Source organism: Telopea speciosissima, chromosome 10 (assembly GCF_018873765.1).
Source record: "Telopea speciosissima isolate NSW1024214 ecotype Mountain lineage chromosome 10, Tspe_v1, whole genome shotgun sequence".
Taxonomy (NCBI): domain Eukaryota; kingdom Viridiplantae; phylum Streptophyta; class Magnoliopsida; order Proteales; family Proteaceae; genus Telopea; species Telopea speciosissima.
Window position 1 is genome coordinate 54909899 of NC_057925.1, and position 70886 is coordinate 54980784.

A 70886-nucleotide genomic window follows, 5' to 3' on the forward strand; every position below is an offset into this window, starting at 1 on the left:
TATTCGATCGTTGAATTTATAAAAAAATAAAAATAAAAAAGGGAAAAAGTGTTCTATGTTTAGGAGCGCGGCCCCCGTACCAACATCAGAGCCAATGGGAGTGTGCAAAAGCATTTATCTGGATGGCATTTTCACCTTTCATGGGGGTGGGGTAGTCATCCCGCCCGCCTTTGTGTCTAGGCATAGGGAGCACACTCTCGGACAAAATTCTTTTTTCCTATAAAATTATAGGCCAAATGTTTTCTGTGCCGAGGACGCAATCTGCGCCCAAACACATGGGGGTAGGCGAAATGACCACCCTGCCCCCTAAAAGCTAGGCCCATGTGTCTGGGCACAGGCTACGCTGCGGCATAGAAAACTTCAATCCAAAATTATATTTAATTGTAAAATAATATCAATATAGCTTAAACCATAAATGGCTAAGTATAACTGTATAAGTAATACTAGTACTACCACTATATATAGCTTTCAAGTAGTGCATAAGTGAACCCAAGCTATTGCTATGCGACTGAAACGTTGTTTTCAAAATTATAGATATCGACTTTGTTTCTAGTCTCTAAGTCTTAAATAGGACATACAAACAGATGACGATCATATTATAATTTATGTCCACAATCAATAATAATAGTAAGAATAGTTGAATCTTACTATTGAATACAAGAAAGAGATTAGGTAAAAACATCCATCAACTGGTCAAGTTCAAGTGGCTCTCCTTTCATCAATACCTCTACCATTCCTATTAGAAAAATAAACTTGCTAATTTTACTAGCTATCTAATCTCAGCGAGCACGGCAAGGTTAGACAGGACTCTTAAGTCATCTCAGTCCTAGTTATAATATTGGGTGTGGGTGCTCATATCAGTCTCGGTCGATATCGATATCGATATGATACTAATATGAATCGGATAAGATTGAGCTTGATTTGGTTGACCGATCTACTCAATTAATATTGGTATCTTATCGATATCAGCTTCCGGCGCTATTGATACATATCGGACCCAATTCCATCAGATTCATATTAGTATCGTATCGAAATCAAGCTCCGTCACTATTGATACATATTGACTGATAGAACTATGACCCTAGTAGAAGGCCTGTATTGTACTTAAAATCAGACAATACTATGGACAGTTGTTAGCGCAGTTGGCTTAAGACTAATGCAATTGATCCTAGCCCCCAAGAAATTTTGAATTCGAGATCTCATGTTCCTCGTTTAGCTTAATTAGGAATCCCACAACCACTCCCCCCACCAAAAAAATTAGACAATATCAATAACCCTAGAAAGGATGGTAGGTACAGCTCATTTTGTCCATCTACAATAGCCAATTTAAGGGTAACAATTGGTTGGTTTGGCTTCGAATAATTTACTTGGTCAACCCGAAACCAAATAGTTTTGGTCCAATTTCATATCTTTTTTATTTTTTGTTATCAGTTTGTAATCAGACTACTATCAGGTCCGATCCATTTTCAGTTTTACATGTACACAACTATACATAAGAAAATCAATGGGAAAATTCTCCTTTTTTGTTATAAATTTGTTTTCGGTTTCTTATCGGGTTATTATTGATCTGGGTCTCGGTTTTTATCGGGTTTTGTCCATGTTTTTTATTTCATTCAGTGCATTTCTGCCGGTCTGATTTGATTTTGGTTTCTACCAGTTTCATAGAACCTGATCCAAAACCAAATTGATAAAAATTCAATTTGGTTTGGTTACTTCCCAGTGAAGTTCAGATGCTTCAAATAAACTCAATAAATTTGAACCAGAATCTCTGAATAATAAACAACAATCCATTAGATCTATTGTCCACCATTTCTTTTTTCTTTTAAATCAGAGATCAATTGTCCACTATACTATATTTGATAACCGACCAAAGTAGGTCACCTGTAACCTATACCATTTCATGCTCATCGATCTACCTCTCATAAAAGCATCACAAGACTCCATTACTATAGAGCCATCACACCCATTAATTCCAAACCCACCAGAAAGAGACCATTGGGGGGAGGGGAAATCACATGGGCCCTCTAGAAGATCAGATCTAAATCTCATATCCATAAAATTCCAAAGTTTAGAGTCTTGATATAATTATTTTGTTGGTTTTAAATAGTAAGCAATTGTGAAGGAAATTCTCCTGTCCCCACTGACCTACTATTTGAAGCAATTCTGAAAAGTCCAATTAGACTTTTACAGAAGAAAGCATGTGCAATCTCTTACTCTACCACCTCATCATCTCTTTTTGTTGTAATGAGTTACAGAAAAATATCCAAAATGGGTTGTGGGTATGATGCTCTCAATCTCTTTCACTGTCAGATTGGAATCAATGTAGTAGCATCAGGGTTTTGGGCCCTTTAAATTTCATGAATTTGCTTTGATGGCAGATTCCCATCCAAGGGTTGACTACTCTATTGGCCAAAACTGAAACACATTCGTAAAAGGTAGTAGTTTTAAACTTATAGTCTTCTTGGTCGGTTATCCATGTCAGGTTTACTTTCACAAGCCTGTGCTTACTTTGTTTTACATCCCAAGCCATAAAGCAAGATCTCAAATCTCATTTCAGTCTTTTGAAAAGAAGAGATGGAGTCTGCAAATTTCATAATAATAATAAGGGGCGATGTTCTCTGCACCGCAACACATGGGGGTTCAGGCTGCGCCCAGACACATGAGGCGGGGCGGGGTGGTCATTTTTCTCACCCCATATGTCTGCGAACCCCGGTGCAAAGAACATTTTCCCTAATAATAAGGGGGAAAAAACGTTTGCTTGGTTGCCTGAAGCTTGCGCTTGGATACAACCTCCCTAAAATGACCGCCCTGCCCTACCTCCTATAAAATGAAAATCCCCCCAATCGATGCTCTTGCACGTCCCTCTTCATTGGCCTTTGCACTAGTGTAGGGGCCACGTGACCATGCAATGATCTTCTTCCCAAATAATAATAAGGAAGTAGATTCCCTCTGATGCACGTGTGCAGTTTCATGCGAACGAGGGGAAGTAGAAAAGGGAAACTTGTCCAATAAGGGGTATGTAGGACATTTCATAGAGGGGGTTACAGTATTTCGGATGAGGCGTGCAGTTTTGGTTTCTTGTGGTTGCTAATCAACAATGACTTATCAGGTGTTGAGGTGAGACATACCTATTAGTAATCATTGCGATGATTAGTAAAAATGTCAAATGACCGGGGGGTTTGGGCCATATGAGTATATGACCATTGGAAATGGTGGGTTCCGAGTTCTAACAAGTCATTTCACAATCTTAAAAGAGCTGGACATGAGCCATCCCTGGTCCAACCAAAACTTGAACCAACACTGGGCTCTCATGCTTAAAGCCTTTTAATGAAAAAGGCAAAAGCAAGGAACCATCGACAAGGATGGTTGGTTTGTTAACCTAAACCAAGCCCAACCTACTCTGTTTTATTTTTAAGATCTGGTTAGCCCAATTCACAAGATCAGGCCCATGCTTGGTTCTGTTGGAATGAGGCTCAACCCTAACCCAACCCATCCCGATAGGTTTGGTGTTTCCCAACCTTAAACCAAGCCGATGGGCTGAAAATCCCAAATCCAGCTGTCAAAAGTTTGAATTGAGCCAAAGATGGCCCAGATTAGATCGACCCAAGTTGTAGCCCTGGCTTCAAGTTTCAAAATAATATAGAATCATGCATTTGTCAAGTGAACCAAAAAGAAAAAAAAAAAAAGGATTCCATCAGAGTAAATCAAGAGTTTTCTTTCCCATCACTATGCGTAGTGAACTATAACCCTTCATTTACCAGACAAGCATCTCAATGGCCAAATTTTAGTCCAAAGTAAGGAAGGAGAGTAGCTCAAACTCTGATTCAAAGTTTTAGTAACATTATCGAAATATCATCAAATGGAGATGAATATAAAATAAAAAATGACATCTTTTTATCTACTTCCTCTACTCATTTAAGCTGAAATTGTACCAATGAGAAAGCTTGCCTAGTCCTCTATCACAAGGATTAACCCGTCAAATCATAAATAGTGAAGCATCATACCTCACAAGGCATAGTGACACCTAGAAGGACCCTTTTTTTTTTTGCTAAAAAAATGAAACATAAATATTAATAAATAAAATAATACAACCAGTCATACCGCAGTACCAAAGACCACATCCAAAACACCCAGAAAGTATGTGCTCTTGATCTTTCCAATCTTACATGAAAGGCATTAAACATTTACACCCTCAACCCAAAGTATTACATCAACAATCTCTCATCTCTCTCCCTCTCCCTCTCCCTCTCCAAGCCTGTTTACTTGGCTTTCTTTAAGAAGTCTTGCACTTAGATCTGCAACTTCAGCTATCTTGATATGCCGGTGAAGATCACAAAAGATAAGTGTGTCGTACTTTATGGCATACTAACACATTGACCTCAAAAATACAGCAACAGAGCAAACCAAGTGATTGGAGATGTAATCCCTGACTTTGATACAACCTAGATAATCAGAGTCCCATGCGAACCTCTCTGACTTGCTAATAACTGTTACTTATATAATAATCGATATTTTTACACAGGCAGCTGGATATTACAACACATACCGGAAAGGTATGAAGTTATTATACACATATCATAAGCAAACTACTAGTACTACTAAAACAAAATACCCCTACACCATAATTAAGATGTCTCATTTCATTCAAACCTCAATGGAAACTCACTGGTTTCATGGTGAGGGGTGAGAGATGGGAATGAAGGGATGGATTGAAGTATCAGCTTCCGCCCACTCCGCCGACCAGGAGACATCCCAAACTCATTATGAGGAGGTGATACCCTCTTACGATTGGGAGAGGCAGTCTTTATGCCACCGATGGGTGAACAATCGCCTCTTAGGATCTCAGGGGTTTCATCTTTTAGAATGGTCTCAAAATCTCTCTCAAACTTGGATCGCGGCTGTATAAAATCTGATTTTCCTAGTTTCTGGCAGGAATGTAGCTGAGATGTGCCAAGTATAGATCGTGGTGGTTTCCCGCTAGAAGAACGAGGCGGTGGAAAGGATGATCTGGAATACACGATAGCATTCAACGTTTAGCATGACACCCAAAACAAAATAAAAACTATCCAACCAACAATAATTAAAATACCAAACCTGCAAATCTGAACAGATGGTGTAATAGGCAGAACACAATCAGAATATTGCTCTTCATCCTTCTGGACTTCATTATTCTGTACACTTCCATATGCTCCGTTCTTTTCATAGGTTTCTGTTTCTTCCTCTTCTTGTTCAGCTTCTTCTGTTTCTACTAGAGCAGATCCTGCATTTCAAAAGAAGGGAAATACAAAACAAAACGAATGAGGAAATAACCACATGCAATACAAAATAGGAAAAAGATGGAAGAGAACATTTGGAAATGTGAAAAACCTTGAGCATGTACAGGATTTGGGTAAGCAATCCTGGATTAAACCCAAAAGTTGTTGGAAAAGGAAAATATTTGACTTGTTCCCCCCCCCCCCCCAAACCAAAAAAGAGAGGGGGGGGGGGGGGAACAAATGATTATCAATTTAGATGAGTACAAGTGAAAACATTGCAACGGTCTACTCTGAGAGCTTAATGTGGCAGGGGTGGGGGGTGGATTCTGGAATTCCCTATTTTCATGTTTGAAGATAAGTGTGATACATCAAACAAACACTCACCATCCTTTCTGCCAAATGTATTCTTGCATCCTTCGCATCTGCAGTTGATTGAACATCCAACGCCCCCCTAAAAGAGAAATCAACAAATCTGAATCAGATTTTTTTGTCGGGGGGGGGGGGGTGTGTGGCTGGAGAAAGCAAACAGATTGAGTTGATGGGAAGAACCTGATAGCATTCACAGTATTTCTTTAGGCAACTTGATTTCTTGCAGTTGCATCCTCTTTTATGCCTGGCAGAAGCTGGAGTTTTGTTAGAATCATCCTGCAAGGGCGAAAACAACTCCTCAATTGTCATAGGTCAACTTGAATTTTCCGATTTAGAAACTTTTTTAGAATAAAAATGAAAAGGTTGAGATTTATTTTCCAACCCCAACTTCCACAACAGGCTCGGAGCTTCTAATCACTTTGGGTGCAAATGCAAGTGGGTTACGGGATTCAATCTGTTTGCGAGTTGCCAGAACAGTATCTTCATGGATAGGCTTGTTAAAGCATTCTTGACATGAACAAGGCTCCACACAATAAACACCGGCAGCAAAGCATTCACAGTAACTGCACAGATGATTTTGCCAAATTAAACCATGAGCACATCCTAAGAAAGGGGGTGGGGGAACTAAATTCTATAAAACAACAGTGGCAAGCCAGAATGTAACAACAACTTTTGACTTAAAAGGAAATGTCTACATGATCTCATAAATAGCAGAATTACTCATTCATACTCTACACTGATATTAGACTACCATGACTCAGTAAGCAATCCTATGGAACGCTTAAAACTTACAGCTTCAAGCATTTTGACTTCTTACAGTTGCAACGCTTGCAAGCTTCACTTTCTCCAACATTTTCCAACTTGCGCCTGCATATTATGAGACTTCAAATTTAAAAAATAAATAAATAAAATTGAATGCAGTAGTAAAAAGGCATTATAAACAATACTTTTACCAATACAATTTAATGGGTGACCAATACCTCTTCTTTTTTGGGCTACTCGGGTTGAACTCTTCACTAGCTCCAAATGTAGATGCCTGGGAAGCATCTTGTATAACCAAACTTCCATTGTCAGCTGGACCTATTTCTTTTTCCATAGAATTCAGAGCCAAGGACTTAGTCAGGGTTATCTGACCAGAAGTGAAAGAGTGGAAAGAAGTAATGGAACTTCTCATGCTTATTAGTTGCCTTCCAGAAGCCAAAGTTTCATGCTTGACAACTCTACAATCCTTTGAGGTAGATGCAAGGGCATTCAAGTGCAAACCGATACCTGGTAGCATGCACGGTGAAGAACTATTTCCAGGTTTAAAATGAACCAATTGTTTATCATCAGAATCTTTTACATCAGAAAGGGATGAGACTGAAGAACTGCTTTTAGAATCATCACCCAAGTTTTTTTTTTGTGCTCCAGCCATCTCAAAAACCAGACAGCGCCTTCTCATACCACGTTGATGCTGTAGGTCAGCCTACACAGAAAAAGGTTAAACCAATTAATATATCATTGCTATTAACTCTGATTTTCAAGATGACTTTGTTATTTTTTGGGAGGAGGGGGGGTTGTGCTACAGAGTTACAGACTACACTTGTTACAGACTTATTATTTTAGTCCTTTTAATAGAGAATTTGAGATTGCCATAAAAAGTACCCCTTGATTCCGTGTGCAGCGTTTTTTAGCCCATTACTAGAGGTTAACTTATTGGAGGTCAACTGGGAAAGGAACTGCACGGTTCATAGACTTCCACAAGTATCAATGAGTGGGGGAAAAAACAGATAAAGCAGTTTGTTATCCTTAAAGTGAACGCCAACGGTTTAGAGGCACCAATCCATTACCCAAGGACCATGATGTCAAAGGTTCTACAACTGGATTTAAACGAAAATTGGAAAGGAATTAGTTTGTCAGTGAATTCAGAGGCTTGTTTAAAAAAAAAAACTCAACATTTACCTTGCCACCAACTGAAATGCAGTTTTCAACTTTCTCATCCATTCCCTCACTTGGACCACTAATCACTTGCTCACTTGAAAAAGTACTTGATGAAGCCTGCAGTATGTTATCCATTTCCTTCTGCTTTCTAACTTCTTCTGGATGAGACACAGGATCCTCTATTTCATGTTTTTCACAAGAGTCGACTAGACCCACAGGCTGTGTTTTCTGCAAGTCATCAGAATTACATTCTGGGAGATTTGACACAAGAGAAGCAAAAGAACCAGTCTCATGATGCACTAATTCCAGGTTCCGCTTCTTTGGAGCCCCTGCGTCAATGGAAGCATCGAGAATTAACAGATCAGCAGCATCAGAAATCAAATGCTCCCAATCACATTCGGTCCCTTCATCTCTGTTATGGTCAACCTGACAAATCTCCTGTACTTCTAGTTTACTTTCAAATGAATGCCGCCTTTCATCTGAGACCTCTTGAACAAAACGAACAAGTGATGCTGGTGTTGCAGTGATTTCTGGCAGAGGGTCCATCTTAATTCCATCGGAAGGCATTGGGATACAGTCAGGGCTACCACAATCATACTTCATATTCCTTGGCAATTCAATAGCAAGATTTGAGGACTCAGTAACCTCTTTAATAGAACTCCCCGGGTCAAAACTTTCCTGTGGAGCAGAGCAATCGGGAAGTTGAACAGAATCCAAAACCCCAACACTAGTATTGCCTTCATTTCCATTCCCAGAAAAATCGGGCTTTGACAGATCTGATAAATGATGCCTGAGAGCAAAAGCTAAAAGTTACATAACACTCAATACACATAACTGGGCCACATAATATTTTCAGAGTACATAAATATGAAAAGAAGCAGCAGTTACCTTCTTAAAAATCTAGACTCCTTGTGTGAAATGGCATGTGGCGAAGTAAACACGGATGGCAGGGGTGCAAAAGTGAGTGAGTTGAATGTTTGAGCAATGTGCATAGACTTAACCGGTTGAATAGGAGAAAGGCTGTTGATATAATTAAAGACAGGAGAGTCCTGCAAGTGAACATAAACAATCTTATAGCACAATAAAAAGACCTTAATAGAAAGAGGACCATCATTGAACAGAAAACAGAAAAATGCGGCAAAATTAACCGAAAAAAAAAAGAAAATAAGAATATAATGGTGAGCAAGAAATTAAAAGGATGCCGATTGAAAGATAATCTAAAAGCAGGAGTTGTAGTATGAAGAAGAACTAAGGATATACAAAGAAAATAACCTCGTTGAACGCAAAAATGGCTTATAACTGCACTGAACTTGTATGTGAAAAAGCTTACAAGATCCGTCCCCCTCATAGCACGGATATCATGCAGATATGCAATCCCATGAAAGTTTTTGTGTGTATGTGTGTGTTTGGTGTCTGTGTTGAATCAAAATTTATGCAGAAGAACTAAAATAAATTTTTGGTAAATTAATTTAGAACAAAAAAATAGGAAAATAAGTACAAGTACCACCAGATCCGTATAACCCAAAATTTAAGTGAAACATGGGGAAGGAGAATCAAGAGAAAACATGCAACAAAAAATCCAGGAAAATTTCTCAATTATAGAGAATTAAAAAACAAAACACTGAAAAATGTAACAAGGAGCATCACAGAAATGGAAGATAAATGGAAAGGAAAAGCATTTCAGCTTTTCAGGCTACGAACACGAAACCCTAATACCACTTAAAATCGCCAGATGGGAAATAATGATGGACTTAAAAACAAGCATAAGCCCCTAAATAATGAAGTCAACTATTCAAGATGCAGCACACAGACAGATCAAAATGGATAGATAGACATTTTGGGAAACCATATCTAAACACTAAAATTGACCCAAAACCCATCTCAAGAAAGAATTTTGACGATGAAATAAAATCTCAGGAAAAAATTTACTGCAAAACAAAAAAAAAAAAAACACCATTACAGATCGAGCGTAAGCAAGAAAAAAAAAAGGAAGTCTAACAGAATCGTGAAGAAGAGAAGGGAGAGAGAATTGGATACAAGAAGGGAAGAAGAAATCACCTCGAATTTAGAAATTGGAGTGCCGATCTGGTTTCTTTCCGGCGTATCCATATCCATGGAGAGAGAAGAAGAGAGAGATGGTGGAAGAGCCGAAAACTCTTCTACATCTCTATTTTCAGACTCTACAAGTTTCCTACACTTTCCCTCCCTTTTCTCTCACTCTCACATTACTTTGCACTGTTGAGATTCAAGAAGAGCGCCAAGGCGGGAAGATAAGATTTTTCTCGTGACAATGAAACTCACTGACCCTACCACCATCACCCACCTCCACGACTGTGCATTACTATCGGAGAAAAAGAAACAAAGAAAGAAAGCAACAAAAAAAATAATAATTATTATAAATTTCTTTTTACGCGAGCCATTGCCACGTTACAGTCCAAGCAGAGAGAGAGAGTCCATATTTGAGGAGTGAAGAGAGAGGACCATCTGTTTGTCTTTTTCTGCCATTTTTTCTTTTTCTGGTTTTTTAACTTTTATTTCCCCTCGTCTTCCTTAAACTTAAACACAGATCTGCCCATATCTTCATTCCTGTCCCCTCCACTTCTCCTTCTCATGAGTAAATCTCGTACAAATTAATTCTAACATTTATCCATTTCAGTTACATTGTGAACAGAAGAAGGTGAAAATCCGAAAATATGCCGTTACAGTTTTTTAAGAAAAACCAGGTTTCCTGATTCTATTCAAATCCAGTCAGAGCAAGTCACATTTTTTTCTTTTTTGAATCGAACAATTTATGATCATTATTTTTTTTTATTTAATTCGACTGGAGCCATTCGTCCCGTCAAAACCCGATTTTTCAACTATATTTTATAGTACATGAAGAGTGTTGCTGCTCTCATACCACTTGATCCTTGAACTCGTAATTAGTCAAATCTGAATAGTTGAGACCAAAGAAAACCAAAAAACAAAATAGATTGATAATATTCCCATGAGTAAATTGGTAGATTTTGGAATCTAACTTAATTGTATGTTCTTTTTTTTTATATTAACATCTCAATAATTTCTTTAAAAAAAAAAAACATCTCAATAACTCAAATATTTGTGTGTGTCACTTTATCTACCATCTTCTTTTAATTTTTTTCATGAAAGGAAAAAAAAAAAAACCACTACACAAGTACCTAAGGGTGCCAAAATAAAACCGGATTCAGAATCGACTGTTTACGATCGAACCAAATTGAACCACAGAAGAATTATTCGATTCTAATTTCATTTGTTTTTTTTTCATTTTAGTTTTGTTTTGCATTAGAAGACCGACAATTCTAGACCGAATAGGAACCAGTAAAATCGAACCAAATAAAAACTAGTAAAATTAACCGAATAAATTCAATTTTTCTGTACTGCCTTATGTTCAAGCAAAGACTAGTTCTATGTTTCTAAGGCATTATATTTTTGAGGTGGGCTTTTTATGATGTTAGAATGTATAATAAAGGGATCGGCAATATATATTGAGATGGTAAGTTTAATTATTCTAAATTTTTTTTGGGGGGCTAAGGTAGTTATTCTAAATTTATTTGTTCATGCTATTGAAGTAGGTGTAAAAGAAATCGAATTAAAGAGTGCAAAGTCAAAACCAAATGTGAACCAGCACTACAAACCACATGTATACCTAAATGTGAACCGGAATTAAACACATCAAAAATTGGAATTGTAAATCATTTTCCCAAACTGACACTATAAACCGCATGTAAACTAAACATGAATAAGAAACTAGTAAAATTAGACCGAATGCAAAAAATGATTCTAATTTTGGTTGATTCCTTTCTGGGTCAATTTTGATTTGCACCTTATCAAATTGTTAACCGAATCAAACCAAACCGCTTGACGCCCTTACAAGTACCTACTTCGTGAAGAGGTTGTTCCACCCATGACCATTAAGTTGCAATGAAACAACCTCCCTCAACGTTGTGCCAAGGTCCAACCTCACCTTACTAGACTATTGAAGGTGTAGTTGTGGTTCAAGAATTGTAGGGACCCTAGACATAAATTATTGAGTTTTTTTTTTTTTTTTCTTCTTTTTTTTGGCCAAGAGATCGGTGCTTGGTCCCATGGTCTTTACACCAACGTCTGGGCCAATGAGGGAGTGCGTCTGAGTATCCACCCAGGGGACAGGGGCATCATTTCAAGATGCCATTTGAGCGGGCGTAGGGGGCACCACCAAGCAGTGATCTTTTTCCCTTTTTAATAAAGAGTAAAGAAGATTAAATTGAATCTTATTCCAGCAATTCAAAAAACACAACACGGATAAAAGACAATTTTCCTTCACCCATGGTCAAGGGAGAATATCTTGACCGAGGGATTCAAAAGGTGTGCAGTGAGTATCCAAGAAAAGTACAAGAGTACTATCTCGATTTGGTACTATGGTGGGTAGAATATAAATGGTCATTGATGGGTGTACTTTTCCTTCAACCACGGTATAATCGTAAAAATTGAAATCACCAGCTTAAAATACTACGCTCAGAAAATATCACTCAAGCTAGCTTATTATAGCCGATTTCCTTTTCTTGGTTATCTGATCTTTGTATCTCGGATATCTTGCGCTGATCATGCGTTAATATATAGACTTCCTTTTACCAAAAAATAAAATTTCACTCGAGCTAGCTTATGATTTTAAAAATTGACTGGGAATAGACCTCTTAATAGAAGACTTGTCAAATTAATAACATACCTCAACAATAGACCATAATATTCATATATGGGCTGCTATTATAGTTTCATCCGTTCTTGTTGAGTTCATAATGAATTCACTTTCTAAAATTTTCAAACTTGTATAAAAGCACATTGGATTATTGTTAAAAATATGCAATATTGTCCCTTCAATTTATACTCCAATCAAATTACCTCAAGGCTTTTATTAAGGGGTATGATTATGGTGGGGCACAACACAACTACCCTTCAAGAAACAAATAAGGATTTAGACTTTAGATGGTTGTTGCTTTGGGATCCCCAAACCCATCATGAAATCCATCCCATCATCCCTAACAACATTGCTTGGAATTGTCACCTTTTACATGGAAAGGGATCCGGAAGGTACCATGACTCCATATGAGTCAATTCCCAATTTGTAACACAACGTCTAGGGTGTCAAGCGGTTGGTTCGATCTGGTTTCAGTTCGATTGAACTGATTTTTAGATTGGTATTGGGTCAAATGAAACCGAAACCAAACCGTTAAACCAAAGTTTAGTTTTTTTTGGCTTATTTTGTTACTTGATCAAGTTGGCTTAACTGGCTCTTATCGGGTTGTACTAGTTCGTTTTGATTTATATATATACCTATAAAAATAATTTTTAATTTAGTTTTTTCTATTTTTTTTTATCAAGTTCATTCGATTTTAGACAGTCCGATCAGTTTCAATTTCTACCAGTTTCATAAAAGCCCATATCAAAACTGGTCCAATAAGAGTTCGGTTCGATCCAATAAGAGTTCGGTCCTCCCCAGACCCTCTCTTCGGCTTCTTTGTCATTTACCATTGATAAAGTATCGGATGCTACCGATCCGGATCCGACTCCAGATACCTAAAACCATGCCCCTGTGGACCCAGAAAAGAAACCCGTGACTCACAATAGGCATGTGATTTGCCATTAATGAGTCACAACGCATTTGATTTTTCATTGATTGCTTAGAATTTCGGTGTAATTAGCCTATACTTAATTTGACCATTCTTTGATGTCACGGAGATAAGGCAACCAACGGTAGTGGATCAGTTTTGCATTTGGACCCACCTCCTTATTGTCTACGCTAGCAGTCCCACCTTGTTTATTACTAGTAGATGACGACATAACTCTACAACTAACATCTTCATCGAATTTCACCCAAAAAAAAAAAAAAAACATGAATTTTATCAGTACCATTTTGGTTGTTTTTTGTTGGGATAAAGATTGCTACACTCATGGTCCCTCACCATGGGCTTTAGTACTTTGAGATCGAAAGGAAGGGTAGTTTCGATTTTGTCAATAGAAGTGAAAATGTAATGATGATCCAAGAGTTTAATCATAAAGTTATTTCACATGTGAAAATTTCAAAGGTGAAAGAATATCAATGGTAGTACCCCAAGGGATCAGTTCAGTTGGCAAAAGACCAAAGACCAAACTCTTCAAATAAGAGATCATGAGTTCAAACCACCTTGGGGCCTATCCTCATCACCTATACCCCGGAGCACTCTCTATTAAAAGCTCTCCAATTCCAAAAAAATTATCAATGGTAGTCTTGTAATTAAGCAAAATTATAAGAAAAAATGCCCTTGTTGAGTTCCATCTAAACAAGCTTCTCTTGGTGGTCCATGTTGTATTTTCATGTGACTTTTGTTTTTTTCTTTCTCAAAGCTTGATATGTGAGTAAGGGATGCTGTTAACAAACACCCGGTTTGAGAGAATAAGACTGTGATGATGTTAATAGTCACGAACTCATTGTTGTTGATAGCCACGAACCAATTGTGGTTGAGTCGCATCAATGAAGATACTCTCCTTAAGGTCTGAAACGCTCCCATACCAATGCAACCGGAGTTCCTTGCGTTTTACTTCCAAGATAAAACTATCACCAAACTTTGGTCTTTTGCACGAAGACTTTGGTTACGAGGGAGAACAAGGCTAGGCTCACTAGAAGGTTTAGAAAAATGATTTTAAATGCTACCGGAAAACTAGATCTCCACTCAAAATCTTAGAGCAATAGGCAACATCCCTCTCTATATATAGCAAAGAAAGAGACACCACTACAAGATATCTCCAAGAGACATGCCCTAACATCATGTCTTTTCACAAAATACTTGTTTGTTGACTATTCAAATTGTTAAGAAAACAATGCCCAGAGTGACAATTTGCTGAAGAAATACAAAAAACAAAGAAGAACAAGCACACAGGATTTTGGTTCACCCCCAAAATGGAAGCTACATCCACGGCCGAGCAACACAACGAATTTCACTATTCTCTGAAAAAATTACAAAACCTCTCTTATAGTCCTCTCAGAGATAAGAACATTATATAGAGAAGCCCTAACCTGAAGAAGTACAAGAATACCCCTGGACCCAGAAATTGCCAAACCGGACAGGGTCGGACCAAAACATAACGTATATCCCATAATATACTGTTTCGAAGATCTTGACAAGCCCAACACAACCCTTAGCCTTTGGCAAGGATGTACGCCATTTTTCGATAATCCGAGATCGTTTTGAGGCCGACATGGTCCTCCGAAGATTTCAACCGTACATTCTGGACCAAATATCAGGCTTCACCAATAACACAAACAAGTAGTCCGATAGTCACACCTATTGGTCATTTAGGTGCCTAATGGTGCCTATTAGGAACCTGACATAATCCTCTGAATATTTTGAATCTTTAATTTTAAAAACAAATTAAAATTCCAACAAGGGACCTTGTATTCTACATATCTATAAAAGTTGGACCGTATACAACATTCCACATTGTAAATATTATGGGTCAACCAAGTTAGGTAAGGTGGGCTAACCAAGAAACTTTCACTCGAAAACATTGGATAGACTCTTGAGTTACTTTCATTGCTTATTTTGAGACTGAAACTTGACCAGTGAGATGAATATGACCACCTCTATCACGTTGATTCACTCACATCTATCCATGTCTACCATATGGCTAATTTTAAAACTTGAAAGAGCTTTAAGATTTTCCATACATATGTATTTTTGTATGTGCGTACAATATGTGTAGTATCTTGTACTTGTATTTTAGTAAGAGGTTTCTATTTATAATTAATGAGCTAAAATAGTTATTATACCCCCACCCCCTACACCATTTTTTGAAGCTGAAATTCACTAGATGAGAACATAAATAAAACAAAGTTTCAAATTCAAATTTGATAAAAAAAAAACATTTGCCTTGTGAATTGCAAATTTAATTCTTTACTTTGTTGGATGAAATTTTTGAAAAATAATGAAATATTGTAAAATTTGAAGAAATCTTAGGAACTACCATAAAAGAAGTAAAATATTTCAGTCAAAGTTCTAAATGTGTTAAAATACCCATTATCACATTCTAATAAAGAATTCATATATTATAACTGTACAATAGGTATTCATTCATTAAAGGTCAAAAGAGAACACGGTGGTCTTTAAATTAAGGTCAGTAAAGTTTGGTTTTCAGGGCTGTCATGTATACCAATTGAGGGACTTCAAAAACACTAAGTCTTCTATTCCAAGGACTAAGGAGTAAGGGGGCCTCTCTATTGGATCGATCTTAAAACAAACTGGTTAATTAAGCTTTTGAAACTATGTCCTTTATTATGATTAAAAGAAAATTTCACTGTTTTTTGATATGTAATATTGATCAAACTCAAGTAGACATGTGAATATAAGGACAATTATATAGTTTATTGTGATTTTGTTGCACGCTTTTAAACCTTTAAAGACAATATTACTATTTCTTTGTAGGATGAGGGATCACTAGTCTGCACTCCACTAACTTTATGAGAAGTTGGATGAGACACGATCATGAGTTTGAATGCATTTCAAGCACTTCATAAATAAAGGATAATTATGTCATTTACATGGTATATTATATACAGATCATGGACTCCCTTAGTTGGTCCGTAAAACAACGAGCTTTTGTTTGTCTTTATGATATTAATACATACTTGAATTTCTCCCTTAAAAATAAAGGTTTAGTTTGGACTCTAATAGACTCCTCTTTAGAAATACACAACCAAATGGAGCATTTTGTGTCCTACATGATTGTCTTCACTCTTCATACATAAAAATGCTTGTGAAGTATGGAGTGTGCAGCTTAGGTTTGAAGCTTAATTATCTTTAACTTTTCCATTAACCTTTTCTTTTTGTAAGCAAATATGATAGTAATTAACTGAGAAAAGGTTAATTATTCACTTTTCCTTTACTATCGTATCTCTTCTCTCACTTTCTTTTCTTTATATATGTATTGTTCGGTGGTCCTTTGGGCCAAAAAGGTCAATCACGCGAGACCCCACAAGCAGGAAGACAGGAACCAAATTAGCCAACGACTACCCTCCATAATAACAATCGAAGGATGCCTGCTTTTGTTCTTTACAATACAATACAACCACTCCTAGCTTGTTCTTTGGAGTACTCTTTGGATCAATAGGTTGTTCACAAGACTAACAGGATCAGAGAATATCATAGTGTCCGCCCATGCGCAATTTAGCATGTGTTTCCACAAGACAAAAAGAAATATGGGCAAGAGTTTTTTGTGGAGGAGCGTGGCCTTTGTGCATGCACAGGACCAACAGAAGCGTGTGTGACGACATCAACAGGGCTGTTATTATCATATTTCATGGGGTTGGGGTGAGGGTGGGGGTGGTCATTTCACCCCGTGTGTTTGGGGCCACAGAGAACATTTCTTCAAGAAATATATACATAAATAGGGAAGAAAGTTCTGTGGGGGAGTGTACTGCCCACGCCCAGACACAGAAGGGGCCAAAATGACCGCCCCACCCCTTATGAAAGGCGAAATTCCACCCCCATGATGTCAACACACGCTCTCATTGGCCCCCAAGTGTGTGCAGGGACCACACTCCCCCAGAGAGAGAGAGAGAGAGAGAGAGAGATATGAAACCATATATGATTATTGCACCACTAGTACAATCTACTGATAAGAAAATTGGCCTAGTTTATGCCTTATTTTATCGAAAGATAAAAAGAAAAAAAAAGTTTCCATTAATAGTTTTATGGGAGAGCTTTCTCTATAGGGGAGCATAGGGGCCGTGTGTTTGCGTCAGTCAATAAGAGATCACATTGGCATCTTAGGGGATGGAATTTCCACTTTTCATGGGGGTGGGTCTGTCATTTCGCCCCCTCCACTGTGTCTGGATGTGGCTTCCCCTCAACACCCCCCTCTCCCCAAAAGAACATTTCCCCTAGTTTTATATAGGCAAATTGGATGACTGGTTTGGAGTTTGGATTCCACTCCATATATATGTGATATATAACAACAAAAGAGATGTTTGATTTTGGATTATGGAGGGACAAGTTGGTATATATTATTCAACTCTATTTGATATATTTTTTAGTTATGAGCTTGAATTAGAGTTGATTATTTCTTCTTATCTTTCACAAAAATGGACATTTTGGTGTCTTCATATAGTTTTTTTTTTTTCTTCGGTCAAATGGAAAGTTATGCATCAGAAATATACCCACAATCAAGTTCAATTACATCCCAAAGAAAGTAGGGGGCATACCCACCCATTTACAAAAAGATGAATCATAAAAAAAGGTTCCAAAAGCAGCTAAGAGATGCGCTGAAGAGTTTGCAGATCGCACAACGTGCATAATAATAACAGAATGAAAGTGTGAAAGAAAGCTCCAAATGTCTTGCATAAGAGGTAAGATTTTCCACGGTGGATTAGAAAGATATCTGACATATTTAATTAAATCAGCATAATCTGATTCCACCACCAAATCATGGATCTGCAACTGCTGCACATTCAGAATATAAGGCAGATCTTGGAATATCTTTGAGAGCAACACCTGCCAAGAAAAAATCTTTATCATCTCTGATGAGAGCACCATAACCAGAAGTTGTTCCTTTAATGAAGGCACCATCAGAATTTAGCTTGGCATAACCTTGTATAGGAGGTGTCCAATGAGTAATTCCCTGTGAGGGATTGATCATAAATGGAGGTTTGTTAATGAAGGTGGCTGCTAGGTCCTGCATCATTCTGTTGGCCAAGAATGAAGTTTCTTGTGGGTTAGTAGCACTATTATTGAAAGCTTTTCTATTTCGTGTCCGCCATATTTCCTAAGAGAGAATAGCATAAAATTGGGCTAGTTTTCTACAATCTCTCTTACAAAAACCGAGAACCTCAAACCAAGACTTAACCCACTCTACAAAAGAAAAGTAGGACATTGAAGGTCGAAGGAAATAAAGAGATCCAAACCAAGCTAACTTAGCATGGTTGCATGACAAAAGGGCATGGGCAACAGTTTCTGTTGGTTCATTACAACATGGGTAAGAAGGGTCGGAGATTAGATTCCTCTCAACCAAGTTGGATTTAACAGCCAAAGCATCATGACACGCTCTCCAAACAAAAGATTTAATTTTCGGGGGGAGATCAAGATTCCAAATTGATTTCCATATAGAGGAAGGGAGAGGGTTAGGTCTAGTTGAGCGAGAAGAAGAGGGAGAAGATGATTTGGAAACATAATAGGCCGACTTGATTGAAAAGACGCTCTTCTTATCAAAAGACCAAATCCAACAGTCATCAAAGATTGTGGAACTCAACGGAATTTTTGCCACTTCAAGAGCGAGGTCAGATGGGAAGATAGAAGATAAGAGATCACTTTTCCATTTTCTAGTGTTAGGATCAATAAGGTCAGCCACATACTCAAGATTGCAATCAATAGGCTTAGGATACGGAACTCTTGAGTCTTGTGTAAAGGGAACCCAAGGGTCTAACCAAATATTAGTCAAAGTGCCACTCCCAATAATTTTCCTAATGCCCTTAAAGAGAACATCCCTCCCTGCCAAGACACTCCTCCACCCTAAGGATGCATTATTTGGAAGTTGAGCATGCAAAAAGGTGGAGTTGGGAAAGTAACGAGCTTTCATGCATTTGGCCCACAATGAAGAGGGATTAACCAATAATCTCCAGGCTTGTTTGGATAGAAAGGCTAGGTTAAAATAGCGAAGATCTCTAAAACCTAATCCACCCTCACTTTTACTCTTAGTCATGAAGTCCCAACTGACCCAACAAATTTTTTTCTCATCTTTGACTTGACCCCACCAATACTGTCTTTGGATGCGGTTAATCTCGTTTGTGATGCCTTTAGGCAAGACGAAACAAGACATCAAGTGGCTAGGAATAGCAGAAACCATTGATTTGAGAAGGATCTCTCTTCCCGCATAAGAAAGGAGTCTTTGTTTCCAACCTTACATTTTATCTCTAATCCTGTCAATAATGTAAGAGAAAGTTTTGGTTTTAGATCGACAGATATCAGAAGGGAGACCAAGATAAGTGCCAGGTGAGGAAACATATTTCATCTTGACAATGCCTGAAATAGTAACTTTAATATGCTGAGGGGTTTTTTTGCTGAAATATATTTTAGATTTTTGGTGATTGACCATTTGACCAGAAACACCACCATAGAGAGAAATGATTTCACTAATCTCCTGGGCATCTCTAGGGGTGGCTTTCATGAAGAAATAACTATCATCAGCAAAAAACATATGAGAAATTCGTGAGCCATTTCTACCAATCCTAATTGTGGAAAGTCCCCTTTGATGAATCCTATTTTGGATGATACATGAGAGGGCTTCAGTGCAAATCAAGAAGAGGTAGGTACTAATGGGGTCTCCTTGGCGCAGACCTCGAGTAGGAGTAATGATGCTAGAAGGAGAACCATTGATGAGGATCCTATATGTAACCGTAGAGATGCACTGACTTATCCAATTGATCCAATGTTCTCCGAAACCCAGACATCTCATGGTATGAAGAAGGAAACTCCATTCGACTCGCCGGTCAAAAGCCTTATGCATATCTGCTTTGATGGCCATGTAATGAGTCTTACCCCTTGAATTTTGCATGAAATGGAGGATTTCGTGAACCACAAGAATGTTCTCTGAGATTTGACTATCAGGAATGAAAGCTCCCTGTAAAGGAAAAATGATTTCATGCATCACCTCTTTAAGCTGATTAGCTAGGACCTTAGAAATTATCTTGTACAGGGTATTGTATAGACTAATTAGTCTACTGTGTAAGAGATTTTGGGTCCTTTACTTTAGGAATGAGGGATACAAATGTATTGTTAAGCTCTTTGAGGATGAAACCATTATTGAAGAATCTTAGGACATCATCAGTGACTTCATCACCCACTACGTCCCAATATTTTTGGAAAAAAATTGGGGGGATACCATCAGGACCAGGGGTTTTGGAGCCCTCCATTTGAAAGACAGCACGATGCACTTCATCTCTATTAAAAGGTCTATCAAGGAGGGACTTAGAATGTCTTCATATAGTTGATGAGCTCTCTCCACCTAATGCCTTTAGGTTTTGGATTAGGCCAACTATTATTCCTGAGATTCTAAACAGATTTTGAGTTATCTGATTGTTTAGAAACATTATTGGACCGGTCCAGGATTGGGCTTTCCTAAAATCTAATACAACCTTTGAGCAATCCGGTCCATTCATCCAATTTTCCAAATGGGCCACAATCACATTAATTACATAAATTCCTGGTTTGCTTCATAAATTTCAGATTAATTTGAAATCCTTTTTTGTAGGTCCTTATTCACCCATACAAACCCTTATCTCACAAAGCTTGAATCTGGTTTTGTGCTTCAATGGGTTAGGGAGTTGACTTACACTGGGCTGCATTATTATATTTTGAAAAAAAAAAAAAAAAAAAAGGCGTATCTTGTGCATGAGGCTCCTGCCACTACAGGGTTTGGGAAGGATCATAATGTACGCAACCTTACCCCGTTTCATGGAGAGACTGTTTCCAGAGACTCAAACCCTATGGTCACTGTGCTGCATTACTGTAGTATGAAAATAATTTACAAACAAACATGTTAAATGACATTTACCAAAAAAAAAAAGTGACCCTATAGGCCTATAGGAAATCAAAGTTTTCAATTAGATTCAAGATTATGCATATATACATGTTAATATTGTCTTCCTACCTTTCATTTTACATGTTATCACTAGGGGGTGCAAGTTTGGCCCAATGAATCCAACCCTATCCAACCAGTCTTGAGCCCGATAGGGCATGGGTTGGGTTTTTACAGTCTTCATATTGGGGTAAGGGCTGAGATTTCTAGACCTGGGTTGTCGGGCAGGGTTAGGTCGATCAGGTTGGGCTCATACCAATATATAATACATAGAAATAAATTAATTTTTTTTTTGGGTAGAATACATGGAAATAATAATTATACATAATTACATCATACATAAGGGCTGCTATGATCAATCAAGTCCAATCTGGCCTAGCTCGGCCTTGATTGATAGGATCGACTAGGGGTGGGCTGGGCCTGAGACTGGGCTGAGTTACAGGAATCTAGGGTTAGGCTAAGGTTTTAAAAACCCAGCTCAGCGGGTTAAAAAACTATTTAATGTGAAAATGTTCCACGTAAAATCTATGTAAAAATGAGGTTTTACTTAGGAATTTACCTTTTTACATGATTTTTACCTGTATAGTGTAAACAGAGGATGACTTGCTATGTTATGAGTAATTAATTACTAGTGAACTATTTCATCATTGGATATGTAATCTAAATATTGTAGCCTTAAGTAGCAAAAATCACATATATATTATGCATCGAGTTTCGCTCCACCCACGATCCTATTCACCGAGAGGCGTGAGAGGGCGGGAATGGGTATCGAGAAGGTACTTTAGAACAAACTAAAACCTAGGAGGGGTTTGTGAACCCTTGGATGATGGGTGTTACCTGCACACGCAGAGAAGATGAGAGAAAATAAAAATTATAATAATAGTATTTATCCATAACTATTCAATTCTCCCCTAACTTTGCTGTAACTACTGTAACATTGGTGAACCGTCCTCTACAGGATCCATTGACAAGGAAAACTTGGGACGGAGTGAAATGCAAAGTCATCAATGTTATTATAAGATTGACTGGAGTTGAGTTTATTTGATGGGACTCTTTTTGTTTTTTTTTTCTGTTTTTGGAATTGGGAGCTTTATAAATATATTTTGCATAGAGGGCGGTGGGAGATCGAACCGGGGAGGGGATAAGGTACCAATTAGGAGATTTGAACTCGAGACCTCCTAGTGAGCATGGGCATGAAGCGCACCACGACTCGCTAGGATGAGTCTGACCTCACATTTACCGTGAGATTAGCATTTTTTGTTATATTTAAACCTAATAATCACTTGGGGAGTCGGAGTAGATGATCTGGAAAACAAAAAAATTGATCGGGTTTTCTGGCCGGCTGGGCCAACACAAGGGCTAATGGGAGTGTGCACACGGACATCCAAGGGGAGGAATGAGGCAGTCATTTCATTGCCCCACGTAAGGGTATCAACTAGTACGGTTTCGGTATGGTATAGAAAACATGTACCAGATATCGATACCGTACAACATAAAATTTCCATTCTAATACCGATACTGTATCGATTCAAAACGGTTTCGATACGATATATATGGTATAGAAAGCGACATCTATTATGAGAAAACGATCTCATCAAGAAAGAGAGAGTTTAAGAACTCTATTGAGAGAAGCTTTTTGTAATGATCTTCAAGTCTGGACTACAAGCCAGAGGATAAGGAGGGTAGATCACTGGCGATATCTTATTGTTAATTGATCCTCTTTCTCTAGATGTTAGTCATGTTACTTTCCTTTCCTTTCTGTTTTGATCAATAAAGTTCCATTTTTGTTATCTTATACCATGACTAGTGAAAATAAAATACCTCCAAGCTTACCCCCATTTCGGGAGAAGAAACCAAATCAGATTTAGTTAGGGTCGGTGATAGATTTGTGGGTGAAACCTTATAACGAAGTCATGAGGGTGAATTGTGAAGTGATTGCAACGAAGGAGCAATTCCAAATTTCCAATCCAGTAGAGCTCCTCTCTGCCGTCAGCCGCTGCGCCACAGTTCGTAGAGAGTCGCAACAAAAAAGATGAAGTGATTGCCGAAAGGGTGAGGTCGTGAGGGTGAATGCCTGAATGGGTGAAACTCAAAAAAGTCGAAAGGGTGACTCACTCTAGGGTGAGCCGTGAGGGTGAATGTCTGAATGGGTGATTCACTTTAGGGTTCACTTGTGTAGTTGCTTGTTTAAAATTACTATTTTACCCTATTTGGTATGCAATGAGGTAATAAGATACGGTATTGATAAATACTGAATGGTTTCAACTCTAATATTGATACCGTATCATACTACAAACAATACCATTTTTCCATATCATACTATAGCAAATTTGTAATGGTACGATTTTATGCGATCGGTTTCGATTCCAAATTGGCACTCTTAACCCCATGTGAGAGGGCATAAGGAGCATTGCCGGCCGTGGCAAAGTTTTTTCCCCACTTCTTTTTATAAAAAAGAGAGAGTGATCCTAAAGCTGGTGGGCTGGGGGGAAACCACTATGGAAGGTGGGAGACGATTTGTTAATTGGGAGCAAAAACCAAGGTCATAAAATATGGTATTGGGTACTGTATCAAAATGTATCGGTCCAATTCAAGATCAAAAGACATTTTTCAATGAAAAATAATTCATGTTTGGTCAATACAATCAATTTGTCGGTATTCATATTGATATTAGACAAACACAAAAAATTGTTTCTAACTCATAAACACTACTTTGGAACAATAATATTGTCATATAGAGCCTTGAATACCGATATATATAAATAGGACAAGAGATCGTTGTCTGGGCCTCTAGAGCCTGCATCATGCTAGTCAATGGGAGCACACTCGAAGCATGGGTTTGAGTAGAATTTCCATCTTTCCATAGTGACAATGTAGTGTTTTTTCCCATATAAATATATCAATTCATAGAAATCATCCATGATCGATTAAAAGAAAAAAAAAACCATGGTCGATTTTGATTTCTACAAATCCGACATGGTCCATTCACACCCAAAAATCAAGATTTCCTGTGTTTTAGATTTGATGATCTATACTAAGGTTCTTGAACTGAATTAAAATTGCAAATGATCAAGTTTTAAAACCCTATCAAAATCACAGAAAAATTATCTCCTCAAGTTCTTTGTTCGACCCAATTTTTCTAGTGCCTCGAATAGGGGGTGAATCACACCCGAGTAAAGTATTCAGACAGGGGTGGGATGGTCATTATGTCCCCTATTACAAGTACTTGGAACTGGACCGATCAAGAAACTGGAAAAGGCAAAGATCCCAAAATCACACCAGAGAGGAGAGAGAATATCGGGAAGAAAGTGATAAAAAAGAGAGAAGGTTGCGTAGCTTAAGAAGTTACGCCACTAAACTCTTTTTTCCTTACTGTGCACGGCGTCGTGGCGCTAGCAATTCTTGTCTGCCGCAGCAAAAAAGTCAAAAGTCAATGAATGCAATGAAATCAACAGGGAAGTTTGAACAAGTTGAGTAATGGCAGGCCAATTGGAACAATTCCACGTGGCAAAGCCCAAGACCAAAACGGTATTGGTCAAAAAAGACAGAGAAACGTGGATCAGTTGAGTTGACTCTAATATTGTGGTAGGACCCATTCTATTTCATACCTGTGCTAACGTGATGTGGTCTTTAACCGTTGGATTGTTACGTATTCTTTTTCCTGGATGCTATTCGCACGGTTAATATCAAAGCTCGCAAATTTAAAACCACATGTTTTTATTCCGAAGAATTATTTTTCACGCAGGTTCGGTTTTTCTGGTGCGTACGGAATCTACGGTAGAGGGGTCATCTGACAGTGTCCGATAATTCTCTTTTTCTATTTTTGGGACTATCTCCTAAAATCAACGGTCTCTCATCGAGGATCGTTCATTCCCATTCCAGATATTTGTCCCTTCTTTCTTGGCCTCTTAAACGGTTTCTTCTCTTTCCTATCAGATTTACCAAAAACTCCTTATCAATCTAAAAAACCCCTTCACTCCCTCAAGAGTCAAGCGTCAACATCAAGGATTTAACTCATGGTAACGGCCATTGGCAAAGCCGGTATGGATTGAGGATTTTTGTTTCCTCCGGTTTTCTGCTTAGCTCAGTTCCCCCAATGCCTTTAATAAGGGGGGGGTGTAATGATCACTCTACCCCTACACGAACACTCTACCTAGGTGGGGTTCACCTCCTTTGTTACAAGCACTAGGGAAACTGGACCGAATAAGGAACTGGAGGTGATAATTTTGCTATGGATTGATTGTAGCAATTTGATATTGAATCAAAAATCTATTTTTTTGATAAAAAAAACCCATAACTATATCGTGTTTGTTAGGTATCAGTACCAGTCACCATTTATGTGTCATCAAATTTCCTTCCTTTTTTTCCAATGAATATTTTCCTTCCTTTGGATAAAAGGTAGCTGCTTTTGTTAGGTCTTCAGAATTGAAGGCAAGATATTACCGGAAAAAAAAAAAAAGAATTGAAGACAAGAAATCCACTTCTGTCTAATCATGTTTCAAACATGGGAAAAAGAGTGTTGCCTAGTTGCGTTCCTTCAGTCCATATACAAGAGGGCACAAAATAATGACTTCGTCTCTCCTATTAGATATTTCTGTACGTCCCCTCATAAGCCATGTGCTGATGCAAAGGCCACACGATTAACAACAAACCCTTCCTCATCAAATACATAAAGAATGGAAACCACTGTTAATACGGTGTCAATTATTTTGTAATCTTATTTTTTTTATTGTCTTAATTTGTAATAAAAAAGTGCATAAGAAAATGACAATAAATACATTTTGTTTTCCAAAATAAGATAGTAAATATATTTTTTATATTAATTTGAAAATTCTTTATTATCCTTGGCTTGAAGAACTTTTAGAAATGAAACAAGAGAGGGGAAAATCAAAAGATTTTTTTTTTTGCAAGAACCCCCAAACCCTAGAATGGAGAATGAGGAATTTATTCAAGATTATGTGCAACACTTACGGATAGAGCATGACACATCTCCGTAATCCATGGATCCATGGATCCAAATTGGACCAAACTATCGTGCATCAAATTGATAGGCCCTCAACAATGCTGTTAATCTTCCTTAGAATAAACTGAAAATTACAAATAACAAAATATGAAGAAATAGGTAGGACACACTCCATAAAATTACATGTATTAAAAACACAATTGTCATTTAGGTTAAACCATTATTAATAGTTATAAGTAACACATAACTAACCTTATTAAACCATTATTAATAGTTATAAGTAACACATAACTAACCTTATTAATAGGCATAAATTTGACCGTTGGATGAGCATAATCTTGTATAATACATAGTCCCTCATCCCTATCCAATGGTTGTGGGCACAGTTGTGTACCATGCACGGCTGTGTACGAAACTTTTTGCCCTAACATATAATCCCAAGATGGATATGAAAGTAGTTCCTTTGTCTTCTTGTTTCCCAAAAGAAGGGCAATTTAGGTATATATGAAAGCTATACCAATTTTCAGTTCTTTCTGATCTGTGAATCGTTGGTGGGGATTTGAAGCAGTCAAGATCTTATTTTAGGTCTACCCGCGCTTTTTTTCTCTCTCTTTATGGACGGTCTCTGTTCCACCTTCTTCTCCTCACCCTCCTGCTCTTCCTCCTCCTCCGCCTCCTTTTGCTTTTTCGGCCCTTTTCTATTTTCCTTTCTTTTAGCATCTTCCACAAAGGGCAACAACAATTGATTGAGCTACTGATGTAACCATGATGTCATGGCTTCCTGGACTTCGTCTTTAATGTCGCTACTATCACGCTCGAGCTCGAGGTTTAGTTATCCATCTCTCTCTCTCTCTCTCTCGCTACATATACACTTCAGCTGGATTATTTTCCTTTCTTCTCTTGAACAATTTCTCTTCTTTTGATTTTTTTGGTGGTTGGGTATCTGAAGTATTTGGTTTTTGGAGATTTTTTTTGGACTGGATTTAATTGGCGCAGGATTTGGGAATTAAAAAAAATTTAAATTAGTTTTCAGTTTATTCCCTTTTTCGCCCTTGGATTATTACTGTTTTGTGGTGGGATTGGGTATTTTTTTCTACAGTTTTGATCCCTTCACTCATGATGGAGGAAAACTTTCTCATTTGAATTTTTTTTTCAAGGTAGAAAATATAAGGATCTGGTGGTGAGTAGTAAGTTTGTGGGTTTGAGGCTGCCAAAGGTCAAGTTTTTGGTTTTTTTGGGGGGTTGGTGGTCGTTGTTTTGTTATTTATCAGTGTTTAAAATGATTCATTTTGGGCCATAGGTCGACACTGTGAGAGGTCATCAGAATCGACATGTCTTGAGATTCATCGGGTTCTGCTTTGATCTTCTTGTATTTACTAATTTGCGGTTGCTTTGTCAATATTTGAGGGAATCGAAACTGGAACTGGGATTTGGATACTAAGTTTCATTTTGTTTTGGTTTAAATCGCTCGGTGCTTGTCTCTGTGAAAGGTTTTGTAGCAAGGTTCTTACTTAGAATTTAAGGGAAAGGGTTGAAATTTAAAAATAAAAATAAAAATTATTCTTCTATTTAATTCACTGATTGGGGTATTAACTTTGCTGGGTGTTTGTTCGGATTTGATTTGGATAACAGAGAAAAAATTTCGAGTTTTGTGTCAATTTGGTAGTTCTAGGATGAAGGACTATTTTGTAATTGGACTGGATTTCGTCACTTTGGTTGCAATTGATAAAGGTTCCTTCTTTTTTCTCCTTTGAAAGTTGTTCTCTGGTAATTGTGATTTTTCCTTGTGCTTCGTTTTTTGGTTTCTTATATTTCAGTTAGAATTCGTAACGATGGATTTGAAGACCATGGATGAAGATGGAAGGGTTGAGACAGCTGAGAAGGTCCAGGTTCAGGAGGGGGGCCTAGGTTCGAAAGTAATGGGTGTTGGAAATATTAGTAGCAAAGATGTATTTTTCAGAGCTGATAAGATAGATTTGAAGAGCTTGGATATCCAGCTGGAGAAGCACCTTAGCAGGGTGTGGTCGAGGAACACGTTGGCACCGAAGCCAGCGGAAGAGTGGGAGATTGATTTATCTAAATTGGACATAAGATATGTAATAGCTCGTGGGACTTATGGTACTGTCTACCGAGGCATCTATGATGACCAGGATGTTGCTGGTAATTACTCTTTTCTTACGTTAATCTAAATTCCGTGTATTTCAATTGGACTATTTGAGAAGATGAAGAATTTGATTTCTGGTACTAGAATTTATATGCTCTATCTTTTTTCTTGTTGGATTTATTACCATGCTAATCTGTATTGGAAGTGTGTTTCTGCTGCTACTCATAAATTTGGCATCGTGGTTGGCAATTACTTTCTTGGATCAGGGAATTCCATATTCATTTGTAGCCTGTTAACTGCTTCCTTGGTACATTGGTATATAAAATTCTGAGGCTGAAATCTGCCTTGAGATGTCTCTGTGATGGAATTTAGTAATGTCTGAGATCTTATGCATTCTATGTGAGAATGTTCAATTGTAGTGGTCAAGTACTGGCTTATATGTGACTTTTCTTCGAGTTTTATGTATGGGCTTAAGACTTAAGTAAGCATGCCATGCTTTTTCTTTTACCCAGACCATGGTATTCTACCATGGAGTGTCATGATTAACCGTCTATTAGACAATTTCCATCCTAGAAAGTGGCTCTGTTGAAACACTATCAGCCGTTTTTGGGTTATGATTTAGTACTTATAGACATCAAATGGATATTTCTTGCATAGTATGTTTAAACTTTAAATTTTAAATTGCATACAAGGTTGGCATGTAAAGGTTGTTGAAAAAATGGAGTCATATGAAATGGAAATTTTGTCTAGCACAAAGGGCATGAAATTGAAATGGTTCATACTGTGTGGCATTAGTTTCTGACTCTGGTTCAGAGTCTTGAGACTTCCAGGTAATTCTTTTTCTTTTCTTTTTTCTCTTGGAAAAGAAAAACTTCATTAACACCCTGTTTGGACTGTGGGGTTAGAATTTCTGCAAGTTTAGATTGACTATTAATTTAAGGAAAAAAATTTCATGAACTTTCAGATTGGATTCCCACTAGAATAGCTATTTCCCATGTTTATTAAAGTTAAAGATCCACGATGTTTTATCAGGTTCTATATTACTATTAGTCAAGAAATTAGAGTGGCAGATGATGAGTGTAATTCTGATTGTGCTTAATTATCCCCATCTGAATCAGGATATTCCACACTGGTTTAACTTCTCTAGGACCCATATATAGAGTAAAATAAAAACAAGGGAAAATAATGGTAAAAAGGAAAAAGTAAAGAGGGCTGAAGATATTTATAGAAGTAATATCATCCTGCTGTATAAGAGTTCCGTTTGTTGACTCAATTTTTTTACATCATTGAGGATAATTTATTTGAAGATGAATTTCTTACTTCCTTGATTATATCTATATGGGCCTTGGTTCCATGATCCCAGCAATTAGCATTCCTTGAATTTTCTTCTATCATCACTTCAACAAGATTTAAACCTTTTGTAACCCTAAGCCTTTGGAAGTACTCTGGGTTCAGCCTCACTAGGTGACAACCTCCTTAGGCCTGAAAAAGCAAAAATTGTATAACCACTCAAGGAAATGATTACAGATCCTAAAAGAGTTGAGAATTCCATGAAAAAGTAATCATTGAAGGTTAAGTTCATCTTATTTTCATTTGGATATACCATTTAAGATGAACCATTTGATGATGGAAGCATTAATTGATGCTTTCCTTTTCCTAAGATGTCAATTCACCCATCTTGATTACTATTTCTCCATAACACCTCTCTTCCCCTTCCCCCAAAAAATGAATAAATAAATAAAGAAAATAAAATAGTAGGGAGAAAGACAATATGTTTAGAATGTCAATTTTATGTTGTAGTAACCAAATTAAGTTATTTGCTAAGGCACAATTGTATGAAATTTATTAATACTATTTTTTGTGTCTTCTAGCCTGTCTTAAATGAACCATTACGTTTATATATTTAAAATGCGTTTAAGATTTCAGAATTTTATTATTCTTTTTGAATTTTAGAATCAATTAGATTGTACTAGAAAGGATCCTTGCTTGGACCAATGGTAAAAGGTTTGTCTGTTGGGGTAAATGCCCAGGTTCGAGTCTTGAATGATGCATTTACGATTGTCCAGTTGAGGGCGAATCGGGCCTGGGAAGACATTATTTTAGCCCATGGTTTGGTTCATGGACCTGGGACTTCTTCTTCTTCTTATTTTTTTTGTGCAAAAGGTTTTGTGCATGGTGCACAGTCACGCACAAAGCATTTGGATGGGGGACAAAAGCCCCCATCCAAATACCAAACCCCCCTATTTACGAATCGTTGATGGGGCTTTTTGTCCCGTGCATGAATACCTCTTCCTTTCCCCCCCTCTTTTGGTTTATTGATATAACGGGCCTCTATATAAGCCCATATTTGGGCATCTTAATTCTATACACGGGATTACGTACATATAAGATTTTGTGGCTCCCATATGCTATTAAGTTAGTTTAGTATAGAAAGAGTCATTTTTAATTAAATATTTTGTCTTATTGTTAGTCAATAGTGTCTATTGTTTGAGAGTCTTTTATATCAAGGATTTGATCAATTTAAGTTAGTTTTGTTTAGGTAACTTGAAGGGATAGTTGTTTATTTGGTTTGTAAGTCCTAAAGTCACTCTATTTGGTCTTAAACACAACACGAATTTATGAAATTTTGGACTGGAAAATTAGTTTGATTTAGTTTATATTGAGGTTGTTTCCTCTCTCTCTTCCCCTCATCCTTGTGATTCCCTGTCTTCCTTATCATTGCGGCTATGAAATTTTGGAATGGAAAATTAGTTTGATTTAGTTTATATTGAGGTTGTTTCCTCTCTCTCTTCCCCTCATCCTTGTGATTCCCTGTCTTCCTTATCATTGCGGCTCCATTTCTAGCAATTTCTTTCCTTCTATCTTAAAAGAAACCCACCACCAACAGTTCCTCTGATTGATCTGCATTATTGAGGGTGGCCACTTTGCGTAAAAAAATGCCAAAGGTTAAGACCGTATCCAAACTCACCCCTCCCAGAAACCCTGCATAATCCGGACCAACATTGGGTAATGGCCTTTTTAGAAAGGTAGCTGTTATCATTGTGTTTTTTAAATTTGTAAAGATTATTTTTTTTAGCTTGTATTTAGCATGGGTTCACTACTTCTCTGTGAACTTTTCTAAAAACTGACTTTTCTTTTGATTTATGTAGTTTAGGAGAGCAGTTTGGTCGTTACTATTTTACTATAGAACTAGGATGTTTTATATCATGCTTCCACTTGTAGTAAGAAGTATAAAATAACTTCAGTGTCTTCTGATTTTTATCCTAGGATCTAATGTATTTTTGGCATCTTAAGTTTCTAAAGGTTATTTTAGATATACAATATTCATTCTTTCTCAAATGTCAAACCAATTTTCCAATGGAAAATATCAGTTATTGGTGAAACCTGCACAACATTAGCCATCCTTATCAATGATTCCAAGTTGGAATGTATTTGAGATCCCCTCCTCCTTTGTGTGTGTGTGTGTGTGGGGGGTGGGTGGTGGTAGGGGAAGGAGGGGCATGCATTTGCTTGATAGTTATAATGAATATGGAATTTGTAATTACATTAGGTGCTGCAGAATGTAGTCATGCCTTTCTGAGGAGTTGTATATCACGTGAAAGAATTTTGTTTCTTGGACCTTCTTGTTTTTTTCCTAGTAACTTTCCTGTTAACTTAGCTGCAGCTGCAATAGATAAAACAGTATGACACTTTGTATGTTGAACACTTGTTTTCAGCCCTATGTTGCATACCACATTATTTCATGTTGCAGTTGTGGCACTGCTAGTATGATATTGAGTATTTATGGTGTTTTTCTTTTTTAAAATTGTCTTTTTTTTTAAGTTTTCCTCAACCAGTGGAGTAGGATTCACCCACGGGGCCACCCATCTAGGGTCATTATTACTCTACCCCCTACTGTATGAAGTTGACAATGCCATCCCCACTGTTCTAAATACCCATCCCAAGATGCACAAACCCATGGGCAACTGGGCAAGGGATTCTCCTATCACCATGTGTTACGGGAAACTTCCTCCTTTTTTTTTTCCCCCCAGTTTGCCCCCTGAAATGTTTAATTTCATTGTCAAGGCATGTATAATCTGATTCTGCTTTCATAATTTGACCTCCTTAGGTAATATTCTGTTGATTTCTCAATCAGAATTTCCTTTCAGTTACTACATTACATTCTGAATTGCTCATTATGCTTTGAACAACTCTTCATCATTTAATTTTCTTGTAAAATATGTTCATCAAGGAATAATTTCTTTTGCATTTCTAACTCCCAAATTCCTGTTACCTATGTAACTTATCTAAATGAGTGCATAAGAATTCAAGAACCTAGGGGCTTTATCAAAATAAAATCTCATTTTTAAAAGGAAAATTAGAAGAAAAAAAATTCTCACATAGAGAGCACACAATTTTTTTTCTTATGGTGTGGAAAATTGATTTATTAATAAAAAGAACATACTTTATGTCAGGCATATGATTTACCTTCAAATTCATCTTTCCCTTTTGTCATAAATTTTATTTTCCACTTATGTATAGTTGTGCCCTCTTCATGATGAAGTAGATTGTATCAATCGAAACCTATTGTTGGATGCTGAAATTAAAGGAAAACAAACTTGAGGGGAAGAAGTAAACCAAGAAGCAAACGCACAGGCTGTGAGATCAGCCAAAAGTACACCCTTTTAAATTGCGAACCAACAAAAAGAAAATGTTCTAAAACAGTTTTAGTGTCTCCAGTTCTTAGAATAGTAGGGAATTTTTCTATACTTCAGACCCTACTAAAATGAAACTAGGTCACCCACTTGAATCTAATCTAGAACATTAACTTGTAATGTAACATGACTAAACTAGATTCCCCTATGCCAGAGATATGACATGTACTTGCCTAATTAAGTATAATTTTTTCATGACCAAATTCCCATACTGGACAGATTGTAAAAGTTCTGAACAGAAAGGAAACGAATGAAAATATACAAAAGGAGATTTGGGAGGATTAGAAGAACTTAATTCCTTTCTTTAGTGTACTGCTTCATGTGGTCCATTTTGATCAGAAACACAGTAGCTGTCACTCAGACGTCCATTACCAATCTCATGTGTATACAAGATGCAACCAGGATCTAAATGCAAGAAAACATGATCCACATTGTATTATATAGGTACTAGGCAAGTCCCTTTTTGTTTCTTTTCATCATATAGAGCTAGTTGTTATAAATGCTAACTTGTATTTGTCCTTGTTAGATTAAAACAATCCCCTTTGGGTTTAAACAACAATAAAACCCTAATCTGTCATGCCCATATGAATCCTAGAACACAACTTTCAATGGAAATAGAAGGAGAGAGATTGTAGTACCTAACACCTTAGTATGCTGATGATGAACAGTAATAAAATAACCAAGATCTCCTCTTAGCTCTGCCCTTGGCGAAACATACCTTGAAGGGATCTTCTGCAGTCTCCCATTCTTCACCCAGAGAAATAACCCTTTTCTTTGTGGGAGAAAAGTGAAGTGAATTAACGTGACTGCAGGGACCCTTTTAATTACTACTTATAGTACGTCCCAAACCCCAACCCACTTCCACAATGGATTTGGGCTGGCCCATCTCAATTAGAACCGAGTAACATGCTTGAACCAGCTCCAGTATTAGGATCCCCACCAATTAACCGGGCCAAGTAATTAATTAACCCTTCAAATTAGCTTTGGAAATTTCTTACAGTCCTTCCATAAGTTTCAATACATTTGGCCAGCATTAGTATACAACTGTTTCTGGCCTTGCTTTTCCTTTTCACCCTTTTAGATGACGCAATGTTTTTACATGTGGCATGTTTCAAAGTGTGAGATATTATTCTAATTAAATTCTTGGATGTATCACTAAGTCTTGCTACCAAAAACTAGGCTGCTTGAGGTTATTAATGGTAGATTGTAAATAAAGCTTGAAGCACTTAATTTTGAGAGCAATAGTTAAGATTTCTTGCAAAGAAGGGCCTCCCATGCCTAAACCCCTTTTTTTGTCTGTGTGAACACTATAGATGAGAGTGGTTTAAGGCTTTCCTCTAGCCCGCCACAAGGTTTAAGAGAAAAAAAAATACATTGATTCTTTTGCTATTGGTTACTGCTTTCCCCCAAGAGAGGGAGAGAAGCCATGCTAAGGTTTCTGATCATAGCGTTATTGCCAATAATTATGGAGAATTAATTTATCTGATACAACATTTTAAGGTTTTACCAGGTTATAGAAATCATTTTATTTTGAATGTCTTAGTAAAAACTGGGTTAACTAGTTAACCCAACATGTCGTAATGTGTTGATTGGGTCAAGCCATTATGAAACAGTGCTCATACCGTTTGAGGGTTCGAGATTTTTATATGCCCCAGAATAGGATTCCTTCTTTATGATATTTGCTTGGGTATTGAATGAAGAATAAAAGAATCACAGTGCATTAGTATAGAAAATGAAAGATGTCTATGATTCTCGTCTCTTTTTAAGATTTCTTAGAATAAATTTTGTTGAATTATTGATCCTTCTGAGGATTCTAACCTCCCCCATTATTTTCATCTTAATTTGATGAACCAACCCAGTCTGGACCTAGCCCAAGTTCAAACCTGCTAAAAAATTAAATAAGGATTTTCACAGATTGGAGTCGACATCCGATATCAATTGGTTGACATCCAATGGATAGCCATCGATGTCTGATTACTTCTTCATATTTAAACTGCATTAGAAGTTCTAACTACTTGGTCTTATTTTCCATATTGTAGTGAAGATATTGGATTGGGGAGAGGATGATATCGCAACAACAGCTGAAATCGCTAGTCTCCGGGCAACATTTCTACAAGAGGTTGCTGTGTGGCACAAGCTTGACCATTCAAATGTTACAAAGGTGATATTTCTGTAAGCTATAGGCATGATCCAAATTCTACGTTTGACTGGTTTGATCATACAGATCTTGTTGTTTTATGTTGCCTGATATAGGGTAACATTCTATTATTACTTTCTAGGAGGACACAATATTTTAAGGCCCAAAGTGTACAACAAGCAGTTACTTTTGTGCATTTTATGGGTTGAAATCTCTGTGCTCCAATCATAACTTACATTTTCCTTATCACAGTTTGTTGGAGCTTCAATGGGAACTTCGAATCTTAAGATTCCTTCAAAGAATTCTTCAAGTGATGGTCATAATTCTCTTCCTGCCAGAGCATGTTGTGTTATTGTGGAGTATCTTCCAGGAGGCACACTAAAGCAGTTTTTAATAAGAAATAGGCGAAAGAAACTTGCCTTTAAAATTGTGATTCAACTTGCTTTAGACCTCTCTAAAGGGTGAGGGTTTGTTTCATTTTATGTAAATTTGAAGGCTTTCAAAATTGGTCTATGATAAATGGGGATTATTGTCTTATGTTTGATTTGCAGTTTGAGCTATCTACATTCCAAGAAGATTGTACATCGAGATGTTAAGACTGAAAATATGTTGCTAGATACTCAAAGAAATCTAAAAATCGCGGATTTTGGTGTTGCTCGTGTTGAAGCTCAAAATCCAAGGGACATGACTGGTGAAACAGGTACCCTTGGGTATATGGCCCCAGAGGTACTCATGGCTTGTAATATCAAATGTGTTGTTTTAGAAGCATGATATGAAATGAAATAGGAACAATTGCAATAATTTTTTAAGAATACTTACAAACTGTTCCTTATAGGTACTCGATGGTAAACCTTACAATAGAAGATGTGATGTCTATAGCTTTGGTATATGCTTATGGGAAATATACTGTTGTGATATGCCATATGCTGATCTTAGTTTTACTGAAGTGTCATCTGCAGTGGTTCGACAGGTAATATATCTTTTTTTTTTTTTTTAAAATCCAAATTGGTTCTTTAGTGTTATATGTTGGTGGCAATAGTTAGTTACTCACCATCTTCATTGACAAGTACTTTAAAAGGCAAAAGTTGGCATATAATAAAATGATCCATCCATTTTCTTATTCTTTATACCATCAAAGTGCCTTGGTCTATTCCACCTCTTACTATTGTAATGTTAACTATTGGAAGTTGTAATGTTATGCTTTTCTTCCTACTATATTTTATCATTCATTCCATTCTTACTATACATTATTCTGTTGATCTTGTAACTAATTGAAATTTTATTGTTTTTCTTAATCTATTGACACTACGAAATTGGTCTACACTTGAATGTTTAACTTTATATGTACCTTGACAGAATTTGCGACCAGAAATCCCTAGATGTTGCCCAAGCTCATTCGCAAATATCATGCGAAAATGTTGGGATGCAAATCCAGAAAAACGCCCGTACATGGATGAAGTGGTGAGATTGTTAGAAGCAATTGATACGAGCAAGGGAGGAGGCATGATACCTGAAGACCAGGTTCATGGTTGCTTTTGTTTTAACAGTGCTCGTGGTCCGTAATTCTCTTCTCTTTCTTTATCTTTTTACGTATGTTGGTAACTGAGCAATGGGGGCAATGGAGCAGTTCTCTTGATCGCAGGCAATGACTCGTAGTTGGTCAAAATTTCAAATTGCAGCTTGTCAAATAGACTCTCATTGTGTACAGAGTATAAGATCCTCTAGTAGGTGAACAATGATCATTGAAAAGGTTTTATAAGTTTGTAGTCTTTTGAATGTTCCTTAAAAAAAAAAAAACCATTATAAAAAAGAAAAAATGAAATTTATATATAATTAAATGAACTTGAGTTTTACAATTTATTTTTTTGTTACTATTATATGGATTAAAAAGTAAACTTTGATTAGTTGTATGGGATGGCACTAAATGTTATCTCATTAAATTGTGCAGCGCTTGATGGTCATTTAACGTCTAATCAAATTGGCATCTCCCAGTGGCTTGGTAGGGTAGTTTTCTGGTGATGGAAATGGTTTTGGGAGGTTAAAATTTGAAAATGTATTAAGGGTGACAAGGAAAGCTGAATAAATGATGGAAATACTCTTTTTAAAGGTCTAGCTGATTTCAATTCGATTTTGTTCTTGAATTAAATTCAGTAGGAATTGGTTGGAATCTAAACCAGAGAAAAGAATGTGAATCAACTGTTTCAGACTCGAGGAATTGGTATCGGATTCCCAACCAATTCCTATTTTTGAAACCCTGTTTGATGGAAAGTGTACTTTTGAATGTAAAGACATGATTGTAGGAGAGATCTGAACCTTGGAGACCCAATTTGGTGGGTCGCCAATAACCAGTTTGAAATCCTCCCTCAGCCCAAAGATAATGCTAGAATTTACTCAGATTTAAGAGTTGCTCCAGATTGTCTAGAATCAGAGAGAACTATGATTTAATTTAGAAATTTGTTTGAAGTACACTATTCTTTACCTTTCATTCTTTTTAAATGACACATTTCAGTCACCAAATTAAAATGGCTACTGAAATGAAATTTACATCAGATGTGTTGGAACTATTTTTTTGTTACGTCTGCAAGCTAAAACACAAGTCACAAAGATCTTTTTGTTAAAAAAAACAATGCCCAGAATAATGATTTGCTTAAGAACATGCAAAGAGGACAAGATTTACATGTTTCACAGTCAAGAAGGAATTAAAGTACAAACCCATCTTTTAGCCCTCTCAAAGAGATAACAACATTATATATGAAAATCTTAACCCCAGAAAGTACAAAACTACCCCCTTGGAATCCACCCGGTTTGGACTTGAACTGAAATATGTCGAGAGCTCTACATGGGTTAGTAGACCCAGTACCAATGGTGCTAATGTATTCACTTTTTGGCCATTCTGACAACCACTAAAGAATCACCACAACACTTTCTGGACTAAGATCAGGCTTCACCAATAAAACTTTTAAGTTGTCCACATTGACTAGGCCGTCTTATCTTTTCTAGTATTTGGGTGAAGAGAGATGGGCCAAAGTGGGAGAAAGTATGGGTGCAGCCGGCCTCTCGAGGAATTGTTGTAGGGGTGGCATGTGAAAATTTTCCAAACCTCACGGGTGAAAGTGTAATTAAGAACCTTAGGGGAGGTACATGAAAATTTTCCATTTCTGATTCATCAATTGACATTAGGGGTGTCAATAAAGCCCGGCTGGCCCGAACCCTCCCTGAGCTCGGCCTGGACCCGACCCTGATTTTTCAACCCTGAAGGTGGGTTTGGGTTTAGTTATTGTCTGGCCCTGGCAGGGTCGGGTCGGGTCAAGGTTTAGATCCCGGGCTTAGCCCGGCCCGGCCCAACCCGACCCTGTATTAATTATAAGTATATAATATTACATATATATATATATATATATATATATATATATATATTGGTCTAATATTTATTTATATATATAGCCTAATAAAAAAATTAAAAAGCAAAAGACAAAAAAAGCCCTAAAGGCACATGGGATTACAGATAAAATCAGGGTCAGGGTCAAGACAGGGTCAATCAGGGCCAACCCGACCCAGCCCGACCCTAGCAGGGTCAATCAGGGCCAGGTTGGGTCAGGAAAAACCCTGGCAGGGTTGGGACTGGGTTGAGGGTTTCTTGGCCCTGGCAGGGTCGGGTCGGGTCAGGGTTTAGGTTAAGGCCTCTAGGGTTGGGTTAGGGTTTAGGGCAGGCCAGGCCCAACCCGACCCATTGACACCCCTACTTGACATATGTCATGTAGGGGTGAAATAGGGCCGTGTTGGGCCGAAAATTTTAAAACCCTAGCCCAACCCTGAGTCCTCTTAACTCAACCAAAGCCCAACCCGACCCTAGGTCGGGCTGAGATATCTCAGCCCAGGCCCAACCTTGCCGGGCTCAGCCCAGCCCAACCCAACCCTGATTGACCTTGATTGGGCCGGGCTGGGCCAGGATGGCCCTAATTGACCTTGATTTTTGCCATTTACATCATCCTATGCGTTTAAAAAATGAGACACGTGATTGGGTGTGGAAAATTATCACTTCAATTTGTCTGCCCGTCAATTTCTTCAATTCCCTCTAATAGAAGGAGGTGGAACCCACCCGAGTAGTGTGTTCGGACAGGGGGTAGGGTGATCATTTCTGCCCCCTATTAGATGGAATTGAGGAAATTGAGAGGCAGGTCAATTGAGGGGATAAAGATCCGATTGGGTATTGGTTTGTTTCATACTTAATTTTTTTTTTTTTTTTGGAGTAAATGTTTCATACTTAATTGACTATTAGACTTCTTTGGGTTAAAGAACACAGTCCAATCTTAAAATTGTAAATATTTTCGTACAATTGATAATTAGTATTTTTCTGGTAAACTAACAAATAATTAGATACTAAACAAAAATTACAAAATGTAAACAATAAATTATAAAGCATAACCTAACACAGGGCCAGATTGGGTTTAGCCTGAGGCCTCAACCCTGGCCCAGCCCGACTTTGACCCAGGGCCTGAAAATTTTAACCCTAACCCGCCCTCCGGGTTGAAAAATCCAGTCCAAGTCCTGTTTGAGCTTAGCCGCTTAGGGCGGGCTAAGGTGAGGCTAACGGGCCAAACTTACACCCTTAATGTCATGTGTATGTGAAGTGAAAAATCATTTCACATACGTAAAGATTCCCTTGACTCAAAAAATTCCTTCAACCGATGGTGGTGGGTGTGGGTCCCTTAGGATAGGCATCAAGAATAGTGGAGGTATTTTTACCCAAAAAAAAAAAATAGTTGAAATATTGTATAGGGAAAAAGTTTTCTGTTAGGGAGTGTGGCCTACGCCAGCACTCCCATAAGTCTATCTCTCTCCTCCCCCATGGAAAAAGACATCTCTATTCCATTGTTTTAAGAAGGAGAGAGATAGACACATGGGAGTGCTGGCCACACTCCCGTACAGAAAACTGTTTCCCTATTGTATAATAGGAAAAATAAGAATAATGACTCTAGAGTGTAGTTTTTCTTTGCTGCACGATAATGGAAAACATTCTCCATAAAATAATTCAACCAAATAATAAAATAGTCATTGGTCCTTATCACCAATTTTTCTATCCGTCTGACCTTAATCCAACGCTTAGCAAGGGCTGATGTGGCTGTTCCAGATTGTCCTTATAAATGCATTAATTAAAAGGGAAAATTAGTGAGAACCTTTTTTTGTTTTTCTTTTCTTTTTTATTATAAAGATTCCTCAAAATGAGTCAGGCCCAGCTCATCGGCTTCTATAGATATCCTTCAAAATGATTCCAATCTAGTACTAAATACTAGGAAACCATTAATCATAAACAATAGAAACAAGTTGCATTAGACATTTGTTTAAAGCAAAAGGTTTCGTGTACAGTCGTGTATCATGTATGGTCAAGCACGGACCTTTGTCATTGAACAAGATGAGATCAAAATGATCAAATCGCACCCTTATTTGAGCATTGTCACCCATCCTACCTAGTAGGATTGAAAACCGGCACTGGTACAAAAGAGGTGAACATTAGTTTCCGCCATGAAAACTCTAGAAAGCCGAGACATTTAAATTTGACAACAGGTTTCGTGCACGGCCGTGTATGATGTATGATCGTGTTTGTAACCATTGGATGAGGATGAAGGGTTGTGTATTGTACACGATCATATCCATCCAATGGTTGAAAGTATGTTCGTACACCATGAACAACCGTATACGAAAACTCTCCCCTTTAAATTCTAATAAAAGTTGGTAATTAATCTCCAAAGAAAGTCCTAATTAATAAGTAATGTACGAGGTTATGTTGCTTAGCCATGGTTTTTATTCAATTTTGTTCTTCATGAGGGGTCTCAATTGAGATAAGGACTGGTGAGAAGGTTTCCAAATTTAAATTTATTAAGGGTAATTTATACATACCTCCCTTGAGGTTTGACGAAAGTATGATTTTATCCTTCAGTTTTGAAAAATTCTACGTACCCCCCCTGAGGTTTGCAAATGGTAACAAATAAACCCATTCTGTCAATTCATGACTAACAGTGTTAAAAACATGAGATGAAATGATAAAACTGCCCTTATAAAGATATAGAAGTAATTTGATTATGAAGTATCTGAGTTTGTCTTTGCAGCTGTGAAGCTGTGAAGCTTTGAAGCATTGAACAGAAATGGGGATCTTAAATGATTCTTGTCAGATTTCAGTGAAAGCATGCTTTCTTTTTCTTTCTTCAGCAATGATAATGGCTTGAAGTTGCAGGTTTTAGAGCAGAAAGATGAGAGGATCAGAATGATTCGACAAGAAGATGTTGAAGAAACGAAGAGTAGATTGTTTTGCTGCGAGTACAGTGCCTTCTCAGAGGCTTCTTTGGTTTGTATTTATAATGAAGAATAGTTTACATGATAGAGATCACCACAGTGACGTGATAAGGACTAGCTACGTGAACTATGTACACGGTTTGGGGTGTGAGTTTAGATTAGGATAATTCTCATCTTAACAACCGATTAGGATAAGAATTATCTTAACAACTAAGATAATCACGTCCGTGTGGTGAGGAGGTGAGCAGTTGATCAGTTATCAGAATCTCCAGCTAAAACATAAAGGGCTCGATCTTGCTCTGTTTGGGATCACAGATCCATACTGTCTATAGTAGTTCTGATTTTAGATATTTTGACTTTTAGTATATGAACAATTTGGTTACAAATTTTCGATTTCGGAAATTTAATTTATCCAGAATTGATCTTGCTTGTCTTGAGCTAATTATTAGTACATGAGTGATGAATCTCGAGTGTATAGATTCACGAATCGAAGTAATTGCGTTTAATTTTTCTGTTTCTCAGTTTCTCTGCCAAGGGAATGGGGTTGCAGAGGGGTGGGAGCAAGTGGATTTGAAGAAGAAGAAGAGAAAGAGCAAGAGGAAGAAAGGGAAAAGGCAGGAGGAAGAAGAAGAAGGGCATTTTGGTCACAATAGGTTTTTCATTAACACCGTTAACAGACTTGGGCTAAGTGAAACCAACTTTGAAAAATAGGAGAGGTCTGAGTAATTGTCAGAAGAACAGAGGTGATTCCTTAAATTGTCAGAAAGGTTAGGGAAGGTTTAAGTAATTTGCTCTAAAAATAAAGGAGAGGGTTTTCTTAAATAATGGAACATACCAATTGATGAGGTGCGGCAAACGGTGAGAAGAGAGATATCTATTTTACTATAAAAAAAAAAAAGAGAAGAAAGATAGGCACGACAAATTATATCATATATGGGTGGACAACGAGGTCATTTCATGAGAGAATTAAAATAATAAGATTAAATTATATCTGATGTAATTAATGTTTATGGTATCTACATTTAAGATATCTAAAAACTCTTATATCTCTATTCTTAATCACTCTTTGCGCCCCCCCCCCCCCACCCCCACTTTCAATTTTTTATTCTTTCTCTCCATCATTCTCTCTTTTAATTTTGGAAATATTATATCTCCCTCCCTTGTACTTTGTCATAATTATGCGTTCTTCCCCTTGATTTTCTCATCTTACATATGATTTCCCTGTAGTTTTTAGAAAATTATTAAAACCTCCCCTACTGTTAGCATCAGTCTGTTAAATGCTGACATGGTATAGTTAGTGTTTTTATAATGCCCAAACTAACCCTGGGTCATTGTGAGATGATCCATTTACCCTTTTGATTTAATTCCAAACTAACCCTTGGTCCATATGAATAGACCATTTTACCCTCCCTTCTTTTCTTTTTCTTCTTCTTCTTCTCCTGCAACCCCTTTCTTGCAAATGGAACCCACCAAAATCCACTCCAATGGATTCAGATTCATGAAGTTAATAATAAGATCCACTCTGGAGTACAGGGTGAAGATCTCACGGACTCTGGAGCTCTTATATGTCATTATCTGGAACTAAAGAATTGTGAAGAGATGGAGGAGTAATTTCTGCTGGCGAGATGGCCCCCCCCCCCCCCCATGGATCTTTTCTCCTTCAGATGCATAAATACTACTCTATAGCCTATGTTTCCTTGGAACTTATGAAGGTTGCGGCAAAAAAATGAAGATGAGAGAGGAAAGAGAAAAGAAGAAGATTGAGGGAGCTAGGGTTTTTTTTCCATCAAGAGGAGGATGCTTGTCGCGAATGGAGCATGGACAACTTGTAGTGAATCCTTCACGGAGTCATTTTCGGAAGCACCAGACTCTGAATAATGAGAACCACTAATGGATGTTTCTTGAATTCCAAGCTGAAATGAGATAAAGCAGGGAAAAAAACCGAAAAAAGAAAAATGAAAAGATTTGAGTCCCAACTGAGAAACTAAAATGTAGGCAAAAAAGTTGAATCTGAAACCTATGCAATCAGATTATGAACATGAATTACAGCTAATTATTTTGCTCATTCCTGTAGTAAAAATTTAAGAATTAAATGAGACTTTTTCCGTTTTTTTTTCCCTTCTAGTTTAAAGCAGAATTTCACGGAAAAACTTGAATTCGTTTTGCATTTCAATTTCTCGAAATTAGAGATCATCAACCCGTCGGAAGTCGGAATGATCGGCGTCTTTTACGACTAATTCTGTTTCCTTCTTTGACTGTGGAGGAGGAGGAGGCGGCAGTGGTGGTGGTGGCTGTGGGTGTTTTAAGGATCGATGAAGATGATGAAAAGGGTATCATTGTAATTCTGCTTGTGGTGTTTTAGAACAAGGGTAATATTGTTTTTTCAAATCATTAACTAACAGCACCTTAACACCGTCAGCCATAAGGGATCAAAATGTAAGGTGGAAAGACCAAGGGGAGGAATGTGTAGTTAGGGCAAAATACAGGGGAGGGATATGTAATTTTCCCTTTAATTTTTTATTTTCATTTCCCCACAGATATATTAATACTGGAGAGGGTTCTCCCAGCAAGTGGGGTAGCCGACAGTCCCCTCATTGATATTTTTCTATTCATTTTTTTTTCTCTCTTCTTAAAATGTTCTCTGTGCCGCAGCAAAGGCTGCGCCCAGGCACATGGGCAGCCTGTGCAGGGGGGCAGGGTGGTCATTGCACCCACCCCCATGTGCCTAGGCGCAGCCTGCGCTGCGGCACAGAGAACAACACCCCAGATATTATATATAATTATGTAGGGTCTACCGAGCCAAGTTAGGGCCTAGGCTGGGATTTTCAGGCCTGAGACCAGGCCCTGACTGAGCCCGACCTGATTCTAATTTTATATAACTATATATTAATAATTATATATTAAGGCTTTAGGCATTTAGGATTATTTTTAAAGAATGATTGATGCTGGTGATGTCATATTTTTTTTTCTGTTTTTTTTTTGTGCATACAGACAAAAAACAAGGCCACACATGGTCAATCAGGGCAAGTCCAACCTAGAAAAAATCAGGGTCAATCAGGGCCAACCTGGCCCAGCTGGCCAGCTTGGCCAGCTTGGCGGCATGATTACGGTCAATTAGGGTCGAGCTGGGCCTGGGCTGAGATTTTTCAACCTTACCTCTGGGCCAAGTTGGGCTTGGGCTGAGCTAAGAAGATTCAGGGTTGGGCTGAGATTTTTCAAAACCCACCCCAACCCTGCCCTGTTTCACCCATATAACTATATATATTATATGGAGAAAAGTTTTCAATGGGAGACGCAGGGGCCACGTCCAGACACAGTGGGAGGCGAAATGACAGCCTTGACCTCCATGAAAGACGGAAATCTTCCCCCTGATGCCAATGCACGCATGGCCCATATGCTCACCCATATTATATATACAAAGTCAAACCAAGGTCTCAATCATCACCCAGCCTATGGGCTGAAAAACCCAGTCCAGACCTTGCTGGGCTCAAGGCAGTCATGGACTCGTCGGGGGCATATATGCCTTGTGCTTTTCTTTGAGAAAAAATTTTCAAATTGTGAACTGAGAAGTTTTAACCTTCTTTTAATTACCCATTGTTTTATTTTCAAAAGTTACTGAATGCAGGTTTGGAAAAAGATTTTTCAAAAAGTAAAAAATTTTATATTGTAGTATTTATGCGAAAATGACAAGATTTACCGTAATTGAAGAAAACATGTATTATCTTAAAATGGAAAAAAAGTAAGGCTACAACTTCTTGGTTCACCATTTTGATTACAATAATATTTTTTTATTAGAATATTTCTATTTGCACTAGATTTTAATTTATGGTATCATCACTGGTATCGTTCACCATCAATACCAATACAGCTCGACCATATCAGGCTGATTACAATAAAAATCACTTTTTAACCGTATCAATTGATATGTATCACCATTGATTACCACCGACACCGATATGTATCAACCGGTACACTTAATATAAACAAATACGCTTCCCCCTTCTAAAAGTCCTTCTATACTCTTTCGACAAAATTTTATCAGAATCTACATGACGAATGGAATCAGTATAGAAATCCATGTCTCTGCTTCTGTTTTTGTTGATTTTAGAGTCACTAGTGCCAATTGAGTCCTATTAATTTGTAACTCTGTTTTCTCTCTCTTAATGGGATAGGTTCACCTAGATTACCTTGAAGCTGGTGCAGATATCATTATCACAGCCTCCTACCAGGTACTTGGACTCTCTCTCTCTCTTTCTCATTCTCATTGAGATCACCTAAAAATCCATGCTTTAGGGGAGTTTTGAATTTGGGAAAATGGTCTTTTTTTTTTTGCATGTGGAGGCAGGCTACCATTCAGGGGTTTCAGGCTAAAGGCTTGTCAAAAGAAGAAAGTGAAGCTTTACTGCAGAGAAGTGTTGAAGTTGCTCTAGAAGCACGCGATATTTATTATGAGAGATGCAAAGATTGTTGTTCTGATGATACTAGAGATGGAAAAATTTTCAGAAAACGTCCAATCTTAGTTGCAGCATCTCTTGGATGGTATGAAGCTTATTTAGCTGATGGATCTGAGTATAGGTAAGGTTGATTTATTTGAATCTTATATACAGTTCAGAACATTTCATGCAAATTGATAGCCATCTTATTCAAAAATAAATTTTCAGAAAACGTCCAATCTTAGTTGCAGCATCTCTTGGATGGTATGGAGCTTATTTAGCTGATGGATCTGAGTATAGGTAAGGTTGATTTATTTGAATCTTATATACAGTTCAGAACATTTAATGCAAATTGATAGCCATCTTATTCAAAAATTTTAATAACATAAGTGTTATCTTTCCTTACAGTGGGAAATATGGAGACACAGTTACTATAGAAACTCTCAAAGATTTTCACAGAAGAAGAGTTCAGGTTTTAGCTGGGTCAGGTGCTGATCTAATTGCATTTGAAACAACTCTAAATAAGTTAGAAGCTCAGGTATCTATAGAATGTTTGTTCTGTTTCTCTGTTGAATGCTAATTTGCTAGAGTCTTCAAATTTAAAGAGCCAAACCATTGATTGGTTGGAATGTTGAAGTTGTGGTGGGAGTAGTAGTTTTGGTTGCACATATCTTAGTTTACTTGGTGATGCAGGCTTATGCTGAGCTTCTTGAGGAAGAAGACATTAATACTCCAGCATGGTTTTCTTTTACTTCCAAAGATGGTGTCCATGTGGTTAGTGGAGATTCTTTGATTGAGTGTGTCTCAATTGCTGATTCATGTAAGAAGATTGTTGCTGTTGGAATCAACTGCACCCCTCCTAGATTTATTCATGGACTCATTCTATCTACTAAAAAGGTAGAATCAACTGTACTTTTGATATTGTTCTGCAAATCTCTCTCAAACTAAGTATCCTGTTCATCTTTTTAATTCAATAGATCTCAGTTAGACTTGATGATACCTAGCCATCACCAGTCCATGTTAATAATGGAAGCTTATCCCCACCAAATGAAAATATTTACAATGCCAGCTCATGTGGCATCCAACATTGATGTAATGAGTGCAGATCCATAGCTAGGAATGGGTGATTTAACCCACATCAGTTGGGTTGCGTGCAGTTGATGGGCATATGACCTTGGGAAGGGCCTTTACATCCTGAAGCTCAATATTTTGGATTGGACACCATCAAATGGTATCAGCACGGGTTGTCCCTGGATATGGGGATCCTATGGCCCAAAGATGGGGGAGTTTATGCAGTGAGTGTCGCTCCATGGCCAGGAATAGGGAGTTTAGCCTCACGTCGGTTAGGTAGTATGTGGTTGATAGGCTTATGACCTTGAGAAAGGCCTCTCCATCCGGAAGCTTGGGCTTTTGGGTTTTTGTTAGCTTTTTTCTGGGCTTTAAAGAAATAGGGTTATTAGAATGTAAGGAATAGATGGCTCTATTAGAAAGCATAACCAGTTTATAATAAAGAAAGCATATGCAGCTGCTGCATGAGAGCATGGAGAACCTAAAATCAGATTTTATGAATCTAAAATTTGGTCCTTGAATCACCTTTGTTTTCCACTTCCTTTTGGTATGGTCCTTGAATTAGAATTTGGTTATTCAGTCATGGTAAAGTGCCGAGTTTTTTAAATTCTAATTGTTTTCTTGGTTGATCCTGCAGGTTACAACTAAACCGATACTCATTTATCCAAACACTGGTGAGACATATGATGCTGATCGGAAGGAGTGGGTAGTGAGTTTTTGTTGTCTACTTTTTAGTATTGCTTTTCAATTTATGAGTTGTTTCCATTGATTTTAATATGTAGTTTATGGTGATAGTTAATTACTATGTTTTAAAAGTGGTAAAACATAGCCAAAGATGTTCTTGAATTAACCTGTGATGTCCATACCACTCTGGATTAGCATTCTGTGATTTTAGTTTGGTTCTAACATCCTTCTAGCTTATATAATAGCCTCTTATTCTTATATTTCCTATTGCAGATGTCTACTGAGGTTTCAGATGAAGATTTTGTCTCATATGTTAGTAAATGGCATGAGGTTGGTGCTTCACTCATTGGAGGCTGCTGCAGAACAACTCCAAATACTGTTAGGGGCATAGCTAGAGCTCTCAACAAGGGATCTACTGTTCAAGCTTTATCTTACAAGGAGATGAAGGAAGGGGGCAGAGAGGAAGACACAAAGGGAAATGTAAACATCAACTCTTACCCATAGAACTATTTGTATCAGATATGTTTGCTTCAGTATTGCAAGTTATAACTACCATCTCCTTATTGATGGCTAAAGGGTTGGACCTGCAGATTTCTTCTGCTCTGTTTTTAGTCCATGTAATTAGTTGTGCCCAGGCAACAGCAGGGATATAGTTCTAATATTTCATTGTAAGTAGTGCCATGCAAGGATTACTCTGAGAGAACCCTATGTGAGCTTCAATGGATGTGTGCAATAATGTAATATGCTCTGATAATAGATGGATCACTCTGATGACTTCTACAAGGAACCATGGCTGAATGTCAACTGTATGTAGAGTGGTGTATACTTACAAGGAATTAAGGATGAAGGAGTTACAAGTATTGATTCAATGATCAAAGAATCACCAGAGCAATTAGCAGCAATTACGGGAGAAAAATTCATTGACAATGCTTGGATTCAAAACCATATCTATTAATTTTTACAGAACACCCAATTACTATTCATGGGTTTGGAAACAGGTAGGTTTGGGACACAATTTTCATATCCGTGGAAAGATTGGATCAACATACGCATGGTGCATGGGGTCAGAAAGCCAGAGTCTTGCTATATGGTGATGTGAAGTGGTAAACCTGTGGATTTCTTCCATGAGCCAGATGGTAGCTTCGGCTTTACAAGAATGAATGATGGTATCCAACGGCTGATATTCATTATCAGTTCCAACCCTTGATTGGTCCCACTGTTTAAGGAGGACATTGGTGAGATAGTGCAGGGGTTGCCCATATAACTGCTTGAGGGATTTTGCTAGTCCCTGCCATGAATTAAACGAAATTTGTGATGCACGGTAAGAAGGAATTTGAATCTGCTTCATATATTCCTGATACATTTCTGCTCGTCTGATCATTGCACCTGCATTATGGAGCATGCTTTACACCTCTTTGACACTGGACTGTGCATCAAAATAAAAATTTGAGGGAGAGCGACAGAGAATAAATTACTTAGGATACACTAAATGTAACCTAAATGAAATGCAGGGCAAGTAAATGACAATCCAACATAGTACCAAAACCACTTTGAAACAAGGGAAATTTGGCATGAGTCAATTTTACGACTCAAATCATTGATTTATTATTCTAAGAGGCCATAACATTTTGGGCCTGCACCACACCAGAACAGGGTAGCATCCACACGGAGACCTCAATCATGCAAGACACTTGCTCATGAGTAGTCAGATAAGTGGTGAAAAGAATTACAGATTGGGTCATTATCTGCAGACCGGACATACTTTGTTATTTAGTGATGAGCGCACAGGAAAACCCTCTTTGGAATTCATTTATTTCTTTCAGGGGTGTGACTCTTCTATTTCCTTTCTATATATGAGACCCTCCATGCATCTTATTTTGAGACCTCAAAAATGGACAAACCCCTGTTTCACCTTCATACCCCACCCCAAAACAACTGATTATATCCACACCACAGGGAAGGATGATGGTTAGTCCATCACAGGCAATGCTCTGTATCGACCAACAATCAATGCTCAAGTTCAACAACCCTATACTGGTCACTCTAGGTGGTGAAGACCAAGGTTTACAATTTCAACAGGATTGATCATTTCAAATGCTGTCAAAATCGGGGGAAAAATAGTCAAAATGATCGAAATCTGGTTGCAAACTCGCAATGGTCCAGATTTGGTAAAATTTTGGGAAATGAAGAGAAATACTAAGAATTTTGTAATGAAACTTTAGGGGATGCTTATTCAAGTATAAATACACATGCATGAAAGATTAACTGAAAAAAAAAATCTAAATTGATAATTTGGTTTAACATCCTATTTTGCTAGTGTATAGCATAGGTACTGTCTTTTCACTTATATAAGTTATTGTGCACATAACTAAAATATTGCCATCAAATAATTTATTCATACAATTGCTCAGCATTTTCATGAGCGAATAGATCCTAATGTGATTAACATATAATTATATGGGCCTAACAAAGCCAATTCAACCTAACTTTTTTGGGAAAATGGGTTTCAAGAAAGTTGGGGTTATGAGGTTGACACAAAGATGTATCAATCTTGCAAAACTTCAACAAACTTTCATAATATAATGTGAATCTCATATAATCACACATACATTGCTCAAATCTAGCAAAATAATTGATCCAAAATTATCAGTTTGATGGACTTACCTCTTTCTTGAAGTTTCAACCCAAATGTCTCTTTGCAATCTCGTCATGGGAGCTTAAATGAGATAGAAAAGGTATGAATGTCCAAATATTTGAAGCGTTTTAGAAATTTTTGCTCATTTTCCAAATCTGTAATATTTTGATCATTTCGATCAGATGTTAACATTTTTCGATGAGATATTGCACTCTTTGTATCTTGCAAGTCATTTCATTTTCGAGGTCTAGAGAAACCGAAATATTTTTCCATATTTCAACCATTTCGATCGAAATTTGAACATTGCTGAAGGCAAAAATGTTTAGGCTGAGAAACAAACAGTAGTAGGGTACTATGGAGAATATATGGAGTATTTCAGACCACTGCCTAAGATGGTGTGTCTAAGACATCCAGCCTCAATAAGGTAGTATGTTTGGTTGTGTGGGAGCAGGATGGCTACCTGGGTCATTGATATTCAAGATGCCTTTAGTTGCAGAGGGTGGAATGAGGAAAATGAAGTGCATAGCTAAACTGGCAGAGAAACAGCAACAACTTAGCAGGCCGTTGCAGAGGGGTGAATGTGGAAGATGGAGTGGAGTGCATAGCTAAATTGGCAAAGAAACAGCAACAATTTAGCAGAATGCTCCTGTGTGGTGAGACCCACGGGAACAAAGAGTGGCTAAGGGCGGAACCCTTAAGTGCAAATGCAATGGAATCCCACTCAACCAGACACAGCCTAAGTCACTTCCTGGACAAACCAGCTTGTATATATAGCTTTGAGAATTAATAATACTTTCTTTAAGCCTCCAGCCTCTTCTTCTTTTTAGCCCTTTTTTTTGTGTGTTTGTGAGCATGTACTAGCCGCTCTACCATCACCCCTCCACCAACAGTAGCTTTTTCAAAATTTTGACACTTGGGGATTAACAGCTGAGTTTTTTCCATATCAGTAACATCACATTGTTTCTTCTTTCAAAAAAAAAATTTATATTTTTGTTCTGGTTCAATACAGACTCTAGCCTCCGATATACTCCTCTAAAAAACAGACTGGTAACCTCCTAAGTGATATGACAACCTGTCAGGTAACCTAATAAGGTGTGGAAATTGTGAAAAAGCAGGATTCTCAAACCTAACCAACAAAGTTTACAGGTAAAACAATATAAATTTTGAAGACCATACTTACAGATCACTGATTTGTTTTGAAATAATAAAGTAGAGCAGAAAAAGCTATGGAAAAGAAAATGAGTAAAAAGAGCAGGAAAACTATTGAATTTTTTTTAAAAAAAATTTTAAAACTGCACCGTGATTCTCAAGCTTGTAGGCCATCTGTGAGGAGATTTTTTTTCTTTCTTTTCTTGCTAGGAATGGAGAAATTCATTTGGCAGATAGGTAGTAGGAGATCAATTTTTGACACACTAACAATTGCTAAGTTTATTAAAAAATGTGGAATCTCTTTCACATATGCAGAATGTTAGACAATTAGTACAGCTACTGATATTTTTCACAATTGGCAAGTTAGGACTATTTCAAAAGACAAAATAAAAAAATTAAGTTCCCAACTTAATTGTCCATATTATCTGACCACAAGCAGGAAAGTAGATTGATTTGGTTTCGGATAGAATAAAAGATATATTATCAATCAGTATAACTCTATGGAACCAACAGCTCAAATACCTTCCAATACATTTTCTTCAGTCGGTTTATTGATTGTGTTCTTATGACTTCCATTTGCTTTATCATTCCCATTAACAGCCTCTGAATCTGAGTCGGATGACAAAACATCCACTTGGTTGCTCCATGGCATTGCCCTCTCCATGCATTAAGAAGAAAATATTCTGGAGTGAATAAACATATAAAGGTACCCAAATAATCAGATCTTGCAGAATGAGCAGAACTTAAAATCCTGTCACAACAATGCAGAAACCTGATTTGTTGCCCAATTTTTATGATTTATCTCCTATTCAAAAGATTTCACAAACTGGGAAACGAACTTAAACCTTAAAAAAAATTGAATTTGTCAATATCAAATATGCTTATTACAAACCCTAAACTAGAGAATAAGAGAGAAAAGAAAGACTTACACTCCGTAGTATGTAAACGCTGAGGGCAACCTAACAGCAACAGAGAGAGAGAGAGAGGGAGGAGTTCTCGGTTCTCCTTGGTTTGTCAGAAGTTAGGATAAGGAAGACTCTGGGAGAACTGGAGAAGGGTGAATGCTTAGATCCATATTTTAGTTTTCTTACCAAAAATGGAAAAGGGTAGTTATTGAGATTTTACCAACTCGATACTTAAAACCGTTTTAAGCCCTACCTTATCTGTAAGTCACTTTTATGATTTTATTGTTAAACTCTTAACCCTTATTGTTCGTGGTCGAAAGTGCCCCTCTCTTGTCCAATCCAAATAATGTTTAGATGTGGTGGCTTAAGAGGTTCTTTCTTCATCGTGAGTATTTCATTTTAGGGCTGGAAATTTCTGGCCCGAATCCGTCCTGGCCCGCCATGAGCCCGAATAGGGTATGGGCTGAGATATTTGGCCCTGAGCCCCTGAGGGTGGGTCAGGGCTGGAAATTTTTGGCCTTGAGTCAGGGTTGGGTCGGGCTAGGGTTGAGGGCTAAGTCTGGCCTGGCCCGACCCTGTTTTAAGTTGTACTATAAAATATATATTGATATAATATATATATTATAAACTTTAAACGTCACCCACGTTTTGTTATATGATATATTATATATGAAGATGATAAGTGATATAATACATTTTATTATAGTGTTATTTTACGTAAAATTGATAATTTTCTCTCGGTTCAGTCCAGCCTATGCATTTTCTTCCCCCTCTACATGATTAGGGCCAAGCAGGGTCAGCCCGGCTTGACCCTGCGGGCGGGTCAAGGACGGATTTTTCAGGCCCTGAGTCAGGGTTGGGTCGGGCCTGGGCCCAGCTAAGGGGACTCAGGATTGGACTAGGGTTTTATAAAGCCCGGCCCAACCCGACCCTCTTGCAGCCCTATTTCATGTTACATGTTTCTTATGTTTGGTGACTTCGGTCATTGAATAGCAATTATTACAAAAAAAAAAGTCATTAGCAATTTTTTTTGGGTAAGCATTAAATAGCAATTGAAACACTATGGATCCTAACCCATTAATAATAATAAGGGAGGTAGTTTTCTGTCCGGGAGTGTGGTCTACATCAACACTCTCATGTGTCTATCTCTCTCCTCCTTAAAACAAGGGGGTAGAGGTGTCTTTTCACATAAAGAAGAGAGAGAGAGAGAGAGAGAGAGAGTGTGAGAGAGAGATAGAGGGCATCTTCTTTTCGCCATGATGTATCCATGTTTCATGTGCAATACACAAAATTGAATAAGTCTACATAATTGTGTTCAACACATAAAATCGTATGTGCAGGATAAAAGAACATAACCAAAACAAACACATACACAAGAGGCAAGATATTTACCTAGTTCTACAAAACACCCTACGCCTACAGAGTGAGATCCGAATTCCATTAAGAATCAAGAGAAGAGAAAAAGTAGAACTCTTACAATTTGACACAAAAACCTAAGCCCCCATAGACAACCTTCTCTCATCTTTCATTCACTCTTCATTGACTCCTCGCTTAGTCCTTGTACACACGTTATATCCATGTTGTACCTCTTAGACCCCCCCTTAGATCCTCACTTTTTTGTTGTTCACTTGGATCATCACTACTCTCTTTGGTAGTCATCTCTCTCATTTTATATGATTCTTCCTCTACCTTGTTGCTTTTTCTCTCTTTAGAAAAAATTCACCACAAACTTCTTCCAAAGTGTCTCTTTGGTTTTTACACTCCACTAAGGAATATACTTGCCCACTCATATGACACTAGAACACATGGGCTTGAACCTGTTAACATATCTTCATGATTCATTGCATATTTGTTGTTCATATTTGTACATTTGTAATTTAGGTAGCTTCCATTTTCTTGTTCAGGTAGTTTCCTTGATTACGAAGATTATTTCTCCCTTTTCATTGTAATTATATTGATCATTCCTTAGTGAATAAGATATACAAGAATACACAAAATACTAATCTTAACAAGATTATAAGTCAGTTGAGTTCTATTCAAATGTCTATATCACAAAACAAATTTAATTAAGCTTCTTCTTGATGAATGTCCTGATCTTCTGCTCCTGTGAGAATTGTTGGGTTTGGTGGCTTTTATCTAGATCCGTTAAAGGTTTGATTCAATAGTCTACATGGGCTAATAGACAAGGTGGAGAGTTTGTTGATGTTGGGCTATGTTGGGTTCTGCTAAGATTGGTATTTTGTGTGTTCTTGTACATCTTATTCACTAAGGAATGATCAATATAAATACAATGAAAAGGGAGAAATCATCTCTGTAATCAAGGAAACTACCTAAATAAGAAAATGGAAGCCACCTAAATTAAATGTTCAAATATGGACAACGAATATACAATGAATCATGAAGGTACGTTAACAGTCCCCCTTATGGTGGAGCATGAAGATCACGAATGCCCAACTTGGACTTGAGATGCTGAAATTTGGTCCGACCAAGTGATTTTGTAAATAAATCGGCAAGCTAATCGTTGGAAGGAATTTTGAGGGGTCGTAATAGTCCCTGAACTAATTTATCACGAACAACATGACAGTCGATCTCAATGTGCTTGGTTCGTTCGTGGTAGACAGGGTCAGCAGCAATGTGAAGGGCTGTTTGATTATCACAATATAAAGGACACATGTGCCAGAGTAGGTAAACCCAGGTCACGTAAGAGGTACGAGAGCTAGGTGAGTTCACAGGTGGCCATAGCCATGGCGCGATATTCAGCCTCTATAGAAGAGCGCAAAATAGTAGTTTGTTTCTTAGTTTTCCATGAAACCGAAACGGGTCCTAGAAGAATACAATAACCGGTTGTTGATCTCCGTGTCATAGGACAACTTGCTCAGTCTAAGTCACAAAAAGCAGTTAAGTTGAGGTCATTCAAATCAGGAAGAAGGATGCCTTGACCAGGAGTGCTCTTCAGATAACGTAACAAGCGATGAGCAACATCAAGGTGCGGTTGGCGAGGTTGGTGCATGAACTGGCTTAAAATATTCACGGGATGCACAATGTCAGGACGAGTAACTATGAGGTAAATCAACATGCCAATAAGGCACTGATATATGGTGTTGGGTCATCAAGTACGGTCCTTGATGAATTCGAAAGCTTCAAATTCTGTCCTATTGGGAAATCAACAGGGCGCAAACCAGTGAGGCCACAATCATGAAGAATATCCAATGTATACTTCCTTTGGCAAAGATAAAGACCATCTTTAGAACGTGCAACTTTGATGCCAAGGCAATACTTGAGGCTGCCAATATCCTTAGTATGAAATTGGTTGCAGATGCTATCCTTAATATCTTGAAGCAAAGTAGCATTAGAACCAGTGAGGATAATGTCGTCCACATAGACTAGGATAAAGACCAAGTCAGAGTCCCGTCGAAGGGAAAGCAAAGAATGATCAGCCTGGGATTGTGAAAAACCAAAACTAATGAGTGTAGTAGATAATTTAGCAAACTAGTTTCAAGAGGCCTACTTTAGGCCATAGGGCGAACGCTGCAACTTGCAAATGAGATTCTCCCCCTTGCGCCTATAGCTAGGCGGGGTTGCATGTAAACTTCTTCGGTAAGATCGCCATTTAAAAAGGCATTGTGAACTTCAAGTTGATGAAGAGGCCAAACATGGGCTGTAGCAACAATAAGTACAAAGCGAGCAGTGACGAATTTGGGAACCGACGCAAATGTGTCATGATGGTCAACTCCTTCTATTTGGGTATAGCCTTTGGCGATAAGGCGAGCTTTGTACCGGTCAACCGAACCATCCGGATGGCACTTGATTTCAAATACCCATTTGGACCCAATTGCTCGCTTGCTGGTAGGGAGGGGAACAAGAGACCAAGTCTGATTTTTGGTGAGAACATTGATCTCAGATTTCATAGCATCTGCAAATGTGGTTGGCTTAGAGGTGATGGTTAGAGCTATAAGAAAATACATATAATGTGGCAAAAAATGATGATAACTTAAAGAGTTAGCGAGAGGGTGGTGTGTATCTGAACCAACTAGAGAGGACGATGGTGCGCGGGGGAAGAGACATGTAATAATCCTTAAAGTAACTCGGCGGTTTAGTTTGGTGAACATGGCTCATGTAAGAGGGAGGGGAGGTTCGGTGGAGGGAGGGGGAGTTGTAGGAGGTGGGGCGGTACCATCATTGGGTGGTACCAGTGGGATGGGGGGGTCATCATCATGGTCAGGTAAGCGGAGGGGTAGCACATCGGATGAAGTTGGGTCCGGGTTGGATTGCAAAAGATAGGGAAAAGTTGATTCATGAAATACGACATGACGTGAAATATAGGATTATTTGTGGTACCATGACCGCACTTTCTTCGTTTATGGAGAGTGATGCACTTATTGATTTTTCATAAGGCCTAAATGATTCATTCTCGGCTGTTCGGAGTCAGATCCTTTTGATGGATCCTCTCCCAACTCTTGCAAAGGCTTATTCATTGTTGCTCCAAGAGGAGTGCTGATGCTCTCTGCAACCTTCCTGCAGTCTTCCTCTTGATCAAGTTGCCATGGCTGCCTAGACATCATCCTCTCACCGCAACCGTCCCTGCTATCACTGCAATTACTGCAATATGGATGGACATTCTGATTCGTGTTGTTTCAAACAACACGAATACCCAGTTAATTGGACTCCTCGCTCCGCGTCAGGCACCAAACCCGCTTCTGGTTCTGCATCTGCTCGCCCACCACCGACTCGGTCAACTACTCATCTCACCCAATCCACCGACACGACTTCACCTTCCCAGATGTCAACGTCTCTCACTGCTGACCAAATCCAACAACTTCTCTCCTTACTGCCCATTGGTAACCCTCATCCACTACAAATGTTGCAGGTACTGCTCTCCTCGCTTTACCAAATCATTTTTTTTGGATCATTGATATAGGCGCAACAGACCATATGGTTTCAGACGCCTCCATTTTTTTTTCATCCAAACTTGCACCTCCTTCTTCTTCCATTAGGCAACCTGATGGTTCATCGGCCCCTGTAACCCATGTTGGTATTGTGCATTTATTTCCCCAACTACATCTTCATAATGTCCTCCATGTACCATCCTTTCAATTTAATCTTTTGTTTGTTGCGAAACTTACTACTCACTCCAATTGTATACTCACTTTTTTTCATGATTCATGTATTTTTCAGGACCAACAAAAGAAGACGATTTTTGCGACGGGTAAGTGGCATGGTGATCTTTACTATTTGGACTCCTTGGTTTCTATGGCTTCCGCGATCACTTCTTCTCAGTTTGACCATTGGCATTGGCGTCTCGATCATCCGTCCCCTACCCTTTTTTCCAAACTTCATAATTTAGATGCTTCTATTTCTTTAAAACTCAACATGTATGCACTGTTTGTCCGTTTGCAAAACAAACTCGTTTACCATTTACTTCAAGCACAATTTCTACTTCTACTTGTTTTGATCTAATACATGTTGATATTTGAGGTCCTTATCACACACCCAGCCGTTCTGGAGCACGTTCATTTCTCTCCGTCATGGATGATTATTTCGGTACTACATGGGTATACCTCATGAATCACAAATCTGAAACTGACTTTTTGATTCGTTCAATTTTTATAATGGCAAAAACACAATTTGGTGCTTCCATTTGTCGAGTTCGTTCTGATAATGCCCTAGAATTTTTTAATCATGAAGATACGATCACATGTTAACGTATCTTTATGATTCATTGTATATTTGCTATTCATACTTGTACCTTTGTAATTTAGGTAGCTTCCATTTTCTTGTTTAGGTATATAGTTTCCCTGAGTACGGAGATGACTTTTCATTGTATTTATGTTGATCATTCTTTAGTGAATAAGATATACAAGAATACACAAAATATCAATCTTAACAGATAAAAAATAAACAAAAAAAATGTTAACGTATCTTCATGATTCATTGTATATTTGTTGTCTGTATTTGTACATTTGTAATTTAGGTAGCTTCCATTTTCTTGTTTAGGTAGTTTCCTTGATTACGGAGATGATTTCTTCCTTTTCATTGTATTTATATTGATCAGTCCTTAGTGAATAAAATATACAAGAATACACATAATTAAATCTACATCGTTTCTTCCTTTCTCATGGCTCAACCACCTGCAACCATTGATCCTACCTCACTTTATTTTCTCCACAACTCGGATCATCCTGGCCCTCCTTTAGTTACTCAACTCCTCAATCGCGATAACATGCATAATCTTTCTAATTATTTTAAAGAAGACAAAAAATTCACATAAAGTAATTACAAGTTGATCATTAATGAGGTGGACATAAACAGTAACCTGCATTGAGAGGGCCATGAGAAAGGGATGGAAGATAAGAAGATTGAAGGAGGCAGAGTACTGATGATTTGATAGGTAACATGAAATATGGAAGATATATTGTAAGAAGACTAAGGTGCCATTAATGGATGGCTAACAAGAGCACAAGAGGTTTGAAGAAATTAATGGAATAAGAAGATTTAATTATTTGGGACGAAGACTATGACAACTATAAAAAAAATTAAGATCTTTGAAAGCCATGAATCGTATCCTTATTAGTGTTGCCAAATGGATATGCTTGTTAACATCATAGAGAGACATTATGATTTATATTACAACATATACATGCACTTACCCACTTGCTTACTATGTGCCTTTAGTTGCTCTATAATTATTTATGATCATGTCTTCTTCTTCTTTTCCTTTCTTTTTTTGGTAATTTTCCCTTTTTCATATATGATCAGTCTTCCCAGTTTAGGGAAGCCCAGTCGGGCCCTAAGGTGGGGTTACGATATCTCAGTCGAGGCCCAACCATGCAAGACTCAGCCTAGCCTGACCCTGATAGACCCTCATCAAGCTAAGCGAGCTAGGCCAGGTTGGCCTTCATTTTTGCCAGGGCCGAGCTGGCTGGTTTTTTTTTTTTTGTGTGTGTGTCAATTGTGTCCTTAAATGCTTAAAGCCTTAAACATAATATGTAATAATTAATATATAGTTATATAAAAGTAGGATTGAGCTCAACTCGAGGCTTCAGCCCAGGCTTGTCCTTGGTCCTGAAAATCCCATCCCAAGCCTGCCCTGTAGGTTGAAAAGCCCAGTCCAAACCCTTTTGGGGGCTCACAAGAACAAATTTACACCCGTAGGTAAAGGTGTCACAATGAAACTAAACCGAGCCGTGTACACCGAAACTGTGAAAACCATTTAATAAATGGTTCGATTTTAGTTTTAAAGTTAAGACCGTTTAGTTAAACGGTTTAAACCAAATCAAACCGTTTAAATCGAAATAAATATTAGTAATATGAAATGATAATAATTAAGCATTAATGGTAACAATAAGTAATTGGTAAATATGTAATAGTACAAATAAACAATTATTTAAAGAAAACATATTCAATTCATACTTCCATTTCAATAAAAAAATTAAAAGACTTGTAATGGAAAGTAGTTATTTATATAAAAAAAAGTTAAAATACCTTATAAAACCATTTAAAACCGATTAATGGTTTCGATTTCACCATGTTTTGATTTTAGTTTTACCTAAAAAAGCTTGCATGGAATCAAACTGAACCGTTTACACCGAAACCAAACCGTTTAACACCCTTACCCTTAGGTCTACCTGTCTAAGTCAAAAAGCTATAGTGAAGTACACAACCTAAGATGCTTGGAACATTCTTCTTCAAAGTTTAAAAACTTCTCAGGGTCTCACCAAAATAATGACATAAGAAGAAAGCCCATTTCAATTCTGAAGCTTAAGAAGCCCTGACAGCAACCACAAACATGGAGCAAGTAAAACAGTAGCAAGAGAAAAGAAATAAAAAGAGAGAAAGAGAAAGAAAGAGAAAAAGCTAAGTAAGCAAGAAACGGTCGGTTAAGCAAGCAAGAGAGGGAGGGTTTCAAAGCTGAAAAGCAAAAGAAAACATAAAACATACCTCCCCATAACCCGGGGCCCCAAGAGATATACTTTGCCCAAAGTACGAATCAAAGATCACCCACCCTTTGACTGCCTCAAGAGTCATGATTTCCCGTTTGATTGGAACGAGGGTAATTTGGTAATTTCATAACCCTCCATCCCCCACCGGGCCCACCAGCTCCAAATTCAATGAATGAATGAAGTATTATATTGTGAAAATCACTCAATAAGATCCACGTCAAGTGAGCTTGTTTCTTCAAACCGTCGGATTTGGAATCCTACTAATCAATGGAATTGGATGGCTGTGATCCAACCCGGCATGTGGGCCATATTTCATATAAATATATGCTTATGCATGACCATCATGGTACTAAATAAATGGTGAGACCTTGGATTGGCATCTTCATTGTCATGAGCTACTACTACCCACTATTTGAAACAGCTCTATATATTGAATTGCAAGAAGTGACCAAGTTTGAGCCTTGTGCCCCTGGTTTTAGGATTAAAGGTTGTTGCATATTTTAGTTCAAGAAAGCAATTTTTTGGTTACATATGAATTAATACTGCGAGAGAGAGAGAGAGAGAGAGAGAGACTTCAATCCGATGGTCGTAAACGATGATGGGCCCACGTGGCATCTAGTTGGAGGGAGATAAGGGTACAAGTCATTCATATAAGATAAAATGGAACCATAAATTGATCATTCCCTCTTTGAATCCAAAATATATGGTGTCCCTTTAAGATCCCATTTGATGACACTGGTGTTTCAAGGGTAAAAAAGATTTCAAATGTAGGGCCTCTTCCCTTCACCCTTTAGATGTGATATGCATTTACTCATATATATAAGGTCCCATTTCTCTTTATTCAATAGTTTCTACAAACTCTTTCACTTTTTGATCTTATTGACACATTGTAATGGAATTGAAATAAAAGCATATTTCATCTACTACCCTTATAGGACTCATTGGTTCTAGGCTGATTACAATTGATAGCTTTGATGACTGATGGAGAATGCAAATATAGAAGTCCACTCCATAGAAATATGATATAAAAGAATTGACAGGGGAGGACAACTCATTTAGGTATAGGGGACCCAGATACCTATCAAAGCTAGTGGAAGCTTCACTAGGGTTAGGGGCCTTAGTGGTGGTGGAAAGAAGATGCTTTGAGGAGAGGAGCTGTTAGTGATTCTAATTTGGGGTGGGGTGGGGTGGGGTGGGGTGGGGTTGGGGGGGGGGGGGGAGGATTAAGACTCTACTAGACAAGGGCTAGTCCATGGGGCCATGTCTTGATGAGTTCTGCCGTCAACACCATAGTTTAAATCTTAATCAGATAAAACTAATACCCTAATTGATTGCTTCAAACCCTAGAAATATGAAAATTAAGACTAAGCTAAGGGCACTAGACACAGTCTCCCACATGGGGCATGTGTCTTAAGTTTTAGTCAAGGGAGATTTCAAACTTAAGAAAGCTAAGACCAAGATCTTACTTTGTTATTCCAAGATAAGATAACAAATTAGGCATTTTGGAGGGTTAGGGTTAGGGTTAGGGTTAGGGTTAGGGTTGGGGTTGGGGTTGGGGTTGGGGGTGGGGGGAACAGATAGTTACACAATCTCCCAGACGAAAGCCTGGTTGGTAGTAGCCTAGTAGGGGTGAGTGAGTGGAACACTTGAGCTTATTTAGGGTAACGAACTGGGGGATGGCCCAACAAGATCCTACACCAAGGCATTTTAGGGACCTTCACAATGAGGCACTCCCTAAACCATGGGGACAGAATGTTTGTAGCTCCTAAGAACTAAATCTATTAAAATACCCACAAAACACCAAATTGGAACAACTTCCCAAAGTTTCTCTAGACATGAGTCTAGAAAGAGTCAAAATAGAACCTCTAAATTACCTAACAAGTTCCCTACATTTATGCAATCCAGACTCTAATTTGAACTATGAAGAGGAACAAATTTACACATTTCTCAACAAAGAAAAGGTAAATTTTGAAAATTTTGAGAAGATACAATAGCTCTAAAGTTAAATCCAAGAAACCTTACAAGCAAAGACCCAACAAAATTGCTTGGAGAACCACACATTCTTCTCCAAACCTACAAAAAAAATTCCCTTACAAACATTCCCTTGCAAATCAAATATGGTTTTACACATCCAAAAACAGATTTGGTCTTAGTTTTGTTTTCTTATAGAAAAAAAAAAATTTAAAAAGAAATAAAGAAAGGGGAAGAAAGAAACAAAGAAAGAGAAAAACAAACTCTTCATACATACATGACCTTTATCTTTTTTCTTCTTTATAACTACTGCTTTTTCTCACAGAAGACCAAAATGGGAGGGAAGGGAAGAAGGGGTACGTACAGCCCAGGGGCTTACATGACTTTTAACTTTGCTAACCGCTGGTAGAGATGGTGCAGAGAGAATCAGGGACAGAGATTATAAGGGGCGGGCAGCTTTTCGGGCAGTTTTATGTTGGGGGTGTGACCGATATATCCAATGCCCATGTTGGCATAGCCTTGGATTTGTGGTAAAAAGCCTCGAGACCGAGCTTCCTTGCACTTTATTCTCTTCTTCAAATTCGATACTTTGCTGGACCAAGAACGAGGTTTTGAAGAGAGAAGACCTCTCTGTCTCTCTCTCTCTCTCTTTTCTTTATGTCTGCTGCTACATTGTCTTGTTCCACCTTCACAAATCAGAATCTCCTTCCCACTTCCACGCGTTACAGTGTTGTCCTGTTCTTTCAGTTTATGAATTTGGGACGTTCTCTTCTCCTTTCTATTCTTTCTTTGGTTCTCTTTTGGTAATGAACTGAGCGAGGGTAGTGCCCATTTGTTGTTTCTGTCTTTGTTTCCATCCTCCTTTTGAGGTAGTGATCTTGTTTGACTGAGAAAACCAGAGATCCAGAGAAACATATAGTTGAGTTCTTCACTTTGATCCTCAACTCTCTTTGGAAGAGAACCCATAAATTGGGGTTCTTTTTCCTCTAATTCCTGAGTATTCGCTTTTAGTTTTGATTAGTTTTTTTGGGGTTTCTTGGTCTTACCGTGCATCCATTTACTCTGGTTCTACAGTAGTTTGTAGAAACTATTTCTCGTTTATTGTGGCATACTCCTTAAGCACCTTCAAGCCCATTTCTGTTCATGTCTGTTTGTTCTGCTCTCCTGTCCTAGAGATCGGAAATATGAGCTCTGATGATGTACATCGTTGGACTTATTTCTGGGTTCATTATAAACACAACTGAGAATACTTAAGTAACAGAAATTACAGAAGGAGGAGTACAAAGCTGTATGTAGAATTAGTGAAACAATGAGAGATGGGAACTCGAAGAAAAGCAAGGTATTAAGAGAATGCTACTAGTATCTCTTCTTCTGCAACTCCATTTTGCCTTTTCATTTTTCTCTCTCAATATTTTTTTTTCAGATTTCTGATTCTTCTATTTCTTTTTCCTTCCAATGAAGCTCTCATGGTCCAAGACTCTTGTGAGGAAATGGTTCAATATCAAGAGTAAAGCTGAAGACTTTCACGCTGATGATATTGTTTACGGAGGTGGGTTCTTGATAATATTTATCATTATTTTTTAAAAATCTGAATCTCATTCACCTTCAGGATTTTTTTTTTCCTGAGTTGGGTTCTATTGATTGTTCGGACAATATGGTTTCTTCTTTATGTAAAGAAATTAGGGTTTCGGTTCTAGGAATCTTAGCCTCAATACCCTAAAGAAAAATTAGTTTTATTTTTGCAACAAAGTTCCCAACTTCATTCCTTTCTGATTTTTTCAGTACGACTTAACACGTCATTCTTCTCCCTCATTGGATTTCGCCCGGAATCTTCCCGTTGGGTTTTGTAGTCATGTACTCATGTTCACGGTTTTCCTTTTTCAGGTGGTGATGAAGAACCGAGGAACAGCTTCTCAGAGAGGGAGGCATACACGATCAAGAAAAGCAAAACTGGTTCAGTATTGGACTAAACATGTAGCTTTGAAACGCACCTAGAAAATTAGGAAATTAAGAAGAAAAAAAAAGCTCATCTAATTTTTTCCTTATATAATTTCAATATTTGATTTATTTCTCCTTTGGATGCACAGAGAGATTGAGCAGGAGCTCTGATCGGTTCCGTCGGGGGAAGATTGATGTTGATACTGCTGAGGTTACAGATGTGCAGAACTACAGGTATGTTCCTTCTCATATGAAGTTTTCTTATTTGATTCATTTCTGCATGAATTGATTTTTATAGTTTTTCTCTTCATGTGGGAGTAGGATCTTTGTAGCTACATGGAATGTGGGTGGAAAATCACCACCTAGTTACTTGAATCTTGAAGATTGGCTCCACACCTCACCTCCTGCAGATATTTATGTTCTTGGGTATGTTTTGACAGTCCTGTTGATAACTTATTCTCCTTCACAATTTTCATATCTTCTGTAGCCATGCTACTGTAACAAGATTAATGGAAGCTGTTGTGATCCCATTCTCCAGATTTCAAGAAATTGTTCCCCTGAATGCCGGGAATGTTTTAGGCTCAGAAGACAATGGACCTGCAAGGAAGTGGCAGGCTCTCATCCGAAGGACTCTTAACAATATCCCTGGCACCAGCGGAAGCGCAGGTTACCACACGCCTTCTCCAATCCCTGATCCAATTGTAGAATCGGTTGCAGATTTTGAAGGTTCAATGAGACAGAAGGCCTCTTCTTTCCTACCGCGCCGGTCATTCCAGACAAGTCGTAGCATGAGAATGGACTATGACATTTCAACCCTGCATCCCCGGCTTGATCGACGATTCAGTGTATGCGATCGGGTTATTTTCGGTCACAGGCCGAGTGATTATGATCCCAATTCCAGATGGGGTTCATCTGATGATGAAAATGGGCCTACGGATTCCCCGAGTACCATCTTCTCACCAATGTCCTATGGGGGTTCCACATCCATGGAGGACAGAGAGAGACCATCTGGGCACTCAAGGTACTGCCTAGTTGCGAGTAAGCAAATGGTTGGGATATTTCTCACAATCTGGGTGAGGAGTGACCTGAGGGATGATGTACGGAATATGAAAGTTTCATGTGTAGGCAGGGGATTGATGGGTTATCTTGGAAACAAGGTACACTGTTTACATGAATCAGACTATTACTTTTTCTTGCTTTGACACCCCTTAGGTAGGATTTCTGGAATTACAAGAAGCGATTTCATGGAACTAAGCAAGGAAAATTTACTTTTGGGGTTTTCCAGGGCTCAATCTCGATCAGCATGTCTGTACACCAAACTAGCTTCTGCTTCGTCTGTAGTCATCTAACCTCTGGACAGAAAGAAGGTGATGAACTAAGAAGAAACTCTGATGTCATGGAGATCCTGAGGAAGACAAGGTTTCCACGTGTTCAAAGAGTAGGGGATGAGAAATCGCCTGAAACAATCCTCGATCATGAGTAAGACTCTTATTCGCCAATCTATTAAGCCAGTCCTCTCTTTCCTTTTCTCTAAATTGATGTAAATCCTCTTTCTTTTTCCCTTTTCCCCCAAATCATCAGGTTATCTGAAACATTTTCAGTGCTTGGTCTAAAGGGGATAATTAAGAAGTAAATGTTTTACTGATTTTTGAATTTTCTAATTGATGCTCCTCTTGTGCAGTCGAATTATATGGCTTGGGGATTTGAATTACCGAATTGCTCTAACTTATCGCTCTGCAAAGGCTCTTGTGGAGATGCACAACTGGAGGGCATTGTTAGAAAATGATCAGGCATGATACTTATCCTTGCCTCATGTACTCTTCATGTTCTATGCATTCTTTTAAGATAGAACAATCTGTCAATCTGAATCTTTGACAAATTTCTTAGCAGCTTCGGTTAGAACAGAGACGAGGTCGTGTATTCGACGGATGGAATGAGGGAAGGATATATTTTCCCCCCACCTACAAATATTCAAACAATTCAGACAGATATGCAGGGGATGACATGCACCCTAAAGAGAAGCGACGAACACCTGCGTGGTAAAACCCCCTTTACTTTCTAGTATGAAGGAATTTATGCAAACAAGGCACCACACAGAAGACCTTGAACTTGAATATTCTAACTAAAATATTTGGGGACTTGATTTAGCCTTTTCTCTTTTGGGTGTGAAGGTGTGATCGCATCTTGTGGTATGGAAGGGGCCTCCATCAATTATCATATGTTCGTGGGGAGTCTAGATTCTCGGATCATAGACCAGTTTATAGCATTTTCTCAGCTGAAGTCGAGTCCATCAGCCGTAGCCGTTTTAAGAAAAGCATGAGTTGCTCTAGTTCCAGAATTGAGGTAGAAGAGCTGTTACCATACTCACATGGATACACTGAACTTAGTTTCTTTTGAATGCTGGAAGGAACAAATAAAGACCCAAATTCAAGTATGCTTGCTCTCTCTCTCTCTCTCTGTGTATGTGTAGCATTAACTTTTTCTGCCTCTTATTATTAATTCTATTTCATCACTGAACTTTCCTCTCGTATTGATTTCTTGGAAGCCACGGATTTGTCTACAGAGAGAATAAAATAGACAGTTTTGCGCTTGGGAATGCTTCCCTTCTATGTATTCAGACGATCTTCGAAGAATTGAAGGAATTACTATTGTTTTTTTTTTCTTATCAAGGTAAAGTATCGAAACATGGGAAACATTTCAGCCAATTCTTGACTTCTTGTGAATGTTTCTCATAATTGGAGTGTTTATTATGTTGTATAACCAGACTTTCATGGAATCATTGGATTCAGCTAAAGAACTCTCATCAATCCTTTGAAGTCCAAACATGGAACTTCTCCTTTCTCAATCAGGTGATTACTTAACCAATTACGTAGATTTGGTTATATTTTTCTTTTATCATTTTTATTGTTTGGGGCAATGATCTCAGTAAATAAAGTAGCTAGCTAGTGACGACACCAAGGTTGCATTCTGGCTAAACGATGTGGCCCCATATCGAGTGTTTAAATCCTGAAGCTGCATCTATTTAGGAATCTCACTTCACACCGGATGGTGTGTCTTTTGGCAGCACCTTCATGTCTCCAATAGAATATGTACTCTGCATATAATCTGAAAGCGTTGTTGTAAATTACATTTCTTTTACTTGAAATTGCTTATTCTTATTCTCATCTGTTATTTGGTCCCCGGTTGCAGGCTGTCTCAAAGAAACACTCACTCTTGTATTGAAGGGGTGACGGTCTGACGGAGACATTTCCGTCCCCCACAAGCCAAAAAAGGTTGGTCGTTTTCTTTCTTTCCTTTTCGATTAAGACCATTGTAACCGTACTAATAAAATATCTGATCTTTGATCTCGGTTATTTATCTAATCGTCAGTGTCTTTTGTTTTAATTCAACAGATGTATATATTTTCAGTTTTGGTGATAATCAGCCCAATACACAAGGCAGTCTACAATTGTTTTCATCAGACATAATCTAGTTAGCAAATACTTGGATGGTAACAGTTACTTTTGGGTCCTTCAAGATGTGTTCTTATCAGGTAAGGGTGATTCTTGGTGCTTAACAGAAAATTTTAAGTCCCTCAAATGCTCAAACTATTTAAGAGACATTCAACTAAAATGATATTTTGGTGGTTTTATTGCAGGACAAACTTGCCCAAGTGACTTGGTGAAAGAGTATAGCTTTTGTTAGTGGACTATTTGATTTTTTCTTTTCTATATATATTTTTTGGTTAATCATTGGATGAGGATGAGATTATTCTTTTTGTAAGAAGATGAAACTGGAGAATAGTCAAAATAATCATATTGGGAGGACTTTGGGACGGGGGGTTGTTCAGTTGTAATTATGATTTTAGGGTCCAGAGAGGGAGAGAGAGAGAGATAACAAAAATTTGTGATGGAGAACATTCATGGAGGCAGTGATGTAACATAAGAAAGAAAGAAATAAAAAGAAGAAAGAGAAAAAAAAAAAAGGGGAAAGAAATTTGAAGTTTGATATCATCACAAGGATCTGAAGTTGTTTGGCATGTGATGTCTTTGTTGTTGGTTCTGCTACTTCTGCAACTGCTAATGATTTTACTGAAAAAAAGGCTGTTTTGTTGATTACACAACCTTAGTTCTTTTATCTTATTTTATTTTTAACTTGTGATGTTAAAAAAAATTAAAAGTTAAAAGCCAGGGATGAGTGGGGGAAAAAGCACAGTAACCATTAGAGAGTTACAGGGCATGGCAGGTGGTGGTGATAGTAAAAGAAAGTCAGTGCTAAATTCACTTTCAAGTGGGGAAGAGAGAAAAAAAAAGAGATTACTGGTTTGTCTGTCTGTGTGTGGTTAGTTTTTGACCTGTCTGCCTAGGGGGGGGGGGGGTGGTGGTGGTGGTGGTGGGGTTCTGGTGGTTTAACAGTCAAAAGGGGTTTTCTGCTTGGAAATCTTGGGATATGGGGTATTTGGTTTATTGACTGTAGGGTTTTGGGGTTTTAAGTTAAAGGGATTTAAGAGTTTGCCTCGCTTTCACCACTTAATTGTCTCTTTATTAAAACCAAAGTAGTGGCCTGGTGGGGTATAGAATCTTAGAGTGGACTCTGTTGTGTAGTCTGTAGGTGAAAGAAAATCAAAAAATGGAAATTGGAAACTCCAATGTTGCTTTTGTTTTTTCACTCTTTTACAGCTGGGAATCAAGAAAATGGAGTTGGGTTCTCTCTCATTATGAGTTTTGATCTTCCAATGCATTCAATAATTTAAGGTTAATGAAATCCCAACTACACTCAAAACTGTAATTAATTATGACTGATGGAGATCTCTCTCTCCTTTGGCACGGAAATAAGGAGAGAGAGAGAGAGAGAGAGGGAAAGGACATAACTGGCCCACAAGGATCTGTGAAAACACCACTTTTCCTTTCTTTTTACTAAAGATTACGGAGTAGAGATCTGAGATGACGTTGTTTGACCAAAATGTCCCTCCCATGGACCATCTCCATTTTCATTAAACTTGAAAAGAAGAGTTTTGCCTCTAAAAAGGATCATTATCTGTTCCATTTTTCTGTCTGGTCCTTTTTCTCAAGTCCCTCTAATAGGGGATGGAAATGATCACTCTATCCCCTATCCAAACACACTGCTCGGATGGGTTTTACCTCCGTATTAGAGGGATTTGGGGAAATAGACTGGACAGAAAATGGAGCAGATAATTTTCCTTCATTTTCTCTTCTTCTATACCATAACACCAGCGGACAAGAGAAAATTTCTGTCAGCCTAATACGTACTCTTTTTCTCATTTTCCCTACCCTTAAAGAATTATTGTACAAAAATATCTTAATTGAATATTATTAAAATGCGAGATTTTTTAAAGACAAAACTACCCTTACAAGTATCAAAATCAGTGGCATTTTTTGTAAATCTATCACTCAAAAGGAGAATAACTAAGGATACAGTCATGAACTTCTTGAGTTATGGGAGAAGGTTGGGTATGCCATCAGCTTTTGGTAAACCAATGACATACGATAATCACAGGACTGAACACAGAAGGACAAAAAAGTCTTTTCCAAAAGAAAGGAGAAAGGATAACAAATGTTGGACACTCTTGCGACGTAGTCACATACCCAACCTTTTTTACCCCATAATTAACCAAACATATGTAAGTCCCAGCATTTAAACCTTTTGGATAAAAATTTGGGTTTGAAAGTAGGAAGACAATATTTATTGTGGTTGATGTCCATGAGGACTTAATGTGACACCACGTTCACAGTTGTCTCTCTAAATTTTTAATAACAAACACTTTATTGAGATTTTAATAGTTCAAATTTTAGTATGATAAATAGCTTCTAATACTAACTAATTCATAATCACTATTAGATGCTATTTATTTTTTCCTTTAAAATACATATGTTTTTATTGGTAAACATTAAAATACATATATTAATTGTTAGCTATTTATTTTTTCCTTTAAAATACATATGTTTTTATTGGTAAACACTTTTTGTTTTTGTTCTAATGTCAAATAAAATAAATACAACCACTTTTCTTCCATAGCATTCTAATATTGGAAAAATGCTTGTTGAAATTTTCTAGAGAGTTGGTAATCAAAATATCAATTTATTAATGTAGCGCCCCCAAATCAAGATAAGATACGGGTGCAGGTCCTATTTAACGGTGGCCCACAATGGCCTGCATCCATATCTTATTCGGATTTGGGGACACCACATTTAAGGCATGAAACTAATTGACTGAATAGACTTTCCTAATCATTTCAAATTTAATTATTAAATTTTACTTTACTTTGCAACCTAAAAAGAAAATATTACTATCTCAAAATTACAAGGAAAAAGATCCTCACGTCGTCGCCGAAGTAGTAATTTTTTACCACACCTTCTCACATAATGAGCTCTTAGACCCATATTCACACTTTCTTCTCAACAAAATTTGGGCCCTTTAGACATCTTCTCTTACCCTCTCTCGTTGATGTAGTTTTTCACCTTACATTTTTAGAAAATATCTATTCAAAATCATAATAAGCGGATCATACAATCATTATTTAAAAAAATATTTGTTTTACCTTTTTTTGTAAAATCGATTACATTTTCCTTAATCCTTAGTTCTTTACCTTCTCCCACCTTTTTTTTTTAATTATAATATAGTTCGGATCAGATTTTAATCCTCCCCAATTCATAAAAATATGAAGTGGGGCAATGAAATGTGGAGATGTTGACACCTGACAACTCAGACATGTGAGGATTTGAGCTCATTGACTCTGCTTTTTTTTCTTTTCTTTTCTTTTCGAGCTCGACATCATTGGAAGTCCAAATTGTCAAGTGTCGACATCTCCGCCTAACACTGAAGCTGCCCCCA

The 70886-nt window shown here is 37.8% G+C and overlaps 5 protein-coding genes across 8 annotated transcripts; 3 read left to right on the forward strand and 2 right to left on the reverse strand.

Annotated features, from left to right (window-relative positions):
- Positions 1-4483: 4483 nt before the first annotated feature.
- On the reverse strand, positions 4484-9731 carry LOC122642780 (CRC domain-containing protein TSO1-like). 2 transcript variants are annotated; one of them, XM_043836360.1, is made up of 10 exons: positions 9603-9731; positions 8433-8593; positions 7566-8334; positions 6605-7077; positions 6417-6491; positions 6007-6187; positions 5805-5900; positions 5640-5706; positions 5095-5260; positions 4484-5007 (listed from the first exon to the last, which is right to left on the reverse strand). In XM_043836360.1, the coding sequence occupies exons 1-10, from the start codon at positions 9657-9659 to the stop codon at positions 4641-4643; spliced, it is 2412 nt and encodes an 803-aa protein (XP_043692295.1). In that variant the 5' UTR covers positions 9660-9731; the 3' UTR covers positions 4484-4640. The 2 variants fall into 2 exon arrangements, with proteins under 2 accessions (XP_043692295.1, XP_043692294.1); XM_043836359.1 differs by having other exon boundaries at positions 6605-7089.
- Positions 9732-26814: 17083 nt separating this feature from the next.
- On the forward strand, positions 26815-36811 carry LOC122642861 (serine/threonine-protein kinase STY13-like). Of its 2 annotated transcripts, XM_043836464.1 has the most exons (7): positions 26815-26924; positions 27922-28266; positions 34944-35065; positions 35294-35502; positions 35593-35767; positions 35877-36011; positions 36398-36811. In XM_043836464.1, exons 2-7 carry the CDS (start codon positions 27939-27941, stop codon positions 36602-36604), a joined length of 1176 nt encoding a protein of 391 aa, XP_043692399.1. In that variant the 5' UTR covers positions 26815-26924; positions 27922-27938; the 3' UTR covers positions 36605-36811. The 2 variants fall into 2 exon arrangements, with proteins under 2 accessions (XP_043692399.1, XP_043692398.1); XM_043836463.1 differs by lacking the exon at positions 26815-26924 and having other exon boundaries at positions 27464-28266.
- A 4414-nt stretch (positions 36812-41225) lies between these two features.
- Positions 41226-48037, forward strand: LOC122643757 (selenocysteine methyltransferase-like). The gene is made up of 7 exons (XM_043837340.1): positions 41226-41384; positions 45505-45561; positions 45678-45907; positions 46174-46303; positions 46459-46662; positions 47471-47542; positions 47791-48037. Exons 1-7 carry the CDS (start codon positions 41226-41228, stop codon positions 48019-48021), a joined length of 1083 nt encoding a protein of 360 aa, XP_043693275.1. The 3' UTR covers positions 48022-48037.
- Positions 48038-48439: 402 nt separating this feature from the next.
- LOC122642979 (protein RDM1-like) lies at positions 48440-52271 on the reverse strand. Its single transcript, XM_043836607.1, has 3 exons — positions 52231-52271; positions 51824-51984; positions 48440-48903 (listed from the first exon to the last, which is right to left on the reverse strand). The coding sequence occupies exons 2-3, from the start codon at positions 51963-51965 to the stop codon at positions 48536-48538; spliced, it is 510 nt and encodes a 169-aa protein (XP_043692542.1). The 5' UTR covers positions 51966-51984; positions 52231-52271; the 3' UTR covers positions 48440-48535.
- Positions 52272-63184: 10913 nt separating this feature from the next.
- LOC122642978 (type IV inositol polyphosphate 5-phosphatase 7-like) lies at positions 63185-68154 on the forward strand. Of its 2 annotated transcripts, XM_043836606.1 has the most exons (15): positions 63185-63456; positions 63579-63666; positions 64002-64070; positions 64205-64289; positions 64377-64481; positions 64594-65212; positions 65341-65534; positions 65737-65845; positions 65946-66094; positions 66227-66490; positions 66601-66725; positions 66820-66904; positions 67245-67327; positions 67448-67587; positions 67693-68154. In XM_043836606.1, the coding sequence occupies exons 1-10, from the start codon at positions 63427-63429 to the stop codon at positions 66450-66452; spliced, it is 1674 nt and encodes a 557-aa protein (XP_043692541.1). In that variant the 5' UTR covers positions 63185-63426; the 3' UTR covers positions 66453-66490; positions 66601-66725; positions 66820-66904; positions 67245-67327; positions 67448-67587; positions 67693-68154. The 2 variants fall into 2 exon arrangements, with proteins under 2 accessions (XP_043692541.1, XP_043692540.1); XM_043836605.1 differs by having other exon boundaries at positions 66601-66904.
- The last annotated feature ends 2732 nt before the right edge of the window (positions 68155-70886 follow it).

Excerpts from the sequence above, each read along its gene's own strand:
- LOC122642780 (XM_043836359.1), bottom strand. The coding sequence starts at position 9,659 with ATGGATATGGATACGCCGGAAAGAAACCAGATCGGCACTCCAATTTCT. Across the intron at positions 5,707-5,804 it reads AATACTGTGAATGCTATCAG|GGGGGCGTTGGATGTTCAAT; the intron begins GTTCTTCCCATC and ends TTTCTCTTTTAG. Across the intron at positions 5,008-5,094 it reads CCATCTGTTCAGATTTGCAG|ATCATCCTTTCCACCGCCTC; the intron begins GTTTGGTATTTT and ends CGTGTATTCCAG.
- LOC122642861 (XM_043836464.1), top strand. The coding sequence starts at position 27,939 with ATGGATTTGAAGACCATGGATGAAGATGGAAGGGTTGAGACAGCTGAG. Across the intron at positions 28,267-34,943 it reads TGATGACCAGGATGTTGCTG|TGAAGATATTGGATTGGGGA; the intron begins GTAATTACTCTT and ends TCCATATTGTAG. Across the intron at positions 35,768-35,876 it reads TTGGGTATATGGCCCCAGAG|GTACTCGATGGTAAACCTTA; the intron begins GTACTCATGGCT and ends TGTTCCTTATAG.
- LOC122643757 (XM_043837340.1), top strand. The coding sequence starts at position 41,226 with ATGCTTTCTTTTTCTTTCTTCAGCAATGATAATGGCTTGAAGTTGCAG. Across the intron at positions 41,385-45,504 it reads CCTTCTCAGAGGCTTCTTTG|GTTCACCTAGATTACCTTGA; the intron begins GTTTGTATTTAT and ends TTAATGGGATAG. Across the intron at positions 47,543-47,790 it reads CTGATCGGAAGGAGTGGGTA|ATGTCTACTGAGGTTTCAGA; the intron begins GTGAGTTTTTGT and ends TTCCTATTGCAG.
- LOC122642979 (XM_043836607.1), bottom strand. The coding sequence starts at position 51,965 with ATGGAGAGGGCAATGCCATGGAGCAACCAAGTGGATGTTTTGTCATCC. Across the intron at positions 48,904-51,823 it reads TGAAGAAAATGTATTGGAAG|GTGCAATGATCAGACGAGCA; the intron begins GTATTTGAGCTG and ends TCCATAATGCAG.
- LOC122642978 (XM_043836605.1), top strand. The coding sequence starts at position 63,427 with ATGAGAGATGGGAACTCGAAGAAAAGCAAG. Across the intron at positions 63,457-63,578 it reads GGAACTCGAAGAAAAGCAAG|CTCTCATGGTCCAAGACTCT; the intron begins GTATTAAGAGAA and ends CTTCCAATGAAG. Across the intron at positions 64,482-64,593 it reads GCAGATATTTATGTTCTTGG|ATTTCAAGAAATTGTTCCCC; the intron begins GTATGTTTTGAC and ends CCCATTCTCCAG.